Raw genomic sequence first — 71,256 nt, forward strand, 5'->3', positions numbered from 1 at the left:
CTTTTCCATTTTAAGCTTGTTAAACTAGCTCACCATGGGGATTTGAAAATGCTGAAGCCCAAGTTGGGGGGAAAAGGCTCCCCGAGTCTATCAGCCCTGAGCTGCCAGAGCTGCTCACCTGAACCTCAGTCCAGGGCCCTGGGCTGCAGTGCCCGGCGAGGGAGCGGGGAAGGCATCCTTGTGCTTCCTGGGCCACAGCCTGGCTTTGTCTGCAAACGGTGACACGGCAGCCTCTGAAACGGGCAGCGGCAAACCAGCCTGGATGGTTCCCAAGAGGAAGCGCTCGGGTGCTTGTTTCGTGCCCAGCCACGCTGGGAGCCCAGGAGTTCTGCTCCATCCCGCAGCGGAGCACTGCAGACTGGTGGGAATCGCTTCCCTGCCGTGCCTCCCCTCTCCCTGAACGGAGGAGTCTCGTGGTTTGTGCCCTGCCCTGCAAGTCCAGTGAGTTTCTTGGTAATAAAAGAAGACTGAAAACTGTTCATCGCTGTGTCATCCGAACGAGCCTCTGCTCAGGGAGCCTTCTCTTGTTCCAAGACAGGCAAGGATCAGGACTAAGGGGGTACTCATTTAAACAGAGTCGCTCCAGGTGAAGCCCTGGCGACAAGTGCCACCGTACGGGTCGGCATCCGCAGAGGCCCCAGCGCCGGGCGGAACCTTCCCGGCTCCCGCCCGAGAGGCAGCCGGCACGGCCGGGAACGGACCGGGGCGGGGCGACAGCGGCGGCCGCGGCGGTGGCGGCGATGTGGGGCGGCGGCGGCGGCGCCGGGGCGGCCCGAGCGCTCAGCCGCGCCCTGCGGCGCCGGCGGGCGGCGGGCGGTGAGGGGGCCGAGCGGGCGGGAGGGGCCGGCGCGGCCCGCGGTACGGGCCGAGTGACGGGGCCTCGCTTGCCCGAGTCCCCCGCAGCCGGGCCCCGCACACCTCCCGACGGGTGTGTGTGGAAGCTCCTGGACGCGTCCCCGGCACCGCCGGCCGGGCTGGCAGTGCCGCACCAGCCCAGCCCACGCTGGGCCCGGCAGGCCGGGGTGGGCTGGGGTTGGCTCTCCCAGTGGAGGGGTTTGTCCCCTGCCGCCTCCTTTTCAGCCCAGGGGTGTCTGTGGATCGCTCCATCGCTCTCTGCAGCTTAAAATCACCCTCTGGGGTGGTTTGCTGTGGGTGCGGTGAGGTGCTGCTGTGGTCTGGGGGCTCAGGGGACCGGGCAGCAGTTCGATGTGAGCGGGGATGCGCTGTGCCAGGAGAGCCGAGCTCTGCGTTGGCAAAGCAGGAGTGGAGGGCAGTTTCAGGACAGTGTCCTGGGCCTGTCTGTGGGCAGTCCGTGAGGTTTTCTTTTTCTTAGTTACGTTTCCTTGCCATTTCATGCAGTGCAAAATGAGTGTACAGCTGTGTGTTTGTCATCCCAACGTGTAATAAACCCACTGTTGATAAGTGTGTGTATGCACACCTTAACGTCAGAGTAAACATTTTGGGGAAATTCACACTAATTGAAACATTTCAGCTGCATGAAAAGCTCCATTCAGACTCTGAAAAATGGCATTGCACGTAACTTGAGGAGTACAGGGGTGGTGAACTGGCATACGCTCTTATTTAATCCCTGTGGACTCCTTAATTATGATAGTGAGCAAATGTGCAAAGATTTGCATGGTTAGTATTTTGCTAGAGCTGCATTGTTACAACTACGTGTTTTGCCTCTGAGCTCTCCTAAAGTTGATGTTTTTCGTTTGGTTGCCTTTTCTTTATGCAGATGGCCATGCTGATCTGTCTTTTCAGACAGGCCTGAGAAGTATCCTTCAGGACTACAATTGGAAAATACAACTGAAATCCAGTAGTACTCTGCCTGTCTCTCTGACTGAAATGAAAAGCAGCACGTAAGTATTGCATATAAAATAATCCCATGTGACAAGGACTGCCATTTTCTATAACAATTTAATTTTACTTTGTGACAGCGTCACATGGAGCCATTTTAAAATCTCACTCATTTTTAAATGTTTGAAGTGGACTATTCCTGTTTTATTAATTACTGACATAAAAATTACAAGCATGCAGCCATTTGTTTGGGAAGGTGTGTTACCCATAAAGCATATAAAATCTGTGTGCTACTAAACAAGTTGAACTAGAGTCTCTAAAGGAACATGAGTTTTACCTTTTTTCATTTTTCTGATGTAGAATTTGTTTTTCCTTAATTTCAGCCAACGTGAAATAGTGGTATTAGTTTAATGACATTCAGCTTTCATTATTTAGGCTCACTGCGAAGAGGCCTTTCAGCACTGCACACTCATCAGTGGATTCAGAGGAAATAAAAAAATTCCAGCTCCTCGCGCACAAGTGGTGGGATGAAGAAGGAGAATATTCAGCCCTTCATTCTATGAATGATATTAGAGTGCCATTTATTAGGTATGGTTTTGAGGACAGAATTTTCTTATATGTACTATTTCTGCATAACCTCAGAAAACATTGTCAATTATCAGTACTTAAGGTAACTGAATATTGCATCTACTAAAGCACCTTGTGTGTTAGACCTCAATCACATCCCTTTTCTTTCAGAGATACTCTGTTGAGCATGAGTCATAATTATCATCTGGGAAATCCACTTTCTGGAGTAAAGATTCTTGACGTTGGCTGTGGCGGAGGACTGCTAAGTGAGGTAAGAAACAGTGTGCTCTCTGTTTTCTGGTTAAAAAGTGCACAAGGTATTTGAATTGCTTTTACTATTACACTGCTTAATTTCTAATCCTCCAAGGAGGACCTTTTCTATGATATGTTAGTTGCTGAATATGGTGTAGTGTATCCTACAAACCCTATAGAATATTTGGTTTGCATAGTGGTAGTGGTGGTGGTGGTGGTGGTGATTTACAGAAAACAAGAGAGGTGGTAATGAGAAATTCTAAATTTCTGAGGTTTATCAGTAAAATAAGATTTTAAACACTCAGAAGGGAAGAAACATGAAAAAGTCTTTGAGTATTTCTTTTTTTTTTCCTTTTTTTTTTTTTTTTTCAATTTACAAGCCTAGGCAAGAATACTTAGAATCATGACAATCCTCATTACCAAAGAAGTATTTTCTGATGTTACAGAGGCTTCCTGAGAAGTCTGCACAAACCTGGGACTGAGAAGTTGCTGTTTGTGGTGGAACCCTTTGTCCACAAAGGCTCTGAACAGTGCTGTGTCCCATCAGTAGACCAGGGATGGTTTGTGAATTTAGGTTTAGAGATCTGAGCAACTTACTCTGGAAACTTCATCAGCATCTGAAATGAGGTGTTACAAAGAGACCTGAATCTCTCCCCTGTTTTTTTTTTTGTGTTTTGGTTTGGGGTTTTTTTTCTCTTCTAAACAAAATCCTGGAGCCTTGTGAGAGCAGTCTCTCTGACAAGGCTGGCAAAACTGATGTGCTGCATCACCTTCTCAGCCAGAACAGCTGGTGAATTTCAGGTTGGAATATCATACATGTGGTCATGTTCTACAGCCTGTTTCAGTTTCAAAAGAGGTGATGACTGAGGTGTTAACCTAGGAGTAAGAAGACACTGGAGAAACCTGAGTGACAGCCAAGGCTGATGCTATCCTAGTAAACATCAGTGTTTAGTTCTCAGCAGTGAAAAACTCCCAGAGATAATCATATATTAAGTAACCATTAAAAAGATATGAGGATTTACCATTACAGGTGGATGTTGAAGAAAGTAATGACAGTAATTAAATACGGCATTGTTTTCCCCCCTTTAATTACTGTGTTGATTTTCCCCCCTCTGTTTTTTCCCTCTATCAGAGAGTAATAGTGGAGGAAATCTTTATTTGGTGTAACGAAATAGATTCAGAATAAAGTATTCTAAAAGACAGTTATATTCCAGTATATAGTATGTGTATACCGCAGTGTATAATTTTCTAAGAAAATTAACACCACCTCTTCCAAATCTAAGGGTTTTATTGCTTTGGTAAACATTTAAAATAAAATTGCTGGATCAGAGCTCATCATACTGTTGTTTGTCTTGTTCTCTGATGGATGTTTTCTGCATCATGTATGTACATTGCAAAGTTAGCCTTAAGTAAATTGTTTTCATGCAGAGAATAAATTGTAATCTGTTTTATTAGCCTTTAGCTAGACTGGGAGCTTCAGTTACTGGAATTGATCCTCTGGAGGACAACATTAGAACAGCAGATCGGCACAAGTCATTTGATCCAGTCCTGGCCAAGAGAATACAGTACAAGTCCAGTTCACTGGAGGAGATTGTGGAAGAGTCTATGGAAACCTTTGATGTAATTGTAGCTTCTGAAGTAGTGGAGCATGTGGCTGACCTTGAAACGTTTATCAAGTGTTGTTCTCAGGTGTTAAAGGTAAGAGAGTTTTTGCTTTCGTTATTGGGAATATTTATTCTCTTTTATTTTTATGGCTCTTACTTAAAGGAATGTGAAAGCACATCTGCATTCATTTCTCCACTTTGAAGTCTCCACTTTGGATGTGCCTGCCATTCTCCTTTGTGACGCAAGTACATCTTCCCAGCTTTAGCTGGGGAATTTATCTCCCCAACCCTGCCTTAGCGAAGCGTTAGTGTTATTGCCTAGTATTGCAATGTTGCATTGCAGCAAGACCTTAAGAAGTCTGGTCGCATCTGATTTCAGCCAGGCGAGAGAAAACGTGATGGTGCTGCTGCTGATGGACAGCTATAGCTCAGACTGCATTGAAACTGTAGGGATGTTTCTGACTCACAAGATTCTATTCCAGCTCCAGCATCACATCAGGTGTGCTCCTGGATTGCTTTTAAAGGGTCATAGTTGTACTTGGAAATACTCAGGTGGTTATTCCTCTTGATATTCATTTGTAAAGAAGAATGGTAGGCTCAGCACACAAGCAGCAGCTTTCCTTTAATCTCTTTATCTTTCTGATCATCAGAAGGAATATTGTTTATTTGAATGGAACTAATTTTTAGCCAGATAGAGACAAAGAAATTTTTGTTTATTTCTACCAAACAGTCTTTTGAGGACTTTTAATTATTTTCTGGCTTTGTTTTTTTAACCATGTGATCAGTAAAACAAGCACAGCAAGGCACTCAGGAATCTCAAAAATTAGGCAGTGTTGCACATTTTACTTTGGTTTCAGTTAAAAAGTGGTTTTGAGTTTTTTGTTTGTTTGTTTGATTGCTTTTTGGTTTTGGGGAGTTTTTACGATGGATATTGTATATGCCTTAATATCTTTTATTTAACCATTTCCCGGGTAGGAAATGTTATAAGTTACTTTGTTCTTTGTTAGGTGTTCTTTGGGCAAGGAAATGGTTTTTAGGCCATGCAAGACTCTGATTATGTTGACTCTTTGAGGACTACTGAGTCATACTGTTAGACCATTATATTCTTTCTTGTATTTAAATGTTATACTTGTAAATACCTATCCTGGGAAGAAATTACTTCTTTCTTTTTTCCATTGTGTAGAGTTGCAGATTGACAAATTCTGTATTTTAAGGTGATTAAATTTACAATTTTTAAAATTAATATTCTTCTAATTGAACATTTTGATCTTCTCATTAGCCTGAAGGTTCTTTATTCATTACGACAATCAATAGAACGCAGTTGTCCTATGTCCTGGGAATTGTGGTTGCAGAAAAGATAATGGGCATTGTACCAGAAGGAACACACGAGTGGGAGAAGTTTGTTCCCCCTGAAGAGCTGGAGCACCTCCTGGAATCAAGTAAGTTCCACGCCAAATGATGGGAATGCAGAGGGAGATATCCAAATGGTCCCTGTAGAAATAGCAAAGGAATAAGCTACATGGGGTGAGTGCTAGCAACAATACACAACTTTTCCTGACTGAGGTAACAGTCATATATTATGAGTGTCATTTCTGGTTAAAAGGCACTGCTGCTTACTGGATTTTGCAAAAAATAAATAAACTAAGTGAAATCCTAAGAATGTAGAGATTACTCAAACAAATCTTGTTACAGCTGCCCTCTCTTTGATAGCCTAAATAAAAATGCCAAGGCTTTCCATTGTGTTCTGGTGGCAGAATGTATGCTCTGAAGTGGTTCATGTGCTCTAGGCCATGTCTGAGGCAATAACTGTACTGGCACTCCAGAGCTGCCACTGCATTGTTTGTCGTCTGTCCCTTGGGAGGAGGCGTTTTTAGTTTTGGTTGCTGCTCCATGTTCTCTATTCATATTATGTTGCTAAAATATTTCTTCAAAAATGTGAAGATAAAACCTACCACAAATTTGTTACTCTTTTCTTGAGAGACTGTATTATACTGATTTTAATTATTTCTAATTCAATTGCCCTGGTTTGATTGCTTTTAAAATAGACAAAGCTGGAAAGAGTTCTGCCCATTGCCCTCCTTAGCTGCAGATGTCTTAAAACCCTCTCATGGAATATTTCACTTTGCTTTAGTTCACTGCAAAGAAATTGAAGTATGAGTGGAGCTATTCTCTTGGCAAGGTCTTTTCCTGGCACTTTGCAGTGATGCCATAAGGAACATGACTAATACTGGTTCACATACTGGTGGTTCTTTCTGTTCTTCCTTCAAAAGGAGAAGCAGGTGCAGTGGAGTGATTTGTTTTGATAGGGTGTTTGTTTTCTGCCTTCCATCCTGTATCCTGCTGGGACACAGCGGATCCATGCAGCAAACTGAGCGCTGCTCAGCAGGGAGTGATAAATCACTCTTTATTTGCACTGAGCCCTTGATGGCATTCTTCTGCCTCTTTCTTACATTTTCCTGTTCCTAAAGGGAATCTGCAGAATCCTTCCAAGTACATGCTCAGATTTTGGTTCTGGAGCGTGTGACGTCAATCTGAAGAACGTCTCTGCCTACAGAAAACGTTACCAGTCACCCAGGTGTGCTGGTGTGAAGTTGGGGTTTCTGGCAGAGCACATTGCAGGGGCTCACCACGTAACATGCCGGTGGTTCGGGGCCTGGCACAGAAGCTGTTGAAGCCGCTGCCAGGAGCAGGAGCTGCTGTCACCTGCAATGCCAGTGGCACTGCGTGTGGTGGTGTCTGACAAAGCCCAGCTTGTGAAGCGCTGCTCCCCAGCCTGCAGGAAGAAGTGTGGTTCAGTCTTGCTGTTCTAAAGAGCTTGATGCTGCAGTGACTTACAATATTTAAGAACATCAGTTGCTTTATCTGGCTTCTTTCTTTCCTAGATGGCTTTTCAGTCAAGACTGTGAATGGGATGTTGTATAATCCGCTCTGGGGTTCGTGGAGCTGGATGGAAAGCACAAGCCTTAACTACGCAGTGCACGCGGTGAAGTCTGGGGCTCAGGGACAGTCAGGCCCCACAGACGCCCCGGCAGAGACGGACATTCAACAGCACTCAGCCACAGCTGGCACAGCTGGCACTGCCTCAGACATCACTGTCTGAGATTTGTGGTGATGGACTGTCACCAGGACAGAAAAGAAGGTTTTACTCAGATGGACATAATAAAACCTTTTCTAACAACAAGCTTCCTGTTTGCATCAATGATACTTGTGCTATTTTTGGCCAAATATTGTAGGGTAGTCTCATTATCTCAGGAACAACTGCCCATTATCTCAGGAATCTTTCAAGATTTAAATGATCAAAGCTTTTAAAGAGTAAGTATTTTTTTATGAGAAAATAAGTTTCAAATTGTTGGACAGGGAAATGCAAATTATTCTGTCCGTAGCTTGGAGGAGGCTTCTGTATGTGGAGGCATTTTCAGTCCTACTGGGACTCAGATCTTCATAAAATAATAGTGTAAATGTAGAATGAGTTAAAACCCACAATGATGTACAATAAATAAAATGCATTGGGTATTTAAGATACTCAGCTCTGTTATGATGCCTCAGAGCTTTTTATTGATTTTTAAACTTTTATAGATTTTAGAAGCAGATGTGTGGTGAATGAAGATTTTAATGCAGCTGTATTACATCCCAAAGTCAAGTAAATTTGAAAATCTTCTTGCTTTCATCTTTTAATGATTATGGATCCATAGCTTCAGTGCTTACATGAACAGTGATGATAGGAGGTGAAAAAGCAATGTTACAGCAACCAGGCATGCACACAGAACTAGGGGTGAGGCAAGAGGTTATTCTTGCCATGAGACTGGGAAAAAATTGTATTTGGGGCTTGCTCTTTACCAGTCTCTATTGCTCGTTGTAGACTCTTGACTCTCCTGATCACAGCCATTTGTTTCTGCAACACAAATCAAAGGAGCTGATATTGCAAAAAATTCAACAGAGCAAACTATGGTGTTCTGGGTGGTCTCAGCTCTTCAGCTGTGGTTTGGCTTGTCATGTTGTTTCATCTCTCCCATAGTCCCAGTCCCAGCTCTTTGCCGAGACTAGTTCTTGTCTGAGGTGTAAATATGTATGTATGTAAATAAGTATGACAGCCTCAGAGGAGATTTGCATTTAATCTTATTTTTAAATGAAAATGCAACTTGAAGTTTCCGTGATTTCTGTTACATTATCTTCTTGTCCATTGTTCTTTGGTGGTCCAGTGACATTTCATGGCCATTATTGCAGGACTTGACAATTTCTTGCCTTACATTTTCACTAACACCCTATGTCAGGTTCCTAGGGGATGGAAAAAGGGAGAGAGAAAGGAGTGGGAAAGGAAATGTGCAGTGGCTGTGAGTAGCGATAAGAATAAAGACTATCTTGTGGAAAGTTTTCCTGAAAATGACTTCTGAAGTTTTTCATTCTGTTGAAATCTGAGCTTTAATTTAAAAAAAAAAACCAAACTTTTTTTTTCATACACTTCTAAGAAATGCTTGAAAGGAGTAATGGCATGTGGTCTAGAGGTTCAGAAGTCAGAAGACTCAGTGTCTGTAATTAGCCAGCCTGATGAAGCAGTCGGGAAGAGAAAAAGCGAGATAGAACACGAATCATCGCGTGAGTGCTGAAACTGTAGATGCAGATGTTTGAGAGGTGCCCAGGAGTACCTGAAGGGGGAACAGCACTGAAAAGCCAGAAATAGTAGAAGGAATATGAGTGATGCCTGGAAGATAAACATTATTCCGATGGAGACGAGAAATGTGAAGTAGAGGTATAGAGGGCAGTCTGGTTCCAGTGTGCCGTTGAAGAGGAACTACTGATGGTCAGGAGAGTGGCTCCGTGTCAGACTGAATCACAACACTTCAGGTATTTACAGCTTGCCCCTGTTTTTGCATGGTAGCTTCCAGTGCCTTGTTCCAAATGTCTACACTCTCACTGAGCTCCTAGAAGGAAAGGTGGGTTCCTCTCACTTCAGGCTGAAGGATTGGTGACTTATTAATCATGAAATGCTGACAAATCCCTCATTCATGGTACTCTCTATGTTTGTGCAGATCCCTTATCCTGTTGCAGATATATTCCCACTGCGCAAAACTTCTTTGCTATCTGTTCCAAGATGCCCAAAGATACAAACAACTTCTTTCCTGAAACTGCAACACTGTTGAATTGAGTCAGCATTTATTTAATGAAATTACTAACGTTATCTTCTTAAAGGGAAAAATGCAGAAGTCCAGATGCATAATTTCTCTTCCTCATCACCTCCTCTTTGAAGTTCTCAAACTGCTTCATGGCTCTGCTTCTCCCTTACTGCCTCTGCTGGGCTTTGCTGAGCCTGCAAGGGAGTAGCAACACTTGGTGTACAATCATCCCTCACTACCTCTAAAGCAGAGCCTGTGGTTTATTTGATTCTGTCCTGCTTCAGAATAACTTCCTATTTTTCTAGCTCGGGATGAATTTTGTTGCATTGTCTCCTGCTTCATGACAAAAAGAGCTATTTTTTTGTGACTTGTGTAATGCACAGTCTTGCTATTATAATATGCTGCATGTTTTCCCCCAACCCCTTCTCTGCTGGAAAGTAGAGTGCTGCTTTTATAACCCTTTCAGAGTAATTTGGTTCTGCTTACACTAAAAAATACTAAACATTTGAATAAAAATAACATTATTTCCAGATTAGGGTTTTGTGATAAAAATCAGCCTGTGTTTCCCCAGGTTTCTCCAGGTTATAGGACAAAATTCTGATCACTTAAAGTTTGTGCTAACAGTAGACTTCATTTGTATTGACATGTGTCCTGTTTTCTTGGAGCAATGTAAACCATCATGTTTTATTCTAGCTAGAAGGGCTGGGATTTTACCTAGGCTGTAAAATCACCTGACCTGTCTTGACTTACACATGCATTAATTGCACAACCACCTCTTAATGCATTAGGAATTCAGGATATATACTTTGATATACAGTTTATTGTGCTTGCATTCCCCCATGAAGTCACTCCAGCAATATCATCAATATTCACTTGTTCTAAAAAGATAAAATATTTTTTTCTTCTTAAAAGGATTGTAAAGACCATTAGTGTTCCATTAATAAATCTGAAACCTCTGTTGCATCCTCATGAGATGTGCTAACTTAGAAAAACCCCCAAACAAAACCAAAAAACAATCCTGAAATAACTTGGAGATTGAACTGCTAATATTGCCTTGTATGGCATTGTATTATGTTGTATTACGAAAACTTATAATAATAGAAGATATAGAAAAGAATATGGTGTTTATTTCCCTGAGTTAGAATATGCACATACAACCTGAAGACATGTAAAAATTAAAGTAAACAAAACATAGAATAAAAAGGAGACCTCAGAAGAATGTATCCAACTCACACAAACATCAGCCAGCAGATTTACCCCGGCATGGAAATTTGGGGTTTAATTCCCAGCTTTGCCTTCCAGCCGTTGGAGAAGCGGCAGCTCAGCGCCTCGCCTCCCTTGATCCGCCTTTAAGTTATGCTTTACAAAACTGGTGGGACCTGGCTACCACAGAGCCCTGGGGAGCCCTTCAGGGTGCTCCCTGCCCTGGTCCCCAGCTGTAACTGAGGAGGACTGACCTGGGCAGGCATGTCCACAACCACTGAGTTCCTGCCACTGCTGCAGGAACACTGAGCTCTGTGTCTCTCCCATCCCCAGGGATGTTAAAAACCAGTAAACCCTTATGTTATTCTTTCTAAACAATGCACCACCAGATTTTCTTTCACTGTCAAAGAGAGGTATGTGTTCATTGCCCTCCTCCTCCCCCCTCCCAATCCTAGCAGCAAGAACATCTAACTTCTCAAGAGCACAAGGCTTTGGAATACTGAGGTGGTTCTCTGATTGTGGGCTTGCCTGGAGGCCTCTGCTCTGCAGCCAAGAAAAAAAGACCCTCTGAATTTTAACTTCATAGCAGGTAATGGAAGAAACTTCACATGGCCTGTCTAGGCAGGACAGCATTTCCATGTGGGTTGTACAGCATGTCTCCCTTATTGAATCTTACCTGAAGATAAGAAAAAAGCTGCTGTCTACAGAACTACTTGGCAAGCATCTTTTTCAAGAATCAAATCCACAATAAACCAAACTCCTGCTATCTACTACAGTGTTCAACAGTTCACCTTCTTGGAGGATGCAGACTGCAGGCCATTGGCCCTGCCACTGTCTCTCCCATCCCTCATTGTTTCCAGAGCTCTCAGGAGATGAAAGCACAGCCTTGGCATCAGGGATATGGCCTCTGGAAGGGGCTCTCCTCCTCCCTGTTCCCATCCCTTCTTCTTCTCCTCCCACTGCCTTCAGCTGAGAGTTGATTTCCAGACAAATGTGTCATGCTGAACAACCTCCTCTTCCCATATTGTGGTCCTATTGCCCTGGATTTGCAGCGTTTGTTCTCACTACTGTTATATTACTCTGTTTTTCAGTGTCTGAAGCAGTTAGTGCTTTTATCTGTTATTACCAACTTAGGTGAGTTGCAAGCTAGTCTAAGGCAGATGCATTAAAACAACTCATTTTCCCACAAAAAATCCATTTCTTACTTAGTGGAGTAAAATATGAAGACCTCATAGGTCTTTTGAAAAGAGTAAATATAGAAGGGAAAGGAAATCTGTGTAAGGAAATCTGCAAAACCTTCAGACATCTCTGTTATTAGTTTAATATGAACCAAGATGCCAACCAGGTCATGGCACTATGTATTGCAAATCTTACTTCTTCTGAGGATGCTGTAAATCAGAGAACACTTACAAATGAGCAAAGACTGGGAGCCACTTTACCAGGCTATGGCAAGCAATCTGTAGCTGGTTCCCAACACTATTCCACTACTGAGAAAGTGTTACATGAAATATCTGACTACAAAAGCGTGTAACTGCCCCTACGACATTGTGAGGGTTGTCAGTTGTCCAAAAAGCTTGTAAAGCAGTGTCATAAAATTAAAAACAACTAAAGAATTGTGAAACTGTAGGTCTGTCAGCTGAGTAGCAGTCAGCTATACTCAGCTGCCAGCCTGAGTATTTCCACCTGCAGAAAGCAGGAGGTTTCATACAAAGCCTTTTTTTTTTTTTTTTGAGAAATCAAGATACTCTGTCATACATCATTCAGAACAGTCTAAAGGTATACATTGCTTTAGAAAGTGGCTTTGTTGGCCAGCAAGGGCAAAGTAAATGCTGGAATTGCACTTCATGTGTACAGATACTTCTGTATAGCAGAGATATTTCTGTATAGCACAGAAGTAGTTTAGATTCTAGATGTTTTGCATTTTCTATGTATTTGTACTTTTGTATATCATTAAAGTTACATTAACCCCTTTTCTAAATCGGAACTGAAAAACACAGCATGACTGTTTTGCAGCTATACCTTGGCTATTTTTATTCTGAATAATTAAAAAGTTGTGTTTATGAAACTCAAGCTGCCCAGAGAAGTCATTAATATTACAACAAAACCAATCCAGGCAGCAGTCAGCAATTATTTCAGAAAGATCTTGGGAGCCTGCTGGCAATGAAAAAGCCTTTTTTCGCCCTCTCATAAACTCAGCTCTCACCACAAAACCCCCTTAAATTACATCATCTGCAGCCAAGGGCTCAGTGAGTTTGGGCTACTTCAAAGAGAAGGAAACCATTTCCATACCACCGGAGGATGCTCTGGCAGCACACAAAGTGAGAGTCCAGCCTAAGCAGGGGTGTCACCTTGGCTGGTGACAGCTGGTCACTGTGCCTGGGCACGGAAAGGGGCTTTTGCTTCAGGCAGAGCAACCTGTAAAACTAACCCATCCTCATTTATGGAGCTGTTAAAAGCTCCGTGCTGCCCAAACTTTGACCACTTGGAAGAGAGAGAGGCAGCAAGTAGGAGGGTCTGGGTGATACCAGTGAAAAAAATGAGTGGAAAATGGATGGCCCTGTTTTATGAAGCTCCAGGGGAGATCTGGCAAGTAAAGCTCTGCTGTTTAAACCCAGCTGGCAGGAGTACAGTAAAGCAAAACCTGGAGCAAGGCATGCAGCGTGAGCTCTGATTTTTAAAAGCATACTTAGTTCAGGTAAAATACAGACAGGACAGGTTCTGCCATGGGACTCCACAAAGACCCATCTCAACCACTGGGTTCAGACTGTGGTTTCCAGACCCGCTGCCACCTCTGTGGGCAGCCTGCCATGGCACCCTCAGGCTTTTTTAAAGAGGTGCAATGAACCCAAGGACATTACAAGAAAACCCCCCAAGAAACATAATGAAGATCAAGAGTCTTTATGCCAACTTGCAGAATCAAGTAATGAGTTTATAAGTGTCTTCCTGCCCCTAAATCAAACTGCAGACTTCAGAAGAAAAATTTGGCTTGCTTTATAACAAAGTAAGCTTAGATTTATGATAACTAAAAAAATCTACCTATTTCGTCCTGTTACTCTGTCTTCCTTTAGGCAGCTGCATTAGAACAGATTACAGATAAAAGTGTACCTAAACGTATTAGGTCTTGTTTTGCTCTGTGAGCTGTATCTGAGCGATGACTGCTCCAGACTGTGCTGCACTTGGTGTGTGTTTGCAGCCAGACAGGCTGTGGGTGTATCATCGTTAGCTCTCATTTTCCCCACTCAAAGAAATGAACAGCGGTAATTTAGCAAACACAAAGAGCTGGATTCCCACCCTCCCTGAGCAAGAGAGCGAGGCAGTCCACAGCCCAGCGGGCATCAACTGCAAGCTGCTTTGAGGCAAAGTGGGAAAACCAGAGCCAATCTCCAGAACTAGCCTGAGACTGCAGCACCTGCAATGCACAGGAGCAGAAGGCAATTCTCAGGTTCATGGACACTGCTGCCAGCTAATAATCCTCTCTAATACGAGTCACTGGCCGTGGGCAAAAGGCTTTGCACCTTGCCTGGAGGAATGGACACTGCCTTCTTCCACAGTCAGGGAAAAGGCAGGCTGAGGACACACTTTTTGATGTGTTTTGCCTGCAGATAAGGTTGGCTATCAGACTGTCAGGCCACATGGATTCAATACCTGCAGGCAGGAGACTTTAAAACCCTAAGAAAAAGAGGCTGTCAGAGCACCACTAGCAAGACAAGCAAGAGGGACAGGTATGAGGGTAGTCATGTTTTATCCATATTCTTTATTTGCTGTTAAACTCTGGCAACAAAGATGTGACACTGGGATCTGCACCTTTTAAATGGCCACGTCCGGCCAGCATCATGCGGGTCGTAACCAACTTCCAAAAATCCTACTCATGAGCAAGACATCAAGGCTGCCAGGGTGTCTGTAGGGATCTGTGTCTGACATACCATGAGGCACATGTGCTCTACTGCTAAAGCTTCCTGCACTATGTTCTGGACCCTCTCAGCTTCCAGGCAACACCACACCCAGAACAGGATTAACACAGCATAAAGTCCTTCTCCAAAAGAGGGGTTTCAGTGTCCTTACTGAACAAATGTTAAACATCTGACTCAATAATAATAATAATAATAATAATAATCCTGAGGCAACTACGCACAAGCTGGACTACCAAAACACAGCATCGATTTTCAGAGCATAAATTGCAGTAATGCTTCCTTCAAAATATCAGGTTTGCCTACCTCACCTGGGTCTGCACTGGGAGGTGAATGATTTACTCCTGCCTTCCCTCTCTCCTCTCCCTCAGGTCTTCCCAGTTGTGCTGGCCACTGGTCAAAACACAGATTTCAGGATAGCTCATTTGCCTCTGAAAGTCAAGCAGTGGAAGCAGCTGGGATGCAGATGCACAGGACCTTTCTTCACCCTCACAGAAACTTAGATCCCATCTGTAACTGGATCCCTCTTATCAGTAACGTAGCAAGCAATTCCCATGGAGGAACAAAAGCTGAGACCAGGTACCAGGCTGTGACAGTCCAGATTTATTAGGCTGCCTGCCACTTGAAATAAATTTTCACCCTGAGATTTGCAGGTGCTGAAGCAGAGAAAAAGCACTTTTCTTCTTTGCCTCTTCACTGCACCGTTGTAAGAATTTAACAAAACCTCATGCTGCAAATGATCGGCTGTGGCATGAAGGGGCTGCTGGTCTCACTTTCCACTCTTGTTTCATTACCTGTGCATCATCCATCACGTGGGGTGGCCCAACAGCTGTGAAGATGGTGTTCAGCCAGCACCTCCCTAAGGATGAGTGCACAGGAGTGCAGCAGGTTTTGAAGGGATCAACCTGTTTGTGGATTGAGACTTACTGGGTCCCTGGGACCTCTGATTCCACTGATTCCCAAGAGCGGAATGTCATCACAGTATCAAACACATGCTATGTATCAAACACAGGCTCTTGTGCTGTAGCCTGTGGCTACTGAATAACCATAAACAACAAGATAAAAGTGAGGAATAAAACAAAATGCATTCAATAAGCAGGAGACTGTCAGCAGACAGCAGCCTTCCTAGTGAGGGCAGGCAGGACGCAGAGACAGTTCAGAGAATCATAGAATATCCTGAGTTGGAAGGGACCCACAAGGATCATTGAAGTCCAGTTCCTGGCCCTGGCACAGGACAGTCCCAAGAATCACACCATGTGCCTGAGAGTTTCTTGGATTCCGGCAGGCTTGGTGCTGAGACCACTTCCATGGGGAGCCTCTTCCAGTGCCCACCACCCTCTGGGTGAATAACATTTTCCTAATATCCGACCCAAACCTCTCCTGACACAGCTTCAAGTTGCTCTCACTGATGTTGCATAGCAAAACTAAACACAAAACTGGCCACCACTGGCACTTGGAGAAGTCGGCATATGGATCTGAACTCCACGGCTTCTCTCAGGAATCTCCTCTTCCTCATCTGCCTCCTTTGTCTAATCTGTCCTACATCTCTAGGCAAAGCATTTACAAAGCCCTGGTCACAAACTCTGTTCCCTCCTGGACACTGAAAGATGCTTCATTTGTGTGAAGGATCAGGTCACTTCTATTGCCCCTGATGGCATAATAAAATATCCAACGTGTGGGAGCTTTTTGGAGCAGCTGTGTACACACCACAGCATTCGATGACAGACTAAGCATTTGGGCAGTGGTATTAATCAGAAAGCAAAGGGCATTGTTAGTGTTTTGGGGTCAGCATACTATGCAGAGCCACAGATATTCGGCAGAACGTGAGGTGAAGTCCTGCCCATGCCATCACGGGGCACCCACGGCTCCCGCTGCAGTGGGAAGGTGCCGCAGGCAAAGGAGTGCCGGGACCCTCAGTGCCTGTAAAATCTCACGACCTTCTGGGCCGAGAGATTTGCTTTGAAGCCATTTTGCTTCCTTTTCTGCCCATGGAGGTGTTCTCCTCAGTCACCTCGTTGAGCATCAGAACAATTGGAAGAAAATCGCCGCGGTGTTGACAGACGCAGTGTGGCAACGCTCAGCTGCGGCCGGGCACCGCGATGGCTCCTTTGTCCTAAATACGGGACGAATACGAATGCGAGGCTTCTTCCGATCCTCCAGGAGCAGCGAAACGATGCTCGGACCGGGGGCATTTTAACGGGGCCAGCTCACACGCAACCACTCCCCCGGAGTGACACGGCGTCTTTTCGCCCTGAATTTTAGACAGCGGTTACCGGGCCCGAGGCACTTCACAAGGGCAGGGCAGGGCAGGGCAGACCCGACTCGACTCGGTCCACCGCACCTCCTCCCTCTCCTGCCCATCCCCTCCCTCCCTCCCCAGCCTCGTCGCGCAGCCGCGCAGCGCCGGCTGAGGGAGCCGCCGCAGCCGTCCAGCGCGGCGCGGCCCTTCCCCGCCGCCGAGCCGGGAAGGGCAGGGCAGGGCTGGGCTGGGCAGGGCAGGTGGGGCTCGGCGGCTCCGCGGCGGGGGATGCGGGTGCCGGGCGCAGGATGCTGTGGGGGGTGGGCCTGGCGGCGCCGCGCTCCTGCGTGGCGGACCTGAGCCGCAACCGCAGCCTGTCGCTGGGCTGGTGCGCGGGGCCCGAGGAGCCGCCGCCCGCCTTCTATGGGGGCGAGATCGTCGCCTTCCCGCTGTCGGGCGGCGGCGGCACCATGGCGGCGCTGGGCTCCGACTCCTGGTGGAAGAAGACGCTGTACCTGACGGGCGGGGCCCTGCTGGCCGCCGCCGCCTACCTGCTCCACGAGCTGCTGGCCATCCGGTGGGTGAGCCTGCGGGGGCCGCCCGGGAGCGGCGCGGGGGATGCGGCGCCGGGAGCCGAGGGCGTTCCCGCCGCGATGAAGCGGCGCTCGGAGCCGCTTGTACCTGCGGGGGGCAGGCCGTCGGGGTCCGGCGGGTTGAGTTCTGCCTTTCAGCGTGTTTTTGCCTTTTTTTTTTTTTTTTATTTATTTCCCTTCCCCCCCTTCTGCCCTCCCCCCCTATTCGCCCTTTGCAGCAGCCCAGGAGGCGACGCCGTGGCGAGCCCTACGCTCGTCCCTACAGGTGGTCCGGGCTTGGCCTTCTCACCGCCTCCGGACCCTGGCAATCAAAACCTGCAGCAGCCCCTTAAAGGCGGACGAGTGTGTTGCCTTGACCGGAATTTATCATTTATGTGTTTAATTTACTGATGTATCATGCACCTGTCCAATGTTTCGTTTTTTAAAATCCAATTTCGTTTTTGACAGGAAAGAGGAAGAGCTGGATTCAAAAGATGCTATCATACTGCATCAGTTTTCAAGGCCTAGGAATGGTGTTCCGAGTTTATCACCATTCTGTCTGAAAATGGAAACGTACTTGAGGATGGCTGATTTACCCTACCAGGTAAATTGTGCAGTTTGCCTTTGCATTGCAGCGTGCTGTAGTTGTGTGAAATGGCACATAGGCATCCCATCTCTCCTACCTCCTAGTCTGTCTCACACAGGGACATGTAAACATACACCTACAACTAGGTGGGTACACCAACACTTTTATATCTCCAGTTAAATAGGGTGTATAACCTTTAAAGACATGACTTGAATAAGGTTGGTCTGGAACAGCTGTAGATTGAACTGGCACAGCTAAATGAATATTAAGAAGTTAACTTGGCTGGAAACGCTTAAGTGGGAGAGTAGTTTGGAGTTTCTGTAACACTAAATAACACCGCAGAACTAAAGCGTAACATTATTTGATCTTTGAATTTCACCGTGCTGAAGACATCATGATTAGACAGCTGCAGCTTCTTATTTTCCTGGAGGGTTTCTCTGTGGAACTCTCCTGCCAAGAAGTGCTTGCCTTTTGCTTCACCTCCCATGACTGGTGCTTCCTCCACAGTGACGTGAAGCAGGTTTGCTTTTAGAGGTCACGAATACTGCTCTGTAGTTGTGGTTGGGTGCTTCTCATGCCGTCTTCCCGCAGGGGATGAAGCCCGAGCTTCTCCAGTGAATGAAAGCTAAGAAAGCGGAAACTTGAATCTGTCAGTCTCGCCCATTAGCATCAAGGGTTTAGTTGTGACACTGCGAGTTTGGCGCGCACCTTGTTGGGGTGTTGGCAGGCTGTGCAGCACACAGGCTCTTTGAAACATAGGGTGGTTTTCTTTTTGTTTGTGTTAAGCACTGATTGCCTTTAAGATGATGCAACAGTGAAGATACATAGAATTAAGATCTTTGGTGGAAGAAAGGTCTCCAATATGTTAGGGAGAATGCTTTATGTCCAGTGTTGTACAGAGGGGAACCAACCCTGTTACAACTTTTTTTTTAAAACACGTTCATGGTTGTTATTCATTCAGTTTCATTTGTGATTAAATTCCTTTACATCAGAAGTGAAAGAAAACCTAACGAGTACATTTTGCTTAACTCTGTATAAAAAGCCTGTTTGCTATCTTACAATTTAATGGTAATTCAGTGAGATACTTTGGATTACTAAAGATGAAGATTTCCATCCTGTGGGATGTATTTTCCTCATTTAGGTTTACAGAACTTGCAAGATACTGAAGTCTGAACATGCTGTTGGAGCAGGAGGACTTTGTGCACATTGCTTCTCCACCCAAAGTAATTTAGGTAGAAATTGCATGTTGAAGGGAAGACAATATTGGTGAGATCTGTTTTCTTCCTAATGGCAGTTGATGCAGTTCAAAGGTTTGTGATGGTCAAGGTTGCTCTGGTGGAGAGTAGGAAGGAAGCTGCAGTATAGAAGATGGTTGTGACAAGATGTGGTCACTTTCATCTAAAAGATAACACTGTGCATTTGTGTGATTCCGGATAGAGTCGTTTAGGAAGCTCATGGTGGTTATGAGTGATTCGCCCAGCTTTTCCAAGAGAGAGGAATTATCTGAGGGTTATCGTCCCCTCTTTTGTTTTCTGGACTGAAGCTCAGCATTGCTTTTTGGTATTGCATCTCTCTCTGTCCCTACTCACTAGGTGTGAGCACACTAAGCTGGCATAGGTCAGCAGGACCATCAAGAAGCTACAGCCCTACCTTCAGCTGCTTCCTCTTGTCCCTTCCTGCTCGTGCTTTTCTGGGGAAGATGAGGCTGGATTGGAGCTGGTCCCAGGGAGGTTTAGTTAATTTCGTTTTGACCCAGCTTGGTTCCTGCATGCTCCATGTGCTACACTGCAGGAGCAGGAATGGGTCTCGCAGGTGCTTGGAACGCCAGGTTGCTGCTTTTAGCCGTGCTGGCTTATACAGGTTTAAGGTGTTGGTAAGGTTTTAGAGGTAAGTTTGGTGGAGCTAAGCTTATGAGCTGAGGATGCAGATTTTTTTTCTGGAAGAAGCAGATTTTGTTTCTGTCCCTGAGTACGGTGCTGCACTGGGCTCTGGCAAGTGGAGGAAGGTGTGGATATTGCTGTGGGATTGAGTGGGAGGGGAGCAGGAGGTAACATTATTCTTGGCTGGAGTTATGGAGTTTTCTCTACCAGACTACCTGGAGACTTTTATTTTGTTACCTCATGACTGTGTTACCTGTAGGATGCTGTAGGTGGCAAAGGCATCTGGTGGCTGCCTGACAAGGCAGCAGGGTGGAGTGTGTGTGTGGGGTATAGCAGGATACAGGAGGAAACACCTCGCTTCCTGCATGCTGGCAGGGGCTGTGATGGAGAAGCACTGCAGGTGGCAGCTGGTGCTCCTCTCAGGAGACCTGCTGTGGTCATCGACTCTGCCACGGAGAGGCTGCTTGGAAGGGAGGGTTGTGAAATACAGCAAAGAGAAGGCAGCAAGGTGGTCAGACTGCTTTTACTTTTTCAATTGTTTATGTTTATTATAGTGCATCAGGCTGTTGAAGAACCTGCTGTGTGTGTTTCACAACGTGCTTTAATGGTGTGTGAGGATTGGCATAGGGTGACACATTCCTGCTTTCAGCTGAATTTCTCCCAACAGTTGCACTGTTGTAACGTGCTTACGTTTTCTTGAAGCTACCCTTCTGTGTGCGAGTTCTCCATCAAAAATTATTTGGGCAGCCCCACCCTGGCTGGGCTGTCACAATGCCTAGCTGTTTCTTCAAAATGTTTGATGCTTTTCTTGATAAAGCCTGCTTTGAAAGAGCCCATTCTGGGTGCTCATAGAGATGTTTTGGATGTTCCTTGATTTCCTGAAGAATATGAGCAGCTGAGCCTTTATGTAATAAGATAAATAATTAGCGAGCAGAAATGTGCTGTTTTCATTCCAGGTCTGTGAAGATGGTAACCTTTTTGGGAGGAGACATGAGTAAAAGTAAAAGCATAAGAAGCAGTAACTGAAAATGTGAAACCTAATTTCTTCTGGGTAATACTATAAAATTACCCCAGAAATACCTTGTGCCATTCTTTTTTAAAATTCTTCAATAAATGAGGTTCCGTGGAGCTACTGTTATTGTTGCTTTGCAGGCTGCAGTTCAGTTAATGTACTATGAGGTATGAGGGGATATTTTGTTGGTTTCTTTTTTGGTTTTTAACAATACCATAGCTTTTCCCTGTTTTGCAGCTGGAACAATTTTTAAGTGGAAAATTGATAAATATTTGATGACAATTAGTAGCAGCCATAAGGATACTGAGGTTTCAAGCTTAAAAATTCCCATTTGAGAACAGTGAATACAAGAACAGTATAACAGATTTCTCAAGAAACTGAGGTTTTCTCAGGTCACTGAAAGATGTTTCCTATTTTGTTTGATAAACCATATGTAGTGAAACACGAAAATCTTCTTAGGCAATGTGTGTAGATAATGCTTTAGATATATGTTTAGGTAGGTAATGTTTTAGATATATGGGCTTGAAGAAATGTGCAGTTGAGTAATAACAACTTGCTTTTTTCTGGGTTGAGAATCATATGGACCGCAGTAATTGCAAGATGTAATAATCACAGCTTCAAGTCCAGTAGCTTCTGCAAAACATCCATGTTTGTGCTCAAGAAGGGAAATACCATATTGGAAGGGCCTAACAAACATTAAACTAGCAATGCCTAGTGCCTTCTAGACACACTGTGTAGTTCCAGAAAAAGCTTGGGCTTCTTTAGTAAAGTCATAATAAAAAATTATGGAATTCTATCAGTCAGTCTCAGTGCTGAAAGACTCTTTTTGATGAAGGAAAGGTCTTGGAAGGAAGCAGTGCTCTGCTTTGCATTGGATGTGCAGTGCTTTTAGAGTTTCTCCATTGGAAACGATCCCCATGTCACCCACACATGCAGGTGGGAGGGATTCAGGTGCCTTGTTCACCCATGCAGGGGTGTGGTAGATGAGACATTATATAATCCAGTATCCCTGCATGCTGTTTGTTTGGGCACAAATCCCAGAAGAGGCTAGAGCCAGAAGGCATTGTTTCCCAGCAGTGTTACCCATTTGTCTGTTTTCATCCACAAGGGAAGAGTCTCCGGGAATGGCTGCATGATTGTAGTGCATTGCACATCTGGATTTTGAGCGGTAACCAGGGTGCTGGTGCTTTCAGACTGAGTGGGAGGCATGTTCTGGTACACACTCCTTGCTGTGAGAGTACCTTAATCCACCTTAAGTGGATTCAGAAAGGGTAAATACTTAAGACCCAAACAGATCAATGCAGAACTGCAAACCCTAAACATCCAGACTTGAGTGCAGAGCCTTTATTGTGAGTCTTTATGATGCAGCTATCTAGGCTAGGAGTTTTCATTCATTAAATAACAGGATGCGAGAATGAGAATCACAAGAAAGGAAGAAAGTTCTGCCTTGTGTCTCTGCTGTCAGGAGTAAGAGAATTGAAGCCAAATGTCTGATCACGTTTTGACAGCCAGCAATTTGTCTCTGGTTTGTCAGATGAGCCATAGATTCTGTAATCTCTGTGTTTCACCTTCTCCAGTGGGGAAAATACATTGCTGCTTCTGCATGAGAGCTCTGCTGAGCAGGTGTTCCTCTGCCAGTATTCAGCAGTGCAGTAGTGCTGGGCTCTCTGCTGGGCTCTTGGAGACCCAGTTGTAACAACGTATGAGATTTCTAAGTTCTGAAATTGCGGAAAGCAGATTTCCCTCCTGCTCAGTAAGGGAATGATATGCCTTTTGAATATGCTTGTGATAGTGTGTGTTTTATCCTTGGAGGTAATGCAGGCATCTATGTTAGGTAGTTAATTAATTTTTTTTAAAGTACTTTTAACATGAAAGGTGCAGCTCTGTGCAAGAACCAAATTTAGTTGTGAGTCCTGTGATTAAAAACTTGTTTAGCATAACTAATCCAATCTTGTGGGAGATCTGAGCATCTCCAATCCTTAAATAACCTGGGTATTTAATGATATTAATTTTAATTAATATTTAATATTAATATTAATAATATTACATCACATGGCATCCAGCATAAAAGCAAGTAACACCTTGCAGGGCCTGGAAGTAGTTTTATTTGCATTGTCACATAGGGTAAAAGTGCTGCTCTGATTGAATAGCTACTACTGCTCTAGAGTATTAATTAGAAAAAAGTTTGTTGAATGATGTTGGCTTTAAAAACAGAGAACATTATTTTAAAATCTTTATTTTCATTTAAATAGAACCTGAAGGGTCTGTATATTTGTTTGTTTACTTGAGTTCTTTTTTTTTTTTCTTAGAACTATTTTGATGGAAAACTTTCCCCTCAAGGGAAAATGCCTTGGATTGAATACAATCACAAGAAAGTATCTGGCACTGAGTTCATTATTGACTTTTTGGAAGAGAAGCTTGGAGTGAATTTAAATAAACACCTTGGTCCGCATGAAAGAGCTGTTTCCAGAGCTGTGACAAAAATGGTGGAGGAGCATTTGTACTGGTAAGTTTGCATGGCAAAGCTGGCTGCATTCCTGTGCTGTCAGGTCTGCCCCTGAGCTGCACCTGGACATGAGGGCTTATTTTCTATTGCGGAAAACTTGGGTACCCAAGTCTTAATTTCACAACTCTCTTCATCCTAGAAAACTGCTGCTGCTTTCTGTGTACAGTAGTATGAGCCAGGGGTAATTCCCCTGAGAATTTGTTACGCTGTGTAAGCAAGGTAAAGTCAGGCTCTTTGCCTGCAGCTTTGTAGAAAGAAGCAGCAGTGGGATGTTCCTTCGTCCTCTTCAGTGTGACCTCCATATAGAAACAGCCCTGTTAATAAAGAGCAGAAGATCAAGGTGACCAAATATGTCTTGTGGTTTGGGGATGCAGGGGAACAAATCCAGTGTTTGTAGTGAATCTGGAATATTGTGTTCTTACAGTTACTGATCTTAGTTATGTGTGTGCGATTACAGTACGGATTATTGCCTTTCCTTGTAACACAGGATACTCCCGTTAATATGTACTGTTGACGGTACTGCCAACTGATAGGACGCAGTATTAGTCACAGTATCCTGAGAAACTGAAGTATGTATATGAATGGAAAATAGAAATGGTGTTTTACGCATTTTACTGACACCTTTGAAAATAACACCTGTCAGTCCCCTGTTCTTTACATTTCAGTCCTTTTTAAGTTCCCTTTCCAGGCTGAATTCATAGAAGTATCAGGTGGACATGGCATTTGCTGCCTCAGCAGACACACGGCTTTTTCCCAATACTTTGCTTTCTAGTACGCATTTAAGCCCTTGCTATACTAAGTTTTGCATTTTTGTTGCACTTCTTTTCTTAGAAAAATGTGTGATTTTAAATTGAATTCATTTACCTGCTTTTTCTTTCACCTTGTGATCACAGATGAGCAGCAACATGTATACATATAGTTCTTCAAATAATTTTTAGTGACTCCTCAGTACAAATTTAGTCGTTCAGTAGCCAAATTGAAGTGATTTGATTTAGAAATGTAATCTCTGCTTTCCAAGAAGTGTGACCTTCACCAGTTATACCCATCTGCAGTATCATAGCCTCAATAACCTGACACAAGCAGCCTGCAAATATAACCTTTTTTGTTTCATTTTTACAACTTCAGTTACTATAGCTGCCAAAGGGAGGATGAAGCCTTTTAGTTCCCTAATGCTCCATCTCTCTGCCTTAGTGTCAGTTGTTTCGTGGCTCACAGATTTACCTGCTTTAAATGTGTCATTACTGATGACAAGCTAATACTGCTGTTGTGTCTCCATTGCAAACTGTGTTTTGTTCTGTGGAGCTGTTGTCTGTCCATCCAGGCTCCCTCAGAGCTGACTTGGCATTGCTGGACATGACACAGAGGAGTGTGGAGGACAGGTATTGCAAATTCAGGCACTGACCCAGGGAGGTGGCATCCAAATGGGTGAACAGAGTTACATCAAGTAAGAACAGAGATGTGCATGCCTGGCTGTGCATCCCTGTTGCCTTTCCTGTCTAGTCACACAGTTGAGTTTTTCCAAGGCATGTATTTTTGCTGCAGTGTAGTAAAACATCCAGCTGCAAGTCTTACTTTATGTCCCTGCTGTGTGGCTGTAACAGAGGCTTGATATGTTGGTGAGGTTACACCGTGCAGGTTCCCTGTACTGGGCAAAGCCTGAGCCATGAGGCATTGCCATTGTACTGCTGTAATTCCTGGATAACAACTTTGACCATCTTATAGTTACACCAAAATAAACCCAGGCTTTCTCTGTGCAGGGCCACGTTTCTCCTTGACAGCACTGTATCTGTGATTGTGGGATCCCTTTCCATCAGTTCCTGAACCTTCCCACTCCCCACCAGAAACTTAGGGTTTGTTCATTGTGTCCTTTAGTCCGACAGTGAAGAATTTGTAACACAGTGATGCCTGCCTGCAGAATAAGGTTTATCAAGCCTCCAAAGCAGGGATATAAAATGTGATTCGTACCGTTTTATTGCCAGCAGCATGCAGAGTAACTTCATCATAAATAAGTAATACTGCATTACATTTATCGAACAAGGAAGCGAAGTATATCCTGTGGTGTACTGTCTCTGGATGGAGCTAATCCCGGTGGGTGCTCAGCCTCCTTCCTCTGGAAACGTTTGACTTTTCCTGAGGTAATTGCTCATCTTCACCAGTTGGTGCCCCTTACAGGTGGAAATGGCTGCTCTGGCTGGACCTGAGAGCAGTGTAGGGCTGTTCTGAACCTCAGCCTCTGGACACTCTGCTTCCATCCCAGACTGTGGCACCTGGCAGGGGTCGTGCAGAAAAACAGTGAGTGAGTGTGCCTATTTTTGTGCTGGGGTTAGAGCATGTCTCTGAGATGCGCTAGACTGATTTGGAGCTGATGCTGGAACTCCTGCCCCTGGAGAATGCTGTAACCATTAGGTTTTTGCTATGTTTAAATTTACAAAAGAAAACAAAAGCCTGCTAACCTGAATGGGTGTTGGGCCAAGCCAGCAGGGAAGAGATGGGAGTGGAACAGTTTTGTGGCTCTCACCCCAGGTCCTGGATCAGTACAGACCCTCTCATCTGCTGTAGGCTTGCTCTGGGTCTTCTCCACTGCCTGCAGTGACCTGTGGGCCCTCAGAAACCAGGGAGGCACCCACAGCCACCTTTGAGGATGCACTGAGTTTCTGGTGTATCTGCAGCATGTTCATGGGATCGAACCTCTGTGTAAGATCGGTGTGATCCTCACTTCCTTCTGGAACTGGCACGCTGGGCTTGATGACACTGCTGGGAATCAGGCCAGGCAGCAGTCACTGTGAGATGCCTCCTGTCACTTTAATCTCAGGAGAGGGATCTTAGGTCGGTGACACTAATGTGCTTAGCTAGACCATAACTCCTTGAATATTCAGCTTAAGCAGACTATCCCATTAGACTGGTTTACCTGTGTTGTCAAACACAACTGTAGTGATAAGTATGTGTGTGTGTATATATATATATACACATATCCATTAATATATATATTTGACTCATTTCTTGCTGTAGAACATCATATGTGACTTGAGTTCTTGAAGTACAGGAGAAGCATGGTATGAGAATACAAATGAATATGACTGTGGTCAGTATTCAGAGCTGCCATGTGTTAAACATAAAGTATGTTTATAATGTAAATGTGTTTAAATGCATCAAGCCAATTGTAAGCGCAGTGTCTCTCCTACTGCTAGCAATGAGGAGACTTGAGTGCCACGGGTGGTCTAAAAGCCGTTTGCTCTGGGAAGTCTCACAGCAGGTGGAGTTTCTCCTGCTGACTGTGGAATGAATTTGTTATGATCCTTCTGTATATCAAGAAATTCTAGTTTGCACACGTTCAGATAGGAAAAATAACCCCCAGTTCACATCCTTGTGAGTGCTTTCCTCTTGCTTTGGTGTTTAGACAGTTTTGGGATAATCAGGCAAGCTGCTGTTGATGAGTCACTTTCTTCATCTCCTCATCCTGATTTATGTATTGAGGCCAAAGCTGCTGTTACATTTAGACTTTGGATTTACTTCACCACCACAGCATTGCTCTTTAATGCATTATTGTTTTATTTATACTCTTAAGATTTGTACAGATGTGCTGGCACAAATGGGAATGTTAATGTTTCCCAAAATGTTCTGTTCAGGCCGATATTTAAAATAATGATGTCATCCCATAAATACTAACTGTAGTGTAAAACATGTAGTTATGCGGTGCTGAAGTAGAGTTTGTAGACTACCCAATTTCTGGCATTTCCTAATCTTTTGTAATGTTGATAATTACTGATGTATTCTGAGCAGATGAGTGATAGGCAAAATTAAACACTCAGAAGCATGTTTTAGTAGTAAACACAGATTAATGAACCTTTGAATAGAATTCTTTTAATGAAGTGCTTGTAAAGCCAGTTTTAAAAGTGTTTTTAAGTCTCTGTGAGTCTCAGCCTACTTTTTTCCTTGCTTTTGTGTACTTAGAACTATAACGTTTTAAAAGCAAACTTTTCTATTTAGCTGTCTTCATTGCCCATGTACACTTGAGATTTGGGACATCTGACAGTTCTACTCGTTCAAAGTCAGAAGGTAAATAAGGTAAATAGGAGAAGAGCAGAGGCAGGCATGAACTTTTCTCTGTGATGACCAGTGACAGAACCTGAGGGAATGGCCTGAACTTGTGTCAGGGAATGTTTAGATTGGATATTAGAAAAAAGGTTCTTCACCCAGACGGTGGTTGGGCACTGGAACAGGCTCCCCAGGGAAGTGATGAGAGCACCAACCCTGACAGAGTTCAAGAAGCGTTTGGACAATACTTTCAGGCACACGGTGACAAGCAGATGTCTTAAGATTTGTGCTTGACAGTTTAGCCTAAGCAGGATTAACTAAATCCTGTGCAGTTTTCTGTTGCTGTCCTGGTTGTTAAACACCTGATTTGGTTTCTGCCTCTTCCAGACCCAAAGATCTTCTCCCCCAGAGCAAGCGAGCTCTAGAGAAATGTATTTTTGCTTTAAAGTGTAGGCTAATTAGCTTTGTGGGAAACCTTGTTGATTCTGTTTTATGAAATTAAAACCATCTTGGACATAGTTGATCATTCAGGGTGCAGTGCCAGCTCACTGGTGTGGTTGGAGTGAGCAATAGTCACGGCAAGTCCGTATGGCAAAGTTAGTCTTGTGCAACTGGGGTGACTTTTAAAAAATGCTGCAGTGAAGCCTCCTGTCTGCTTTTTCTGTTTTGTTTTGGCTTCTTGTTGCCCTTCTCCAGGCCAGGCCTGTTGTCCTCAAGCAATTAAGTTGTGTTGCAGAGTTGCTGGATGGAGCAGGTCAGGTCCATGCTGGGATAGGAGGGTCTTTGCAGTGTGACAGAGCAGTGCTTTCAGAGACCAAGTTTTTCTTTGCTTATTCAAGCAATAAGTAATAACTCACAGACTGGGAGAAGAGCTCATTGAGAGAAGCCCTGTGGAGAAAGACTTGGGCGTTCTGGTGCATGAAAAACTGGACAAGAGCCAAAAGTGTGAGGCGGCCAACTGCATACTGAGCTGCATCAAAAGAGGCTGAGAGAGGTGATTCTCTCTGTGTGCATCAGACCCCACCTGCATCGAGCTTTGAAGTTCCCAGCATAAGAAAGATGTGGACCTGTTCGAGAGGGTCCAGAGGAGGGCCACAAAAATGATCAGAGTGCTGGAGCACCTGTCCTGTGAAGACAGGCTGGGAGAGCTGAGTTGTTCAGCATGGAGAAGAGAAGGCTCAAGGGAGACCTCATTGCAGCCTTCCAGTACGTAAAGGGCCCTTAGGGAAAAGAGAGAAACTGACTTTTACATGGGCAGGTAGTGATAGGACGAGGGAAACAGTTTTTTAGATTAGATGTTAGGAAGAGACTGGTGAGGCACTGGAATATGTTGCCCAGAGAAGCTGTGGATACCCCATCCCTGGACATGCTCAAGGTCAGGTTGGATGGGACCCTGAGCAACCTGATTTAGTGGGTAACATCCCTGCCCCTGGAGGGAGGGTGGAACCGGATGATTTTTAAGGTCCCTTCCAACCCAAGTCGTTCTATGATTCTATGGCGTAGACAGTATTTGTAATTATTTCCTAGTGTTTGCATCAATACCAGAGTTTTTCTTCCTATTCAGAGCTGTACCTGCCGTGAAACGTGATTAGTGCAATGTTCTGCTCTATGGAGTGCCCTTATGCTTTCAGCCCAGTCTTCTTTCCATCCTTCTTAAATACTGTTTTACTTTGTTCCTGGATCAGGGGAGTCCCACACCACATCTTCCAGACAAAATTAATGCTTTAGGAGTTTCAGAAGTTGTTTACTGCTGTGCATGTTCCTCCTATGTTGCTGGTTCCTCTGCTGAACCTGGCTGTTTCAAACTCTGCTGTGCTGAAACCAGCTCAATGACTTGAGTCGATCCATCCATTTTGAAAACGAGGATTGTGCAGAACACCCCCATTCAAAGAGAGGTATTGATATGTAGAAATGTCAGAGGGATGCTTTTGTCATATTACTGTAGTGCAAGAGGTTGTTGAGAAACCTGTTGAGGGTAAAAGCCATTAGAAGCATAGCAGGTGCATTTTTGTTCTTCATCGTTTATGCATTTGCAGCAAAACCTGTACATGCCTCACTGTTAACTAACTTCAGTGAAACCACTTTGAGCAGAAGGCATTGAACTGCTGTGGACAATTTTTAATAGAATTAAAATACTTTTTACCCATTTGGTTGGGAGCGTTTTAAATCTGAGCACAAAGTGGGGTTGTTTTCAGCTATTATGGCAAAATACTCTCCTTTTGCGTCATGTTACTAGTAACTCAAGTAAAGAATCTGTGGAAATTTAAAGTATTAGAATATTTTCATGGTGGAAATGTAATTGTTCCCTAATAGTACTGAATTCAGCACTTACCATGACACACGGGAGTTTGATAAAATGTACATGATGAAAAAAAAGTCACAGGAGTTCTTTAAGAGATACTGCCTTCTTTTTTTTTTCTTCCCCTTTCCTTTCTTGAATTTGGTGATCCATATCAGCACTAAGGAAATTACGTGGAGTTATAAATAAGTACAATGATAAAACTGAAGTCATATTCCAAACTAAAGCAATGGAGCTCTGGTCATATTGGAAATGGAAACATTTGATCATTAAGTCAGTATTTAATATAATTGTGTACATGAACTTGTATCTTTTGATATTTCGACTTTTCCGTCTAGCTTCACTGGTTTATCAGGCTCTCCATGAGCCTCTTTCCATACAATCTAAAAAATGTAAATCCACTTACAGTTTTTTTACAGTTTAGAAATTGCTACAAACCTAATAGAATATGAGTACCAACTCCCAGTGTTTCTGCATGTCTGTCATGTCTACTTTGAGATGTCTTTAGCCCTTTTTCCAACATCCCTTGAACTTGGTGACAAAAGTTGTATATATGGTCTTTTTGGTTTGCTTGTAATTTCAGGAGATGCTGGATATTAAAAAAGTAAATGTTTCTTTTTTTCCACAAGCTTCTGGATTTGCAACAGCAACAAACCAAGGTTTTGTTTGTCTATAATATTAGTAAAGAACAAAAATTCATGTAGGGAACCAAAATTTTAGCTGATGAGACATGACACCAGCAGCAAATTTTTATAAAAACACTTTTCAAAAGAATATTATTTGCCATTCAACAAAGTATGGGATACAGCAGAATCGTTTAGAAATGTCTCTCTCATAAAATCAACATTTGAAGAGAGGAAAATGGACAACAGAAAACCAACCCAATAACTGTTACACCTTAATTTTTTAAGTGTTATTTTTTAAAGATCGTGTCATCATCAGTTTCCAAGGAGAAGAGAGATCTTCTGAAAAATCACTGTTGGAGCAAAATTATTGGTTGGCTAAATTTCAGAGTATAGAGAGTAAGGAGAACGAACAGGTTGGCAAGAAAGATTGATACCTTTGTGGGCTGTTTTGTTGTTATTGTTTTCCCCAGGTCTGTGCAGTCAGGCATCTTTAGCTAATAAATCCTTTCCGCACTGCATTTTGTTACATGAGTTTAGCAGAATTCTGCAGCTTTTATTTTATATTTCAACACGAATCTCGTTCTCTGTTGAAGTGAGTCATGATTTACTGAGAGAATAAGCACTGGGCAGTCTGTTTGAGTACTGCAAAGTCGGTTTGCTCTGCTCTCACTCCAAGTTGCCGCAGGGTCTGCTGTTCCGCTACCTCTCTGTCAGGGCAGTGAGTGCCCATCTGCCTGACCTTTGTGCGAGCCTTGGCAGGGTGGTGCTGGGCTGTCTGGGGATCACACTGCTGTAACTTATCTTTGCATCCTTTTAGGACTTTAGCTTATTGCCAGTGGGTGGAAAATCTTCACGAGACGCAAAAGATGGTTTCTCTTTTTGGCCCCTTCAGCGACTTGCTGAAGTGGATCTTCTGCCATCTGACCAAAGGAATTGTGAAGCGGGAAATGTACGGCCATGGCATCGGCCGCTTCTCGGAGGAGGAGATGTACACGCTGATGGAGAAGGACATGCGGACTCTGGCAGGCCTCCTGGGTAAGGTACAGCGAGTGGTGCATGCTCTGTTCACAGTTCTGTCCACAGGGTGAAACTGCTCTCAAGTGCTTCCTGACAGCTTGATCACATACCCAAATCATCTCATTTTGGTGGAAGGTAGAGGCTGCACTGCTGCTGTCATTCAGTGCCTGCCACCCTTGGCTGTGGCAGAGAAAGTGAATCTTTCCCCACTGTTTGCTGCCAGATTGTGTGTCTCGAGGCATAAGAGGCTTTCTTCTCTGACCACCGAGAATGTGTGTCTAGAGGAGCAAAAGATGGCCTGCAGTTTTGAAAGAGCATATTGCAGTATGAAATTAGGGAAACATAGTGTTTAATTCTGCAAGTGAAACCTCTTATCTATAATTTTTGGGGATGTGGTGTTTGTCTCATTTTTTATTTCATGGGACTTGTGGCTGTTTGCTAAATCATTTGAAAACCCTTTGCAGATGTTATTTTGATGAGCTGAACTTTGTTGTATTTGGTTGGGTTAGTAGCTTTATTCAAAGCTCCTTGTAGGTGGTCGTTCTGTATTGTCAGAATAGGTGGGTTTAAGCTTTTTGGTTATCATAATCTAGTCCTATAATGCTAGTTTTAAGGTGACCTCACTTAGTTAGAATTACATGAACCTCATTTCTGTTGTGTGGCTCAGGCTGCAATCTGCACTGGAGCTGTCTGCACTGCGCTTCCTGCCTTCTGGTCTGCTGAGAGCTAAGCATATTGTGTGTCTGTGTAAAATTTAAATTTTGAGGAATTGGTTTGGGGCAAATTGCTGCTCCTCTTAAGCTTTCGTCTCTCTTGTGCAAGGAACCAAAAGAGATGGTACCTGTGTGGCCGCTTTGTTTCCTGTTATGATTGCTTTAAAGAGGTGGCTGAGTGCAGGACAGGAGGGACGGTGCTCCAGAGGGAGGTCATACTGCACATGCTCTAAAGAGATAAGCGTGAAGTGGATGAAGGGAGCAAGGTGAGGAAAGCCCAGCAGAAGGAAGAGACTGAGTGATTGCTCAGAAAGAGAAAGAAGACATACTTCTGAACTTCCAAGGTGTTCTGGAAAGGAAGGTGTTTGCAGTGGACCTAGATGAAGCTACGTGGAGTTTTCTGTAACTTTGTTTTCTGAAACAAACCTGCCAAGTTGCTGGATTGGGAGCAAGGCGGAAAAAAGGCACGTGATGCATGGGCACAGTGGTCAAGGGTTGACTTTTCAGTAGTCAGTAGTTGTCAGTAGTCACATTTGTTGACTATTTTTCTGACAGTGCTTTCTCATGCTGCATTTTGTTTGTTAATAAAAATGGTTACCTATTCTAGTGCCTCTTCAAAGAAAACATGTTTTTTGGTGCTTAAGAAGTCCCTTTATTTTAGGGGGAGGAAGGGAGGGAGCAGCTCGTTTTAGAAGAGGAGGTCTGATCATATCTGCTGCAGAGCTGTGGCCAGCTCAAGGTACCCTCCTCAGTGGGACTGCTGTTGCTGTAGTTTTAAGATTGGCACTGTGTTCATTACAAAGAGTAACGGGGTTGGGGCAGGAGCTGGAGCAAGTTCAGCTCAGCAAAGCCCCATGGTTCTGGCTGGACAACACTGGCAGGCAGCAGGGAGCAGCGGTGGGTGTGTCTGTGCTAAAGTCATCCCTGTCTGCCATGAGTAGACAGAGCCTTCAAGAGAAAACTAAAACATGTTCCCAAGTACCTGCAAAAGTTCTGATTTGCTTATTTGAAGTCTGCGTCCTTCCATCTCTGGAGTCTATACTGACACTCAGATTTGTAAAATTTTGAGTTCAAAGAGATCATTTAGCCGTCTAGACATACCTCTGTGAATCAGACTGCTTGACTGCTTTTTTGAGGCCAGTGCTAAGGATGGTTTTCTAAAAGCCATCTAGTTTTAATTATGAGATTTCAGAAGGCGAAGGTGCCACCACTTTTGTTAGTAATTGGTAGTAGATGTTAGTCACTCTCAAAATCTGTTCAAAATCAGACTTGCTTCAAATTATAGTTTGTCCAATTCCAGCCTGCAGGCGCACACTTTTCCTAGTTCTTCCTTCATTTCTGAGTGGCTTAGGTCATCTCCCTGTGGAGGTAAATGCTATAATCAATCTCTTGCTTTTGTTTTGGTGGGGAAAAGCACTAGAAATCCTGAAGCACTTCTTCACTGTATCAAATTTTTAATTGTATTATAGACATATGTTATCAGCAGAGGTTTTATTCTCCTTCCAGATTGTTGTTGACATGTTCCTGTGTACTTCAAAAAAGTCTTGATGGGTGTTATTTTATTACATTACCAAATGAATATTGTACTTTTTTTTCATCTTCCCCTCTGAAATGGATGTCAGATGAATTGGTGTGCAGTTATGTGAGTCATTATATTTGCCTTTTTGATTGTGGGTGAGTTCATCTACTTTTCTATAATTGCCTTGATTTTCATTAACATCAGTACGCTCATGTTTTCTCCTATCAGCTGTTTATGATTGGGTCTAGTAAATGTGACCTCCAGGTGGTATCCTGGAATGGGTAGAGAAGGTGGGATGAAGACTTCCAGGCTGACTAGAGACTCCTCTGTTTCATGGGGGGAAGGAGAAGGTGGTCAGTCAGCTTACTGCCTGCACAATCTTTGTGAGATTCCCCTCCACATATATGTACCCAAGTGTTTTCCCAGAAGAGGAAGAAGTTGGGATTTTGGCTGTTAGAGGGCAATCTTAAGAGCTTAAAAAGGATGCCTATCATGCAGAATAGCTGCACATACCAAACTGTAGCTGTCAGTCATCAGGCACATCAGATTAATGCTCCCTATTCCATTCACGTGGGAAAAAGAATAACTTTTAAATTTTAAGAGCTGTTTCCAGAGAATGATCACTTGGCAGCTGCCAGCTCTTATGACACTCATTTTGACATTCCCAGTCACATCTTGGGTCATTTTTTTAAAATTATTTTTCATTTCTGAGAATCATTTTTCTGTCTGCCTTGTACCCATTTCTGTGATAGACTTCTCCAGATCTCTTATAAACATGGAAATTGGAACTGACCCTCCTGTGATGGATCAGTCTGCTACATTGGTATCATCTTACTCTTTGTCCTGCAGTCATTAAACCACAAGTGTAATTTCCTTATATTGTAGCTGTTTCCTACTGCCTGGTAGTACTCTAAGAAAGTGTGGGGAATGAGCATATGAATTAGTGATATATAAAAATACACATTTTGGTAATTTTTTAAAAGAGGCAAGTGAGCGAGCAATGCCCATAAGTCTCTTGGTGCCCTTTCTGCTGTCCGCCTGCCTCAGCCTTTTTTTGGGAGATGGGGATTTTGAGCAGGGAATTGCAGGGCAGCAGCTTCCTGAACTGGATTTTGAAAAGCATTTGATGCTTTGTGAAGGGCAGGGGTGCTCAGAGCTGAAACACAGAGGTGGGTCTAACCTGAATGTGAGCCTCTAAAGTTAGTTGAAATGCCCTGTAGCAGTCTGCAAGGGCTGAACATGCTGCTGTTGGAAGGGTGCAAGTCTTCTGCCTGTGTGTCAGATCTGTTTCTTGCCAGTGTTTCTTGACCCAATGCTGAAGTAGCTGCTTTTGAATCCTCTGGTGTATGCCTTTGTAAATAGTGGAGTGTGTGCTCTCAAATTCCCAGGTAGTACATCTTTGATCCAAGTCCCATGTGACCAGGTGATTTCATTTCTGTTGGATTAGCCAGAGGACGCAGAGAGGTGTTTGAGATGATCAGCACTGTGGCAGCCTTGATGTGACAGGCACTTTGTAATCTGGCCTAAAATTAAACACAGAGATATCTGGTCTATCAGAAAGTCTTCTGGACAAAAGTTACACTGGAAGTTTTGAGAACAGCTTGGAACTGGTGGGAGAAAATGTGCATAGAGGCCATATCATGTGGTGCAGCATGACTTAAAACCAGATTTACAGTTTTATGAACCCACAGTTTTATTGCCTCCTCTTGCTCTTTGTTTCCGTGCACCTCAGGGTGTGGGGTGTGTTGTGCCTGGTGAACCTGAGAGAGGGGTGGTTCAACTCTCACTCACTGCCTGCCTTAGTTGGGACAAGATGGAAATGGCAGTGTTACTTCCTAGCACAGCATGACTGTGGATCGAATCTCAAGGCCCAGTTGTATGATGCTATATTTCTAGTGTTGGCATATAACTGTGGTTTAGGGACCAATTTTTGAGCTGTTTCAGAGTTCAATGAATGCTTAGGTACCAGACAAATACTGAAAAGACACAACATTTACCCTGTACAGTTTTCAAACAATAGATTGATGCAGCTGCAAAAGAGCTGGGGAGAGTTAACTCCTGTGTTAAAATGACATCTGACAGGCCAGAGGAGGTTACTGTTACTGGTTATTCCTGAGCACCGCTTCGGCAGCATTCCTTATACTGTATGCTGGCATTTGATGGATTTTACTGCTGGACAGTTCCTCTAGACTCGCTCAATAACCCTAACATCTAATAACCTGCTGAATTACAGGCAGCTTACTATGGTCAGGGGAGGAATGTCCTGGGGAGATGGGATAACTGGATTTTGAGAATTCAATTACATATCACATTTCACAGAGTTTATAGCACTTTGGGCCAAGACAGGAACAGTGCAACCAGTTAACCTGACCTCTGCAGTACTGCCTGTTTCACCTGCGTGCTCTGTGTGTGGTCTTTGCTCCAGGTCTCATTCCTGTGATGGGAAAACAAGTTTATGCTGGATGTTTTGTTGCAAACAGTGGCTTTGAAACGTGATTTTTCTTCCTATCTTAGTTAGTTATCCATCTGTTTGTGCTGTGGTGGCCATTTAGGGCCATCATGACATTGGGGTGCCCAGAGAGGTAAGCAGAATAGCCGTGTGGAGCAGATATGTCCCTCCTCTGGACCAGACCAGTCCCAGAGGGCTGCTATTTCACTTCCTGCATCACTTCCTGATGTGCCTCTATTTGATTTTTATCTGCCAGGGGTCAGTGAGGTGGGGGCACTGGTGGTATGTGAGAGGACCTATTCACTCTTGCTGATGGCTTTGTTCTCTTCCTGGCGATGCAGGTCATTTTTAAGTAGTTGCTGGCAGTCTGACTGGTGCATTCATTTCAGTCTGAACAAATAGGGAGAGAGGAAACCTTTGGGTATGACGTTTGTTTTTTTGCCTGATCGCGACCAGCTTCTGTCAGCAAGTTCATGATTTTGAACCGTGGTTCAAAAGAATTTTGGGTTTGCAGCAAGGTGAAAATAGTGCTGTCAGGCACCTGCTGGCTGCAGAGCAGGTTTTAAATGCAGTAGAATTAGTACAGTGCGTGAGCGCTGCCAGCTGTGAGGAGTGGAGGAGGTTCCTTGGCCAGTGGTGGCTCTGTTATTGACCTGGTTATAGAAGCTGTGAGTTGAGCATGGGGCAAGCTGCACTTATGGATTTCACCCTAGCAATGGCTTTGCAATTATATTCAGTGTTGAATTCCTGTCTTTGAGGTAGTGAAGCTTTTAATTGAATTGATTTTAGTAAAAAAAAAAAAGGTAAAGACATAACCATGGAATTTTTTTTTTTAAATCTGGAAAAGTGACAACCAGTCAAGAAATGTTTTCTGTTGTATTTACAGGTGACAAGAAGTACATTATGGGATCAACTGTTTCCACTGTTGATGCCACTGTCTTTGGACATCTGGCACAGGCAATGTGGACACTACCAGGGACTCGACCAGAGAGATTAATCAAAGGTAAGAAAGCTTAAGATATCTCTGATGAAAGGTCTTGGTGGTATTTTCCAGGTTTAAACTTGGAGCACCTTGGAAGGACATTTTGAAGACTGCAGTACTTCAGCTGCATCACAGACTGTTCTTGCCTTTGATGTAGCATTTGTATCTTGTAATGTTGTTTTCGCTTAAAATTCACGTTTGTTTTCTCTTTAGTGTTCTAGACAGTAATTGTTTCTGTTCCTGTACTTGATCTTTTCCTTGTTTAACGTGACAAAGGCGTAAAGCCTCTGAGGAATGAATGCTGGATAAAGTATGAGAAGACAGAAGCAAAACGACGAGCCTAACTCTGCTGAACTGAGTAGTTTCCTTGACAGTAGAACTGCAAGTGCTGTGTTCCCACTGAAATTACAGCCTTTTTCTGTTATTGAAGATGCAAGGAAAAAATCCAGCCTGACTTTGAAGTCACTGTGTTTTGGCATGAGTTGGAAACCAACATACCCCTCCCCACCACAGAGGGTATATTTTTCTTGTGGAGTGGTGTAGATGTTAAAGTATCTTTACATCCCTTTTCAGAATAAAACCACTCAGTGTGAAAAATGGGAAGAGCTGAGGAGGAAAAGAATGTGAAATAGGTATAAAAGGAAAGAATCTGACCTGTAAATCTACTCTGTGCAAGAGAGCTCTGCTAAATCGACAGGAGTCATAGATGTACTCTTTTCCTCAAATAACGAGCTCTTGAGATGGGGACATAAGTATTGGCTATGCAGTTCTTCCCCTTGGTGTCTGGGGAATCACAAATGAAATTCTGAAGGGCTCATGGCTTTCTAGAAGGAATACTGCATTTGTTGAATTAGTTTGTCTCTAATGAAAATAAATAGAAGGTAACAGATGGAAATACCCGAGCAGTATGGTTGATTCTTTGTACCCATCCACCTACTCATGTTATTGTGAGTACAGCTTTCACATACAACTGCCCTTTAACATGCTATTATTTGTTTCTTCTTTGAATTTTTTAACGATTTATTCTGTAAACATCCATGTATATATAAATATAAGGCGTAAGGTACTAAGGTTGGGAGCACTTAGGAGTGAACCAATGACCGTATGAAAACTTAAAAATTTGAATTTATGTTGCAGACAGCGCTGCCATCTGGTGGTGGAAACCCTAAATTCACCACGTATAATAAGTGTATTGTGCATATATAGGATCAAATTCTGTCTTTAGGAGCTAGGTGCCTGCAATTAAACAAAGAAATTTTACTATGAAAACTTTACAGTGTTAGTGTCTTGTCTTGATTGATTTCTTTAGAAGTCGAATTTGGGACGTTTATTTTTCTATTTGTGTGAACATACATATGTATTTATTCTTGTATATTTCTTGTTGCGTGTGGGTTAATAATATGGATTTTAAGCCAGATGAAAGTTACAAACAGAGCTACTAAGAGGATTGATGGGATCTTGTAATTTTGAAACCTCTTTGGAAAGACGCTGCACAGTTTCTTTCCAAACAGTGCTTATGTGTTTTTGCATCAGCAGGTGAGTTCGAGCATTATTGACTGGATCTGTTTATTAAAATCTGTTGCACTGTGTTGCAGGTGAACTGATTAACCTTGCTATGTATTGTGAAAGAATAAGGAGGAAATTTTGGCCAGAATGGCACCACGATGATGATAACACTCTGTACGAATCCGAGGAAAGCAGTGAAGCAAGCAAGACTTACTCCCCTTTGCGGGACTTCAGTTTTTATTCAAGGACAGAAACATTTGATGAGGAAGGGAACAGTATTTCCCAAACCCCTGATACCGATTACACTGGACACTCCCTCTTTGATTCAGATGTGGACATGGATGAGTACAGAGATCATGAACAATGCAAGTGATATGTACAAGTGTCTCCCATTGTGCACATAAGCTGTTTCTTGGGGTCAGTCTGATTTGTTTTCTCTGTCAGGTCAGGAAGAGGTTTATACCACTTTGGAAGAGACCATTGTGCTTGACTCAGCTATCACGTGCTACTTGGACTATTTCAACTGTATTTCATTTTGTCTTACTGTGCAGGTGGAACCAAGGTAAACACTTATTTAAATAAAACACATGTGGGCAAACTAGAGGTATAGAGGACAACAGGACATTTCAATCTACGTTTTTGTTCGTGTTCAAAAACAGATCCCCCATCCAAGTGGGACGAACTTCTGGGAAGCGGAGCATTTGTCACAACTGGTTTGTGTTAATATCTTAATTTTACAGGAGTGGGTTGAGGACAAAAATGGAAGAGGTATGACTGGCACAGCTTTCTTCCATGGAAGGAAATGATTGATGCTTTAATGAAAAGGCCCTGGGGTGCTTATTAACTGCACCTCGGTATGAGCCAGGGGTCTGCCCAGGTGGATCAGATATAAAGGCATCCTGGCTTGTATCAGCAACAATGCGACCAACAGGACCAGGGCAGCGATCATCCCTCTGTACTCAGCACTGGTAAAGGTGCACCTCGAGTCTTGTGTTCAGTTCTGGGCCCCTCACTACAAGAAGGACACTGAGGTGCTGGAGCGTGAGCAGAGAAAAGCAATGAAGCTGGTGAAAGGGCTGGAACACAAGTCTTATGAGGAATGGCTGAGAGAGCTGGGGTGTTTAGCCTGGAGAAAAGGAGGCTCAGGAAGAGACCTTACTGCTCCCTACAACTACCTGAAAGGAGGTTGTGGTGAAGCAGAGGTTGGTCTCTTCTCCCAAGTAGCAAGCAATAGGATAAGAGGAAATAGCCTCAAGTTGCAGCAGGGGAGGTTTAGATTGGATATTGGGAAAAACTTCATCACTGAAAGGGCTGTCAGGCATTGGAACAGGCTGCTTAGGGAAGTGATTGAGTTACCATCCCTGGAGGTATTTAAAAGCCACATGGATATGGCACTTGGGGACATTGTTTGGTGGTGGACTTGGCAGTGCTGAGTTAACGGGTGGACTTGATGATTTCAAAGGTCTTTTCCAACCTAAAAGATTCTGTGGTTTGGTGAAGTTTCAGGGGGATTTTATTTGATAGCTGCTCATACTTTGGGTGTCTATATTACAGTGTCTACAGGTAAGAATCGCTCCCAGTTCTTTTTCAGGCAGTCAGGGAAAGCTGGAGAAGAACACAGTCCTACAGAAAGGAGCTGATTAGTGTTTCTTGTTCTTTGCAGAAGATTGCAGTCACTACTCTAGAATGTTTTTATTCAGGAGGGAAATGTTAGTGTTAATGTATAATCTCCCAAACACTCATCTGGAATGTGTGTTGGCCAAATTTCTTCTGTGTTTTTGAATTATTACTATGTTTTTACTCCCTGACCCTGGCTGCTGTCTGCTATTGCTAGGCAGGGCTAAAGAATTGGAATTTGTTGCTAAAAGCCTGATTTGTTTCAGCAGCAGGTGCTCTGTGCTCTTTACCAACAAACATAGCAAGGAAGGCTGCAAAGCAATTTGGGGTGTTAGTAGGCTTGGGATACCATATAGTTGTAAGATGTTGGCCCAAGCAACAAAATGCTTTAGAGCTGTCTGGGAAAGTGCTTCAGTGGGTGCTGGGCTCTGTGCTGGCTTACAGGGCACAATCCCTAAAACTGATGCATGGGAGGCAGTTGAGATAGGACAGTTCTGTCAGCACCGCCATCAGTGGGAGTATTCGGGAACTGAAAGCATGGCTGGAACTGGTTTTAAGTGGCCTTCACCAGCACATCTGTGAATCTGGAATTTGGAATGATCACACAGGTTCTTGTCTCCCTAAATGCAGGTTAGAGATGAGAATAAATCCATTGGACTTACTCATGACTTTGAAGTTAAGCGTGTACATCAGTGTTGCTTGGCCATGACTAGTTGGTTTTAAGTAGAGACAGAGCATATAGAACGTAAAGACAGCTGTCATATTTGTAAACATGCATATAAAATCAGGTATTTGACTGCAGACTTTGTTGGTGGCTTGTTTAAAAATATTTTAATTACGACTTTCTCAGTGATTTACTGTTACATGAATCAGGATCCCTCAGCAAAATTTTTATAATGTGTTGGTTGTGCCATATGTTTTGGGAGCAGACAGGGCAGACAACTACTTTACGATGTTAATTGTTAGTAGTCATAATAGTCTGGAGCTTGAAATAACTCCAACTTTCAGTGAATAGCTCACTCTCTTGGATCCTGGAGTGCCTCCTGCAGAGGAAAGCGCTTGCTCTGGGGAAACACAGACCTAGCTGTGGCTCTGAAATCGGGGGCACATGTGTCTGCAGTGAGCTCCCAGGTCTGTTCATGCATGGGAGCCACTGCTGCAAGAGCTGACAAGTTTGGTGTGAATTTGCACTGTTTCTTCAGTTCCCCAGGCATATCCTTGGAGTTGTGTTCCGGTCAATGTAGTGGGCAAGTGTCATTTGTGAAGTGAACGAAAAACTGAGAAGGAAGAAGATATCATCCAGTCACTTGGGACCCTTCTCAGGAAACTAAGCACACGAATAGGGCACATGAAGATAAGTGTGGGGCTTGAAAGCACAGAGGTGATGGCCTGAAATGCCTGTGAAACCCCATGGCCAAATCAGGACAGATTTTATTTGCAAAAATCTAGGTACTGGTATTCTGAATAAAAGGCCTATACATCAAAAAGCTCCTCTTTGAAAACATTAATGTGGTGGAAATTCTGATGGAGGTGTTCTCGTTCATTTACCCATGCATGTTTAAAGGCTGTGCTTTCTCAGTTTTCTTCAGCACTGTGAGGTGTGCAGCTGATGAGTCCCAGTTACTGAAAGATCTGCCTGAGTTCAGCGGACCAGCCTTTTGGTGGGCTGACAGATCTCTCTGTGGCAGTGGCCCTTGAAACACAGATTAACTAGAAGTCAGCAGTGTCATTTTACCCTCCCACGTGCATGTGACCAGACCTGGATTTTGTGTGGCCACAGGCAGAGGCGGGTGCAGAGACAGGAGACGCCAGCGCGATGCTCAGCTTGTCTCATGCCATGGCTCGGTTTGTCTGCCAGCACTTGGAGCTGCTCCAAGGGCAGGTAGAGTTGATGCCGTGGCATGGGAACCTGTGCTAGGGATGGAGATGTTTGGCAGGGCTGTGATTATGTTCTCACCTGGCATTCCTTGCTTTTGTTTCACATAACTGGTGTGCCTCAGCAGAGGCTGAACCTCACTCATCCCAGTCCTGACCAGCCAAGTAATGGGCATGCCCTCAGAGGGGATGAGCAAGGATCAGAAGGAGTTGCAGAAGGGTAGGCGGCTTTCTGCTGTCAGCTGAGCTTTTCAGGGTTAATCAGTGAGGTGAATGCATTTTGCAGCTCATCACATGCCTTCCCCTTTCTCAGGGATTGCTCAGCTTACTTTAGAGGAGAAGTTAGTTGGGAGAAGTTAGTTGGCTTTTTTTCTCGTGACAGCTACTCAATAAAGTTTGCCTTTTTGATTTTGGCCATTTTTCAATTTAGAGCTGAAATTAGGAAACGGCATCTCTTTAAGAATTTATAGGTGTATTTTGTCAAGGTTGGGTAGGAAATCCTTGGGTCTGTTTGTCCCTTCTAGAAACAAATATTGACTGTTAAACCTCTTTAAAAGGTTTTGATTCACGCTTTTTCTTTTGAAAGCTGGTCTTGGTAAAGTATTGTGGAGAAAACAAACAAACAGAAAGTTTGAAAAACCATACTTTTTTAACAGCTGTGAAAAAGTGTTTACTCATTTTGGTTTGCATGGGGAAAAAAAGAGATGTGTTTTCTTAAAAAGGAAACATTTTTTTTTGACTTTCCAAAATTTTGCTAAAAGAGCAACATTTTCTTGGTCCTGCAGTGTCTTTTTAGTTTGTGGGTTTTTTCCATTCCATCATATCTATTTTTAATGTTAGTGCTGACGGGCTGTACAGAACTAAAAATAGTTAGAGAGCATCTTTATTTCCATTTTTTTTTCTTTTTCTTTTTTTTCCTCTCTCACTGATCAAAATTGCAAGCAAGTTCACTGTAGGGATGCTGGAAATCCTGTCTGTTCTGCTGATGGGGATGAGGCTCATCAGGTGTCTCTGCAGCCATCAAACCTGGGGCAGCTGTGGATTGCCAGCCTCCTGGTGGGTGAGCTGGGATGGCTGCTTTTGTCTGGAGCTGGAGGGTGAAGGGTGCCGCGATGTTATGTCTGAGATGACATGCACCTCATAAGGTTTATCCATGAGTGGGGGTCCCACTGCCACAGCCAGACACTCACTGTGGGGTGATGTTAGGAAACGTCCAGGGACCCTTGACACAAGAGTCAGATGCCCATGTGGTCTCTGAGAGCATCACAGCTGCCAGTGCCCAACCTGGTCCCAGCCACAGCCCCAGGCCAGTTTGGGGTAGATGGTGGTACATGGTACTGGCAGAAGGAAAGCTGTCATGGGGCTCCTCTACACTGTCCAGCCCCTCTTAAAATAGGGCAGGGGAGCCCTTGGATGGTCATTGCAGGGGGCAGAGTGGGACACAGGGAAAGTGCCAAGTGGTGGGTTGCTGCAGGAAGACTCGGGCTGCACCTGCGGCCTGGCTAATGCCGCTCTTCCAGTGGCCAGGGGGGACCCCTGCTCTGCTTATGAGCTGGAGCATGACCCCATATCCTGATGAGGAGACAGTACCACTTCTCCTGGTTACTTTACCTTAAATACCACTAAGGGCTGGGTACTGCCCTTGTTTCCATAGTGCTGCTTTAAGAGAATGAGTAATTGGTCTGCTCCTCATTTGGCAAAAGGGAGTTTAAAGCAAGCCCTACATTTCCACTGGAGTTAGATTTGAAGCAGTCTGGTGGTTTTTATTTTTTTTCAATGTGAATTGCAGTGTTTGACTGTGTGACACTCTTGTCATGTCAGAAGGGATTTGTTTACCCCTGTTGGACTCATTGGCTCTGTCAGCAGAGCTCACTGTTACCGAGTGGGGGAAACAGGCGCCGGGATATATAGGTCCTACAGAAATTCTGCAAATGTGGTGTTTGATTTAAAAACCAAACTGAACCTGATGTTTCAGATCTGGAGGACTGTTTCCATCCAATTATAGCACTGCAAGTAACACATTTTGATCTTTAAAACCTTGGCAATGTCCCTCCAGATCTATATTCTCTTTGAAAAAATACTGCCTGAAATATTTCTGCAGCAACAGTTCAGGCACAAATTTGCTTTTGTCAGTGATGTCTGCTCAAGTAATCATGACAGTTTCATACTGTTTTCCTTGAAAGGGCTGTATCTGTCAGATGCTAAGCCTTACAAAATATTGCCTGCTGGAAAAGTGTGTTATGTGCAGATTTATGCAGGGCAACTCACCAAGTGAAATTTCTGTGGCAGCGGATGAATTCAAGTGGGTCTTGTCCTTAGATGTTTGAATAAGAATTTGAATCTGTTTTCTGACAAGTTTGGCCTAACTCTCCCTCCCTCCCCAAATACTGCAAAAGTATGACTTGGGCATGTGATAGGAATAAAGCAAATTATGCTCTCTAAATGCAGAATTAAGTTGGATGGCCCAGTAGCTGGCACATGGAAGTGGATACACAAAGCACAGATGTGAGTCACGCCCGTGCATGTCAGCAGCTGTGATCCAGAGGAGCACCCAGGTCATACTGTTTAATCCCATGGACCAAGGGGACCAGAGGTACTGAACGAGGAGGCTTTCAGCAGTCGATTAGTGCTACGGGTATTCGTGTGTGCTGTGCTGTGCCTTGGGTGTTTGCTAGTGCCTGATGAGCAGCACAGGAGCTCATTTTGGTAGCTGTGCCTCTGATTGGGCATCAGTGCGCTGTCATCCCATGCTCGTGCTGTGTCCTGGTGATGAATGACAATGAGAAGGATCTGTTTGGGTTTGATCCCTCCCAGAGCGTTGCAGTGAGTGCAGCTTTGAGCCTACTGGGGAACTCGGGCCATTGTATTCAGCTGGTGCTCTGTAGAGTGAAGGTGTTCCTCTGCAACACATGGGTTGCTGGTGGGAGGGTGGATTTAATTTTCAGACCAGCGACCCCAGTCTTTACACCTCTGCCTTAGTGGAGAAAAGTGTTACAACAGGAATCAACTCCATACCAGTGATTTTGGGCAGTCCCCTTTGATGGCCATCAGGGAGGGCTTCTTTTGCATTCCTTCCCTATGGAAGTACCCTAATGTGAAATACTTCTCAGCAGAGGTTTCTGCAGCTCCACGAGGAATTTGGAAGATGGAATGGTATGTCTTTGTACAGCACAGGAATCCCAGTCAGTGAAAACACTTATGTGTCACTACAGTGATAAACTCCTAGTACCACATCTTGGTTGCACCCAGGTTTCCTCCCAGGTTTTTCAAGACCAGAGGAGATCGTTATGGGCATTTGGTCAGACTTGAGCATAAAAGGATTGTAGAATTTCATGTAATGTTTTCCACATTCAGCTGAACAAGCTAAAGCTGAAACTTCCAGCTAACTTTTGGAAGCTAATGTTTCCAAAAAGCATTCAGCTTTTGCAGAACAAATAAAATCCTGCCCCAGTTTGAAGTCATTGACAAAAGTATCATTTGCTTCAGTGGTGCCAGAGTTTCCAACTAAGCTTCCAAGTGACCCAGAATTTACCACTTCTCTTATTCCAGTCTAATTATGCTCAAGTAAAAATTTGCTTTACTGGGGACAGTAAGGCAAACAAGATGTGATTGTTGTTCTCTTTTAAGCTCCCTAAACAAGAAGTGCTTTTTTAAGCTGCACTAGCTGTGTTGTTTTCACTGGGCACTATGATTGTATGTGTTCTTCACATATTTCTTAGCTTTTACCTTTCCTCAAATGTACAGGGTTTTATTTATCAGGATACTTGAAGAAGGCAAGTCCCAAAGACAGGGGTGTGCAATCCAGCAAGAATAAAGTATATGTAGATGGGTATAGGGTGAGGGGTATATCCAGCTAGCTGCAGTGTACAAGGTTTAACTAACAAAATGAAGCAACAACACATTTCTAAATGTGGACTCTAATGCTGTAGCTGCATTATGTTGTTGTTTATCTATAAACTTACATGAGACATATGTTATTTTAGCACTATTATATTACTAGTTTATAAAGCCATATTTAAAATTGTACACTTAATTGTAACATAACTTTAAATTGTGCACTGTGTTGATCTATGTACATATATATGAAAATCTGTATATTTTGTCTTTATGCTGTATGTCATTGGTGTGTAAATTATAACTAATGGATCTAAAATACCTTTCTGGTTCATGTCCTTATTCTGTGTCTGTGCTTTTTGTAGAGCTGTGAACAGCTGAGAGGTGCTCTCTTCAGAGTGGGGAGTGCACGAAACTTTAGTGGCCTTTGAGTTAAACCCTCATCTCCTCAGGCAGATAATTTAGCCACCAGCATTGCTTGGATGGAGTCATTCTATCACTGATCTGCTCTCCCACTGACACTGAAAGAAGGATTTTAGGGGCTAGCACAAGAGGGAGGACTGTACATAAACTTGGGTGTGAGGAGGGGTCCCTGCTCCCCTGACTCTGTTTTTTGGCTATCGTTGCCAATGTGAGAAAAAAGTAATCCTGAGAAGGTCACTGTCAGGATAATACTGCATAATCTTTAAGGTCTTAGAGCACTTGTGATGGCTAGTTTCATTGTACAGTGTTATTTTTGAAAATTTTCAGCAAGTGCAAGTCCTTAGCCAGGCTTAGCATGCTGCCCTGAATGCAGCATAGGGGCTGCGTGGTGGGAGACGTGACCTTGCTGGAAGAAATCCGGGACAACAGCACTCAGGTGATAAAGGTGCAAGACTACACACAGGTGCTTTCAGACCCTGCAGAGGCTTGACATCAAGTCCAACTTTGTAAGTTGATGGTGTCGATGTTGCGAGTGCGCTTCACCTACCTAAACAAAAACAAAAACAAAAAAATAGAAAAAGAAAAGGACAGACCCAAACCTTCCAAACCTGTAGTACCATTCTGAAGAGATTTTTAGCTTTTTTCAGTGCCTTAAGTTTTATGGCTGATGAGGTTGTGGATAGGCTTTTTATCTACGAAAGCTAGAAATTTCAGTTCATTTAATAAACACCTAGGTTGAAATACAGGATATGAAACATTTAATATTGCAAGGTCAGAAGAACTGGCAGCCAAAGTTGAGGGTCCTGTCAAGATCAGGTCTCTCTCTTCCGGTGAACTTCTGCCTTGGTGAAATACTCACAAACTCTGTTTATCCCACAGTCCCAAAAACTTAAAATTAGGGCATATGAGAAATATCTGGATGTTGCATGGTAGTTCTGGGCCATGTGGACACATGGAGCTCTTTACTGCAGCCTTACCAGTGGAAATTTGGTAAATCATAGTAACTGGTGATAAACCTGATCTTTATTTCAGAGAGTGCTGCCAAAAAGGTAAGGGTGAGTTTCTGTCTCTTCCATTTGAAGAGATGTAGGTGTGTGGTCCAGGAGTGTCCTAGGACAACATTCCCTAAGGGAACTTACCAAATAAGTTTCCTTAATACTGTTTAGGAAAGTATTAAAAAAAGCTGTGTAGGTATTGGCCATACCCTGCATGGCAATGTCCCTGCTCATTGCAGTGGGGTTGGACTAGATGACCTGAAAGGTTCATTCAAACCCAAACCATTTTATAGTTCTAATATTGCTCATTTTCCAGTTAAATTGTTCATAGCAGCTGAGTGGAAGTCTCTACCAGCTTCTCCCCCACGCTGATGTCCGTTGTGAGGCTGGGCTTCAATTGCACAAGGTGGATGCCCAGTATCTCCTGGGAGACCTATGGTATCTGTGTAGAGCTGGCTGGCAGGATCCAGGTGAGACCTAAGAGCAGGAGCAGCAGCTGGATACAGATAGGTTTGCAATCCAAGCAAAAAAGTGGTGCAGCAAGAGAGAGAAGAGAAAGACAGTCTCTTGCTTCAGTGTTTAGCGTGGATTTGGCTATGTACATTTGATTTTTTATTAAGAATTTGCTGGGCTTCTCCAGGCGTCTGTGTTGCAATCCATGAAGATCTACTCCAAGTGGTATGTGCAACCCTCAAGGCTCCTCAGCAGAGCAGGTGTCTGCTGCCAGCTGGGCTGAACTGCCCCCTCTGCACTGACTGCATGGCCCAGATCTCCATGTGTGACCGTGGAAGATGAATATATGGCTCAGGAGGGTACCTGACAGTCAGACACCAAAACTAACACTTCATAATCCCAGGCTGAATCCCACACAAAAATGGCTGTGTTTTTACGTTAAAGCCTATCCATCACCTCTATTTTGATACTTTTCCTGGGAAATGACATACCATTTCAGGCAGGGGAAGCTGATCAAGGAGACTTCAGGCTTTAACATGGAGTACTCCAAGGTTAGACCAGAGTTCCATTGCTTGTATAGTTTTAATGCCAGCTCTTTTTGAATAACTATTGAGTGCAGATTTCAATTCTTTCTCTCTTACTTTTTTTTTTTTTTTCCTTAAAACCTCTGCCTCATCTGGTGCAGGGGGTAGAGAGACTGGTGAATTAATGATGAGCTGATGGGGATTTCATTTGAAGTGTGACCCCCTCACTGCCCCCCCCAGCCTTATTTACTGCACAGGATTCAAGTCCTACAATGGAAACAGAATGATTAATTTCCTCATGAGCTTCTCTGTGGCAGTCGTGGTTTCTGGGTGCTTCAAAAATGCTAACAAGTTTGCAGATGCAGTAATAGATAAGACTAGATAGATAGAGTTGTCAAGAGCCTTGAAACTAAGTGCAAGAAACTGGAATTTGATATAGGAAGAGCCAGTGGGTGGGCTCACAGAAGAAAAGACAAGCAAGCAATAGGCATCAAAGAGATTCTTAGCAGAAGCACTTTGTGTGGGTTAGAGGGTCTTAGAGAAGTGCTGATTACTCTAGAGTGGAAGTTGAGGGTGTAAAATAAAGCCTTGTTTGTGAAAACAGGGAGGACATTATTTAAAGGAGAAATGTGATACAGAAATAATAACATTTGGAGAGAGGAGGCATGGGCTGTCACCAGGCAGAAGTTTTATTGTCCTTCGCAGTAGAATCTGCAGCAGCTAAGGGTGTGCTGACCTTACAGACAACAGTGAAAGAAGCTGAATTTTCTGTGCCCAGGCATAAAGGCTTTGAGGTTGGGCCGTGCTTCACCATAATTTTGAAGGCAGCATTTGTATGAGATCCACCTGAAACACAGTTATTATCTAATAAGCAGCTTTGATTTATCAACTACATCTACGCATAGAGAAATTGCCATAATTTCACATGCAGTGATTCACTGTGACAAAGAAAACCATAATTACTCAGGGTGCAAACTTCACTGCATGCTAATGTGGCTCTTGTCAGCCTGGCTTCTCAGCACTGTGAGTTCAGCATCGCAGAAATAGCCCGTGGAGCAGGGAAAGGTGATTGCTACCGGGAGGATCTGAAGTGCTTGGAGGTGGAGCAGTGTGCTCATGGTTGCTTGGGAGACCTAACACTGAACATAGGAAAGGTTCCCTCTACCCCAGCCTTTTTCTGTGCCCAGCCCTATTTTTGGTCCCGCAGCTGAAGATCATCAGTGATTCACTGTCACACAATGATTCAGAAGGGGAAAATGCTAAGGTTTGCTGATGAAGAAAGCATCACTGTGAAAGCAGGTGGTTCCCAAATGTGTGCATGTTTTGATAAAGCAGGGGGTGAAGTTTGTGCCTCCTCTCTCCTGAGTTGTTGTGCAAGTTGTGAACAGCCCATGCTTTTCCTCTCACAGCTCCAGAGAACTTTCCTGTAATATTTCAACTGTAAAATACTGTCACAAATTTTAAAGGTAGATTATCTGCCTTCCCAGGCTTAGTGCTATTTGAATAGTAAATATTCTTCTAGCTATTTCTGAAAGCCAATGCCAGCCCTGCTATTCCCATAAAATAATTCAAAATATTACAATTCTTTTAATCTATATGTCTTAAAAATGTTAGTTGGGATTTCATTATAACTCATAATCAGCTACCAAAATCCTGCAGAATAACAAAGGATTGTAAAAGTATAAGGATGATCTGAAGAATTTCTAGCTGCTGTAACTATTGTTAGTTAGTTGCTTTCTGCTGTGATGCCAAAAGCAAACCTTAAACCAAGAGGAGAAAAAAGCATCTCTGATACACCATTTATATAGCCATGGTTACATTTGGAACCCACTTGGGGCATCAGAATGAATAGCAATCTTTTTAAAGCCTGCTTGCTGAAGTGGTTCACAATATCAAATCCCTTAGAAAAGTTGTTATAAGAAGTCTTCAGGTTTTTATTGAAAGCCATGAAAATATTAGTACTTTTACAATAAGCCTAAAAACATGACAAACAAGAATGAATGGTATGATTGCAAACTAATCTCTCTGTGGTTTGGGAGCTGGCTAACAAGATACATAAAAATCAAGTGCTTCATAATGATTTACCTTGTCTATTATTATATATATATACATTTAATCCATACACAGATTTCAGAAAGTTTTGGAAACAAGCATCACCTGAGCCAAATAACATCAGGCAATGTCATAAAGGATCACGTATGTGATATATGCTGGCAAACAGCCATGACTGGTGAGGGAAAAAGAGCAGGAAATGGGGTAAACCAGAAGCTTTGAATAGGAGGAGGATAATAGAAGACAAGCAGTCATTTTACACATGCAAACCTAATGGTTATTACATTAAAATTTTACCTAGAATAATTGCAAAACTTCATGGGGAAGAAGGGGGATGAGATCCACAGGAGGATGTCTCTGTCTATCTTATTTAACACAACGATACCTGACAACAGAGATCAAGTGGCTGCAGCAGGCAAGTTCCTGCTCACAGATTCTGTATGAAGCAGCTTGCTTTATTGATACCATGGTTCAGGCTGTCTCAAAGTAGCTGCTGCAGGCAAAGAGGCCAGCTAGATTTTGTGATAAACTTTTACCAGTCTAAACCAATATCTGAAGCTTGGTGGCATCTTGAGGGCTATCAGTTTAGCTTAAAATAGAGTGTTTCCCATGCTAATAAGGTGAGAAACTTCTGGATTTGCTGCTGACATTTGAGGTTTCTTTTTAGCATGAGGAGTAAACATTTGTAGATTCTTTTACTTGCACAAATCTAAATGCATACTTGTCTCATCAAATTGTAAGGAAGAGGTTAATTCATCATCTAAATTAAACAGTTTCTACAGACATCTTGTATTCTACTGGCTTTTGATGGCTGAGGAGATGGGAAGAGGGAAAAGAAATGGGTGAGTAAGGAAATAATAAATAAAATACTTAATATTCAGGTTATGATTATAAAATCATAATTTGTACAGGCCTGATTACGAACATTGATGATTAAATTTCACAGATGCCAAAACATGGCAGGAATGACTCGAAGGAGACACAAGTCATTTATTTTGGGGTGAGTACTTCCCTGCAGCCTGTGAGGACCTGCCCCCAGGGCAACCTCTCCATACGCTCTGTGCCACTCAATGAGGTAAAAAATGTTGAAGCAGAACAAGTCATCCTGCAGCATTTAAGCTTACAAATCTTAATAAACTTTCCTGTTTCCATCCAGGTTCAGTAAGGATGCTTTACAGTAAAAAAAAATTTTGAGAAACAAGTTTGAGGCAGCCCTGGCCCAAGCAGCAGCCTCACACTGTGCCCCTTATCTGATTCCATGCTGCTGGGAGGCACCAGGGTCAATTATTAATTGCAAATCCCCAAACTTCTGTGCTGGGGTTAAAATGACAACTTAGGCGTCAATCACCCTGATTTTGATCTGGTGTAACAATGCCCCGAATAAGGGAAGGTCCAACAAAGTCCCAGTTTAGCTGGTTTTTCATTCTTGCTCTGTGTGTAATCTCTGTCAAACAGAAGTGCCATTTTTAACTGTAATCTAAGCCTATTTGCCTCTGTACGGGAGCTGAGGGTAGCTCATGTCATCAGACCACTGCAAACATAAGCAAACGAAGCTTTGTTAGGTAAGTAAATATTTTTTCTCTTTGACGTGAATGAAATGAAATAGATATGAGTGATTGACTGACACTGTAGATGTCAGACCCTTTAGATGCCCCCCTCCTGACCTAGTTTAGTCAGCATTTTGTTCCATATGTATTAAAAAATGTCATTAGTTTTTGTTTATCCAGAACTCTAAATGACAGAATGATGTTTGTAATTTAAAGTGCTGATCTTTCCCTTCTTTAACCTCCCCATCTTAAGCAGGTTATAGTCAGCCCGTTTAACATTCAGGCCTTGAGCTTTCAGCAACACAGTTACATCACCTACAGCAGATATACCATGCTTCTAAAACAGGTAGTGCTCCCTACTTGGTGCTTCACCTCTTAGCAGCCATGTATGAGGAAGCAAAGATAAATCATCCGCTTTGCATTCAGCAAAACATCTTTGTGGAGGACTGAAGTTGGGCTTCTCCCTTATTTGCCTTCAGTTTGCTTCTGCCATTCAGCCTCCTCCTGGTTGTTCTGACAAGTCTCCAGCAGAGCTGGCTGCTCCTGCACACGATGATGTGCATCCTCCTGTTCGTGCAGTCTGCCATCTCACTAGGAGAGGATCAAGCAGTGAAAATTCTGATCATAAATATTCCTATTTTCTTTCCTGGGGAAAACTGAAAGAGCCTCTGAAGAGATCTGCTGGAAGAAGCTGTAAAAAAGACCCTGATGTCTTTCTTCAAGGGGTTGCCTGTGTGGCAACTGTTGTTGATTTTAGTTATGTATTATTCCTAGAAGAGAGACATGAGATATCCCATCCTATCTTGCCATATTTATACATCAGGGAAATGCACATAATTCTGTCGTTTGTGCCCCTCTCTTCTCCAATTGCAGAATCCTTGTTGATGATCAATTGCTGTCAGCTGCAGGGAAGTTCCCAGTTGTGTCCTGAATCATTCCTCTGTAAACATGTCTTCTGTGCTTGCCTTGATGGATTCACAGGTGGTGGCTACACAGTATTGCCAGCATGCTTGGCTGACTCTTGGATGCTCCTGTGGTGACAAATCTGCCTCCTTAGAATCTCTTGTTTCAGTTCCTGACCACCTACTCTTCCTTTTATGGTGTTTGGAAGTCGCTGTCCAAGTGTACTTGCTCTCTGGAGGCACTGTTATGCTGAAACAAATACCTTCAGGCTTCGGTGCATCTCACCAACTCAGTCATCTCTTCTGTGTTCTTGTGCAGAGGAAACCAGGGCCCATCCTTCTCCCTCTGTGTTGGCTACTTATTGTGTGCTGTGTTTAAGTAGAAAGACTTACACATTCTTGAAAACTCCCTTTCCATCCCCTTGGTTAAGAGTTTCCTCACAACAGCTCCACTGGGGTGGCTGCGGTGGGTTTGGGCAGCAAGGGACATCCCTCTCTCCTGGATTCCCTGCCACCAAATGGGTTGGGGACATCCACAACAGAGACGCTGGCCCTTAATTATCACATCTGCAGTGACACCTCTGCCGGGAAGCTGTACTTCATCTGACCTTCAGCACTGCCCTCTGTGGTGACAGCGCATCTTCTCATTATTTTCGTAGAAACATGACACACCTGCACAGTGCTGACAGCGTGGCAGTAATTTAGCAGTTTGTAGATTACTGATTGGTGAAAGTGGGAAACAGATTCGGCAAACAGCAGAAATTCTGAAAAATTTACTCAATTTTTTGGTTTAGGATTGCCAAACATCTCTTAAACCTCAGTTGTATATACACTGACAACAAATATGCCACACACTAGAAATGCAGCTGGATCAAAAGGCACAAAATAATGATTCCAACACACTCGACAATCCCAATCCTGCCCCTTTGGCAACAGCACAGGAAAATAAGTAAGACTTTGTAATTCTATCTGCCTCTGATCCAGGAATTTTTCAGGGACTCTTGTGTTGTATTAAGGAAAAAATGCGGGATTAATTTCAGAGAATAATACTTTTGTAGCAAGATTTTTTAAAATTCAGTTTGTCACTAGAATGTACTGTTATAATTTTCTAAAAATTGTAGAGAACTATTAATACACTATACCTTCTCATGATTTTTCAGTTGGACGTGTAACATACCCTCTGTTATTTTTTACTATATTCTACCACTGTTTAAGTTAAAAATGATCTTTCAGCCAACAGCAAAACATTAAGTGATGGGGAACAACAACATAAAGACAATCTACTAATTTGGCAAATGTATTTGCACGGACTTTGAAGATGAGCCCTCCTCTGCTACCAAGTGCTTTGGATGTGCTTTACACACAGCCACGGGAGGGCAGTGGATGACTTGGATATGCAGCTTCTTTCTAGTTTTTATCTGTTTTTCAATCGTTTCGTTTCCCTTCCACCAAGCTCCTATCTTGTCAAGAAATAAAAATTTGACGCTGATGTGAGAAAGGGGATTTGATTTTCATTTCCCTCTGCGGGTTTGGCACATTTTCTTCATATTCTTGTTAGTTCAACTTATCATCAGTGTGTGGAGAGTGTGTGATACCATCCCTGGTACTGCATGCAGGGCAAGAAGGCAGCGGGGGAAATGTGTTTGTACAACTCCTGTGTTTGCACAACTTTCAAGGTCAGGACTTCCTTCCAAATAAAAAATAACAGGGAGGCCACAAACAGTTTAATGGTTATCTGTGGTGCTCACAAGTGCTCCTAGATGCACTCTGAATTATTCCTTCTTCTTTGAAAGACCTGACCCATGTTCAGCACAGGTTTCAGCCAACAAGCAGTTTAATAAAATCATAGCTCTAGACTCTCCGGTGGTTTACTTAATAGGCAGGTGTGTCTTTCTGCCTTAGCTTTTTGCTAAGTTAGCAAGGGGCAAAAGTTGCAATTATAATCAGAATTAAACAATTTTGGTAAAACCAAATGAAAACAGGCCTCCTCATGATCAGTGTTCGTGGCCAGAGGGTCTCTAACAACTAAAAATGTCAGGACAAGCTCTCCAGACTGACCCTATAGGCCAATCAAAGGTATAGAAGTTGGCAAATAATCAGGATCAGAGAAGTCCAGCCTAGCAGCAAGCAGAAACAGCCACATACCGTCTGGACAAGTGCTCCATAGAGACTGAATACAAGTTTTACAGTTCACAGCAGAAAAGTGATGTTTGAAACATTTGGAAGCAAGTTAGGGAGAACAAAGGCTGTTTCTGTGGCACACGAAGTGTGGGGAGGAGAGGAGAGGAGAGCATCCACAGCCTGCCAAGGCGGTATGAAATATATGCCTGTGCCTCAATATGCCAGAAGCTTCTGGGCTTTATTCCCAGAACTCCCACTGGCTTGTATGACCTTGTGCTAGTCACCCACACTTGCCATACCTCAGTTTCCCCATTGCAAAGTGGGGGCAAGAGTACCTCTGAACGGCTGTCAAGGAGCTGATTTTGTAACTTTAAGACGCAAAGGAGAGGGTGTCTGTTTGAGTAGTACCAGCTCTCAAGTATTTTGGAGCTTTTTGACACTTGCAGTAGAGTAGCCAGTCTTTGTGTTGAGGCGTTGCAGAAAAAGAAGGTCACAGGAGAGGCAAAACTCACATATGTTTCCCCATGTACAAGCTCCACCAGCTTAGGATAGAAGAACCACTCTTAAGTAGCTGACGAGGTGGGAACACTGCGACTTGTGTCAGTGTAGTTTTGACTCCATGTAACAGACAGTATATAGATATACAGGCCAGATGTGTACCAGTAGGTTATTGACCCGTCATTTCAGCTGCCAGGTTGGCTGGCCACCAGTTCCTGGTGCGATGTTCAACATTCCCGCACTGACAGGAGGGGATGCTCTGATGGCACTGGAAAAGCAAAAGGAACCTGACCCTTAACCGTGAAGGGCAGATGAGAAACCATAGGGTGACTGATGAAAATCTTGATTTGGCCAGCCTGATGCTTGCTGGGTCAGACTCCACATGCTCACTGTGAATGGATTGGACTCGCTGTGTAGGTGCATATGTGATTTATCTTCAGTGGTTTTACACGGATTTACAAATCTGGCTCATTTTGCATGGAATTATGGCCTCCCAGATCTGCCTTGGGTTGCAGCATATTTCTTTCAGATGAAGGTTTGGAGTCAAAATCCAATCCCTTTGGATTTTACATCCAAAATTGCATGTAGACTTTGAGAAGCAGGATTTCTCGCTACCTGCATTCCTTTTAATATTCACCTACATCAAACTGAGCCTCCAGGCTCATACCCAACAGGGGTACAGGAGCACAACACCCTATACAGCCCATCAGTAAGCGATTTTTGGGGGAGGCACGGTGAGCATTTTTGTTATTAATTCCTTGCTCCCTTTTCTGATTGGTTAGCTCAATAGTCAGGGCAGCAAGTTTGTTGCCAGAGTCATCTCTCAATAAAATAGGTTCTAAATTACTTTTGGAATACGACACCGAGGAATTCAGAAAGTGTATCTGCAGAGAAGCTTGTTTGTGTTACCTCCTCTGAGCAGCCAATGCAGCACAGGTGACCACTTCAGCTGTTTCAAATATTGAACATTGCATACTGTCAGATGGTTCCTTGTGATCTTCCTACCACTAACCAGACATTTCCTTTTTTCTTAGTGTTGTTCTTTATTTTTATTTTATTTATTTATTTATTTATTTATTTATTTATTTTTATACTTTTGATATCTGGAGCTTTTCACAGCTTCTAAACAACCCATTCTGAAAACTCAGCTCCTTGCTTTGACATCTTGGTAGCCCACTTGGTCTCCAAGTTCTCTATTTATAAAGTAGGAACATTACTCTCTCATTTTTTCCTCTTCTGAGGAAAAATACACTGGAAACTGAGTTTCCTATGTCCTGAGATAAAGAGAGACATATGAATGCCAACAGTAGAGATACTTCAAAATTTTTGTATTGAGTGTTGTTACGTTGGGAGTAATGTGTAAGGACACGGACAACTGGTGCTGTGTAGAAAGCTGGAAACCTGCTGTGGTGCATACAGGTCCCACCTGCAACATAAATACAAAATTCCCATTGCAGGAGTACTGATGTTTCTCCTGTAAGAAACAGGAGTTTTCTGGGTGGAAAGGGAATTATTGCCTGTGGCTGGTAGGCCTGTGTCAAAGTGAAGGTGGAGGAAAGTGGTCTACAGAAATAAGTTGCTTCCAGAGCATTATGTTAATTTTGACTTGCAGTTCTAATCCATAATGACTTTTAACATTTTTCTATTTGAGTATTACCCGTAAAGCCCTGATTTACATACCAATTTTTTTCAACTGAGTGAGGGCAGTCATTTGGATTGTGGGAGATGACACTTCAAATTCCTCCTCTAATTCAAACATGATCCAAAACATGATCCAAACTCAGGTATTTTCCATTGGCTTGCTCTGTGGTGTGTGTTCCCAGTTCCTTCTGCTCAAGCTGCTCTGTTTTGCATAATTGCTCATAGGCCCATAGACATATTTGAGTCACCAGCACAACAGCTGCAGGTTCAGGTGGAAGGCAAACGAAAGGGATTGCAGGTTCACGTTCAACCTCCACTGCCCTCCCAAAACAGCATCCCCAGCTGACACTCTCTGAGAGACAATGGGGGCCAGCAGGGCTTAGGACAGTGCTCAGAACAGTGGAGCCTTTCAGTTTGGCTCTCTGCTCTCACAGAAGCAAAGCCATACCCATTTCAATGCACCCCAACCTCCACTAGTGCCTTCAACACCAGAGCATGAAGCCCTCCCCATCACAACCTGCCACTTCACAGGAGATAATTTTTTACAGTGACTTCATCCAAGTGATCTAGTCTTTACCAAAAATGACTCCAAGTGCAGCTTAAATTCACTGGAAATACTGAAAAAACGTTGATCTGAGTCAACCTGAAGGAAAATTTTGGTTCTGAGAGCTATTTCTGTTGCCTGCGGAGCTGAAAGCCAAATGCTTCTCCCAGGCTATGCAGTGGAAGTGGGTGGTGAAAGGGAGAGAGACATGAGGTTACCAGGATCAGCTGGTCTGCACTGAGAGTTTTGAGGCAAATCTGGTTTTCTTGCTGTTGTTATTTTTAAGCCACTAAATAAGTAAGAGATATTAATGACATCGGTAATCCCTCCTAGACTTACGTCTGGTCATTAACTTCTCTTATTTTCCTAAGAAAAGGCAGTAGTATTAGATTGTGTTAATGTTATTTCAAGAAAATATCACTAACAAATAATCCTCTTAAGGAAGTGCAAGTGGCTGGAGGCAGTGTTTGGGGCTGAAAACACAAAGTGAGCTCAAACCAAAACAACTGCTACCCTCCATGCTACTCTGCTGCTGGGCCATCATCGGAATACTAATACAAAGAGGTCTGGTTAGCCAGGCTCTGGTTCACAAAACAAAAGGTTTTGACCCCTTCTGATTGAAAAAAGCTATGTTTGATCAGTGAACACTGTCGTATCTTATAAAGGGTGGAGGATAAATCAGGTAGCAGATAATTATAGTGTCAGAAAAGTAGATCAAGTCCATCCCTGTTGCATGCCAGTGGAATTCTGATATGTTTGCCAAATTTATTCGGTATTTTTACCTGCTACATCAGTCCTGGTTCAATTTTCAACAAAGGTGGTGCTAGCTGGTTTCCAGTGGGCCTTCAAAAGGTTTTTTGAGTTAAAAACTTACCCAATCCTAAACTTGATTACTCTACATGAGTGCAATTTTAGTGGTGCAAATTTATAAGCCCAGTGAAAACTACAGCATGCTTTTGAGTCTCTTCTTTGCATCTGCAGAGTGTTCTGAGGACTGTCCTTGTGCAGAAATGGTCCCTGCTGACTAGTATGTCTTCCTGAATAGTCAGAGATACCTCTCAGGAGCCTGATGATAAGCTTTACAGGGGGAACATGCATAGGAAGAGTAGAGGAGGCAAAAGGTTTTCTACGATCTTTACTTGATATTCAACACCCAGCCCATTTCAAGTGAATTCTACATTTAACCTTCTTGTTGTTAAACAGTTTTGTTTATGCTCCCTCCTGGTATTTGCTGCAGACAGGTCAGAGTCCTAGAGAAAGTTCTTAATTTCTGGTGCTGGGGGATTCTCTCAAACTTTCATTGATATACTTGGACAGTCTCAGGTTCCTTTGGGCTGTTTGTTCAGATGTGGTATCTAATGCTACCCTCATTACCTGTTCTTTTCTCCACCTTCATAACATTCCCTTTTTAGATAGAGAAAACATCCTCATCTTTCAGACCTTCTGATCCTGCTCTGTCACATTCACCACTTACTGTGTAGTCAGTCCTGGGCCTTCTTCACTGCATCCCTTAATTTTGGTTCAAAAGAATCAAACCTTGGTGAGGTCCATGTTCGTATTGCCCAGCCTGAAAAAGTTGCCTTGCCTTTTTATTTTTTTTTTTTCTTTGTGTATTGTGGTGAGTGGGTTGTGGTTAGACACCAGATACCCACCAAAACCACTCTATAACTCCTCTCCTAAGCTGGACACAGGGGAGAAAACGGAATCAGAGGCTCATGAGACAAGATAAGGACAGCAAGGTTTCACTCAAAAATTACCAAAACCAGACCCGACTTGGGGAAATTAATTGAATTTTTTAGCAATCAAAGCAGGGTAGGATAATGAGAAACAAACCCACACCCCTCACTTCCCCTTGGCTCAATTTTATTCTCAAATTCTTTACCTCCTCCTTTTGAGCAGCACAGGGGGATGGCTAATGGGTGCTGCAGTCAGTTCATCACAGGCTGTCTTTGCTGGTTCTTCCTCCTTACAGGGAGGACTCCTCACTCCCCTGCTTCAGCGTGGGATCTCTCCCCTGGGAGACAGTGCTCCAAGGCGAGTCCTTCCCACAACTTACAGTTCTTCATGAATGCACTAGCGTGGGTCCCTCCCATGGGGTGTGGTCCTTCAGGGACAGATGGCTCAAGTGTGAGTCCCCTGCAAGTTCTAGAGTCATGCCAGCAAGCCTGCTCCAGTGTGGGCTCCTCTCTCCACAGGGCCACATGTCCTGCCAGGAGCATGCTCCAATGTAGGCTTCCCACAGGGTCACAGTTTCCTTCGGACAGCCACTTTCTCTGATGTGAGGTCCTCCACAAGCTGCAGGTGAATATCTGCTCCCCCATGGACCTCCATGGGCTGCAGGGGAAAAGTCTGCCTCTCCATGGTCTGCACCGTGGGCTGTAGGGGAATCTCTGCTCTGACCCCTGTAGCACCTTCTTCCCCTTTTTCACTGACCTTGGTGTCTGCAGTGCTGTTTCTCTCACATGTCCTCATTCCTCTCTTCTCTGGCTGCAATTGCTGTTGCACAGTTTTCTCCCCTCCTTCTTAAATCTATAATCCCAGAGGTGTTACCACCATTGCTGATGGGTTCAGCCGTGGCCAGTGTTGAGTCTGTATTGCAGCTGGCTGGCATTGGCTCTGCTGGACACAGGGAAAGTTTCTGGCAGCTTCTTATAGAAGACCCCCAAATGGCAAACCCAATACACTTATTAAACTACACCCTTCATACAATGTTCTCCACCCCTGAGTAAGATGGGCATATGACACATGAAAATTCTAGGAAAGGTGACAAAGACCTCTGTAAGTGTAGTTTTAGGGCACTTAAAATTTTTTTCTAGTGATTTTTATGAGCCTGTTTGCTTTTATTTTTGCTCTAATGGAATACGGTAAACATTTTTTTTTCCCACTTTTTCCAGTGCAGGGGTATTAAATTCTCTGGGAAGTCTGTGAATTTATTTGTTCAATTAGTTCTTCCTCAAACCATGGGGCTATCAGGGCTGGGTGAGCTGCTGAGAGCCCAGAGCAGAGCCAGGAGGGTGTGTAGGAGACATGGCAGGACTGGGTTGTGGAACACACCATTTCCTGCAGAGCCTCTATGCTGTATCTTCTGCAGAAGCTAGAGAGTGAGTAGTGACTGCAACAGAAAACTGCAGTAAGAAAAAGGACAGCACTATGATTTAGCTGGCTAATACTAGCCTGGAGAATTGGATTTCACCCCAGACAGAGATTTTTGATGGTACCAAACAAGTAATTTAAATAACTGTGTTTTAACAACTAGTGGTCCCTCCTTCCAGCTGTGTCCAGCCGGAGCTACTCGACCTCTGTTTCTCAGAGCAGAAAAACACAGCAGTAAACTGAGTACACAGAGATTTGACCTCAAGAACAGTAGCTACCACAAAAATACCAGCTATCCAACAAAAGAGGCATCACATGTGCTTATTCATGCTGCCTAACTGTAAACAGCTAGAAATTAAATCAGGAGCGAGGTTACTTCTCTACAGCCTGAGCAGGGAAAGGTTCCTCTGGCAGACAATACCCACTGAAGGCATGACAGTGCACATGCAGATGCTTCCAGAATTACCAGGTTGTTTGTTTTCTCATTTATTAATATAATAATCGTATAAATGGCATGATCTTAGATGCTAAGATGCTCGTGGATGTCTTCTGCTCTCTTTCTATGCTGCTGAGGTAATGGCTTTTGATGTTTACTAAGGGTCATGATAACATTTTAGAAAGTGTTTTCTGGGGTGGGCAATGTGGTGACCCCGGAGCAGATGTTCTGTGTGACCTTCCTGACTTTTGCTGGGCAGTTGTGATGGTGGGCCTTCTGGTCCTGTGCAGGGGGAAGGCAGCTTCTGGAGCACAGCCTTGGTCTAGCTGATGAAGTCTGACGACAAGAGAAGCCCAGTGGCAACAAACCGATTCGGTTGTGTTGTTGTATCTTCAGGGTATAAGTGGATTTATTTATCTTGTTTTCTGGTTTTTTTGTCATTTCCTGTCGTTATCTCTAGAGTTCACATTGCACCCAACCTTTTTGTCTGTGCTTGGTCTATACAGAATTTCCACCAGAGCAGAATTTGAGCTGGACTCTTCAGCATGGCCGATAGCAAAGCTGGTGACATGGGCCATGAGAATTATGAGCTTATTTCCCTTGTCTGATCACAGAGAGATAAACCAGTCCTTATATATTATGAGGCAATTATATGAGCTAATGATTGAGTTTTCCTACTCAAATTGTAATCCCCGTGCTTTTTAATTCCAGCAAGAACAAATTTGACACAGACTCTGGCCAGTTCCCATTACACCTTTAAAAGTTGAATAATATATGTAGCACTTGCAGTGTTTTAGAGGCAGTTAACATAGCCAGAGAGCTGAACAAGCATTATTGCATTTCACACTCATTTCTGTCAAGCAGATGTTCACAAGTACCAACCCCACCAGCATTCCTGCAAAGAAACTCAGGTCTGAGGAGAGATGAGGGTAAGTTTTTAACTCAAGCACATCCTTGCAGTAATCCAGCTCTCGGTTTTCCACGGTGGAGTGATATTACATCCGTCTGCACCTGCTCATGTGAGTGTGCCTGTCATGGCTGCTCATGCTTTCCTTTCTTCTCTTCACTGTGAGTTTAATGCGGTAATGGGGAAAATCTTGCAGTTTTGTGTTTTGTTTTCCTCAACTGTCTACATGTACCTTTGATTCTTTGCAGTGAACGCAGGTACATGAGATATGAGCCTGAGTCTTCCTGTGCTTTACAGCAGAAAGCAGAACTATATATATGCTGGAGTCTTCCTAGCTTAAAAGGCAGGTGGCCAAGCTCATCCCTGGAGAAACTACTGCTGGAGTTTAGAGCAGTGCAATATCAGCTGCTGCAGGCTCCTGCCGTGCTCAGCATCTCCTTGGGTCCATTGCCCAGTGAGCACCTGGGGTCACCGTGTACTGAGATCACAATCTTCCTTCTCTGTCTTCTGTAAAGGGAAGATGGAATTCAACAAAAGGAAAACTGGATGAAGTACGGATCCAGACTAATTCAGCTGTCCTAAAGTTAGATGTCTAAATCAAATCAAGTCCCCTTACTGCTCTTGGATGTCTGCAATCGTGAAGGCACCCTTCACAGTCCAGTGTGCAGAACAGGTATCTCCAGAGAGTATTTAGTAACATCCTTAGAAGAACACCTACAACAGATGGCAATGAATTGCCTCTGAAGGTTTCTTTTTCTTGCTGTTCATAATTAAAAAACCATAAATCAACAAGGTCAGGCTTTGCCATCTGAAAATTTGGGCAGATGGCTCCTTCTGTCATATAATAGGTGCCCATGTTTCATTCCCTCTTTCAAAATCTTGGTTTTTCTTCATTACATAATTATGTCGTGTCTTCTGACACTGTCTAGGCTGTGGTGTCATGGAAGTGTGTCAGTGGCCACAGCAACCACAAAGTGATCGAGTTTAAAATCTCTGTTGACAGGAAGCAAAGTGCCAGCAGAACCTCAGCTCTGAACATGCAGAGAGCAGACTACAGGTTGCTCAGGGAATTAGCGAATGTTTTTGCAAGTGCTGGGATCCAACAGTATTGGTCACTGTTTAAACATCACCTCCTAAGGGCACAGGAGCAGGCAATTCCCAAACATTGGAAATCAAGCAGGCAAGGGAAGGCTGGCTTGGCTGAGCAGGAATCTTCTCTTGGAAATAAGGCAAAAAGGAAGGTGTATGCCCAGTAGAAGCATGATCCAGTGACATGGGAAGAATTTAGAGATACTGCTTGCCACTTTAGGGAGAAAATTCGTGCGGCTCAGTTGGAGTTGAAGCTGATCAGAAATGTGAGGGACAATAAAAAGAGTTTTTTCAGATATATTAGTGGCAATAGGAAGTATAGAAATAGCAGCAGCATATTACAGGATGAGGATGGTAACCTCACAAACAGGGACAGAGACAAGGCAGTTTAACACTTTCTTTGCCTCCATCTTCAACACAGATGATGGACCAGAGGGAGTCTCAGTGCCCTGAGCTGGAGGACCATGACAGCAAGAATGATGACACAAAACTCTGAGGAGCTGTTGACTCCCTTGAAGACAAGGAGGCCCAGCAGAGAGGCCTCAACAAATTGGAGGACTGGGCAGTCATCAATTATAGGAAGTTCAACAAGGGAAAGTGCTGGATTCTGCACTTGGGATGGGGCAATTCTGGATGTTCGTACAGACTGGAGAATGAGAGGCTGGAAAGTAGTGCCATGGAAAGAGACCTGGGGGTCCTGGCTGACGGCAAGCTGAAGATGAGTCAGCAGTGCCCTGGCAGCCAGGAGGGCCAACCGTGTCCTGGTGGGCATCAGGCAAAGCATCGCCAGCCGGTCAAGGGAGGGGATTGTCCTGCTCTGCTCTGCACTGGTGCAGCCTCACCGTGAATACTGTGTGCAGTTTTGGGCTCCACAATATAAGAAAGATATTAAACCATTAGAGAGTGTCCAAAGCAGGGCAACAAATATGGTGAAGGGCCTTGAGGGGAAGACGTATAAGGAGCAGCTGAGGTCACTTGATCTGTTCAACCTGGAGAAGAGGAGACTGAGGGGAGACCTCATTGCAATTACAGCTTCCTGGTGAGGGAAGAAGAGGTGCAGGCACTGATCTGTTCTCTGTGGTGATGAGTGACAGGACCTGAGGGAATGGCCTGAAGTTGTGTCAGGGGAGGTTTAGGTTGGATATTAGGAAAAGGTTTTTCACCCAGAGCGTGGTCAGGCACTGGAACAGGATTCCCAGGGAAGTGTTTGTGGCACCAAGCCTGACAGAGTTCAAGAAACACTTGGACAAGATCCTTTGGCACATGGTGTGACTCCTGCGTATGGTCCTGTGCAGGGCTAAGGGTTGGACTTGATGATCTTAGTCGGTCCCTTTCAGCTCAGCATATTCTGGGATTCTGTGTGATCTTTGGGGCCAAGCATACTTGTATCTTTTGTATGTCTGTAGTTATAATCAATTTAGACTCCAGAAGACCCAGGCCAAAGACATGTCATTATGAATCACTTAATGCATTGACTGTGGTGTCCGCGGTTATAAAACTGAAAAAAAAATATTCTTCTACCTACTGCAGAGGATTTGCTGTATTCAGTCCTGCTTGTGTCAGTAGGCCATTCTTCTCTCTCTCTCTCTCTCTCTCTCTCTCTCTCTCTCTCTTTCCCTTTCTCCCTTGAGAATATTAGAATTTGTTCCATATAACTTTACTTTAGCCTTAAAAAAAAGAAACCAAACTTAAAAGGTATTTTTGGACCTTGTGTTTACAGAAAACAAAATAAGTGACATATCAAACTACTAGCTCAAGGCCCAAGTATCAGGGAACATTAGCAGAGTCATGTAATACTGGCCCAGGATGTAAACTTTTCCTTGTTTGGATATAAATTTTCATGATATAGTGGGAGAGAAACCAACTCCTCTATTTTATGCCAAGAAACAACAAAAGAGGGTGGACATGTCAGCTCAGGCCTAGAGCAGAGCTCAGGTAGGAAGTACAGGGGTGCTGCTGAAAACTAAGACCTATAGGAAAAAGTTCAATGACCCTTGAGAGAAGAGATTATACTGAAAACTACAGTGTTGGTAATCAGGTTTTGAAAAGAGGATTTATGAAAGATAATAACCTACCTAACAGATTGTGACATAGACAACACTGATTTCTGTTCATAGTGAATACAAGGTAGCTTCAACTATTATGTCTAATACAGTTCATTGGGAGGAATAGTTTAAGCTGCTCATAAAATATTGTTGGGATCTCAGTTCAGAGTAACTAAGAAAATAATTGGGGTTAGCCAGTGGAAGTGGCTGATCAATATGCAGCTTAGGTGAAAGGATTGAAAGGTTGGCTGTGCAAAGAATGAAGGTGAATGCAGAACACACTACGGTCATACCTGACATGTCATGAAGACGCAAATCCTAAAATATGAGAAGATGCAAATCATAACATATGACATCATCCAGAACTCTGGTCTAAGTTCTGGTTTCTTTGTCTCAAAAAAGAAGTGTGAAGTAGAAGCTGCCATCTCTGCAGCAGAGGTGGTTGTTAAAATAGAAGGTGCTTCCATACGAGTTATGGTTGAAATGACTAAGACTGCTTAACTTGGAAAGAAGATAAGGAAGTGGGAACATATTGGCAGAATATATAACACTGAAAATGGAGGAAGTAAATAGGTTGGATATTCTTTCTGGTAATGCCAGATGAAATGAATTTCTAAACTAGAAAGCACTACTACTACTTAAAAACCGAAGAAATGCTTTTTTAACGTAGTACAAAACAAACTTGTGAAGCTCATAGTGGCTGGATACCATAGAGTTCTAAGTGGTTAGCAGGATTAAAAGCAGAGTAGACATTTACTATGAGGGCAATTTGCAGATAACTAAGAAGTCTACAGCCATGTTAGATAGGGGGAAAAAGGCAAAAGGGATTTTTTTTTTGCCTCAATGAATACATAAACCAGTCAGGAGACAGCATTTAAGCAGACAGTCCCTCTGTGTAGAGTCCCACACTCCAAGAGCAGGTTTCTCCTTAATTATCCTATGAAGACTTCTTGCATCTTTCTTCAAGCCATCTATCATCGGACACTGTCAACCTTTGGTTATATGACTATCCCATTTTTATGGTAGAGATTAGGAAAAACCTGATCAGAGCTTGTGAATGTGGCAACTGTTTGACAAACTACATAGCCAAGGGAATCTGAGATAATGATGCTAAAAAAAAAAAGGGAAGAGAACTCATTTTTTTGGGCACAGTGTTGACTGGAAGAGGTGTAGAGCTGGGACAGAAGAAACAGGACATTGTATACATGCCTGTAAATAAAAAACATTCAAAGAGATAGCTGACTGCATTATCAATTTTAACTACTTCTAATTGCCATAATATAGACTAATTGATCTGGACGAAGAAATAACTTCTGTTCTGCTCTATGCTATTCTCTCTATTCTATCACAATAACACAAACTTCAGCTTGTGTCAGTTTATACTAAGCTTTTCCTAACCTACACTGAATAATGCCTATTTAATTTTTTTTCTCTTTTTAAATTTTGTATTCTTCCCAGGGCATAAAGCTGTGGAGGCATTTGTTGAAGGGTCTTTCAGACTTTTTAAAAGATACCTTGCTGCTAGTGTTAAAGATGACAAGGGTGGTGAAACGTGTTCTGCATATGGATCAGGGGGGAATTAGCAACGGTTCACCACTCCTATGAGAGTTCATTTGGCTGCCACAGATTGGCCCATGAGAATATTTCTGGAGAGATGAACTTTATCTAATAATAAAAAGTCCACTGACCTGCTCTCATGTCGCAATTCCTATAGCATGAATAATTGCACCCTCTTGTATAATTGGCAACATTAAGAATGCTAAGTGAAATAATTAGGGAAGAATTAGATTTCACGAGCACACCATGCTCTTACTTTGAGGATTTCATTCGTACCTCTTCCCCTCTACTGGATAGTCACTACTCGGCTGCGCTTCTGCTGGGAGACGTGGGCAAGCATCTGCCTCGGCAGCTCCTGCCAGCTTGACTCTGGCAGGGTGTCAGCAGAGCCCCCAGGATAACGCATGGCCTCTTCAGTGTATCTGGCCCTCGGCGTTCCAGCAAATGTGTGGCAAGATGTGAGTCCGTGGCACGGAGTTCTGCACCAGGTGCCTCTGGTGCCTGGAACGGGGGTTTTCCAGGGCTGGAGGTAGCGTTGTGCTCCCAGGCACCACAGAACAAATCGTTCAGTAACGGCAAGGTCCCTGTTTCGCAAATTAATGAAGATTGATCCTTCCCTCCCAGATCTCTCAAAAAAAAGTGACAGTAACACATTTATGGGAGAGCAGCCATTCGAAGCTGACTGAGCGTAAGGACACAGCTCTGTGGTGGGTCACGTAGAGTTGGTGGGTGCGTGCCATTTTTGCTGGGTCAGTCTAAAACCAAAAGAGAAAAATCCCTGACCATCTGGCAGGATGCAGCTGGCACCTGGGGTAGTTTAAGTTATTTTTGCTGGTTGCAGGGCAAGGGAGAGCTTACCACAGAGCTTGCCCACAGAGTGCTATATGCAAGTTCCCAGACAACCCCAGGGAAAACCTCCAGTGATGTGTTCCAGCTTTGACTGGGACTGTTCTGTCCAAGTAACATGTTTGACAACCATCCTCTGCCTTAAAAAAAAAAAAAAAAAAAAAGAAAGAAAAAGAGGAAAAGGAAAAAGGAAACCCTCGTAAAGACAGGAAATATGAACTACTGAGATGCAACTTGCAATTAGGTGAGTGTGAAATGTACTATGACAATTCATATGTCACATATTGGGGTGGAAATCTGGCATACTGAACCATATGATGGATGCAATCCATGTGCACTGATCATGCAAGGGCTGTGTTCTGAAATATGCCAGATCACAGACTAGGGGAGCAGGATCCTGTAAGAGATGCACTCCTTGTCCCCTGCACTGGTGCCACATCTCCCCAGCCCCCATATGTGTTGTAAGGGTGTCACACAGATTGGGGACTGGGAGAGGTGGTTGTCCAGCACCTTTGCCTTGTGACAAAGTGGGAGTAAGGGGATACCAGCTGAATAGGTCTCATGGAAAACATCTGACACCCCCTCCACTAGGAAAAGTAATATGAGAAAATCTTGATATGAGTATAGTCAAAGCATAATCTTGGAAGAACAAAGTGGGGGAGCCAAAGGAAGAGCTGGGTTGTTTCTGGAGAAATGACAGAACCAGCAGTCAAACCAACCTCTCGTGAACACAGAAGATAGAGAGATGGTAAGACACCTGAAGAACAGATGACCTCAAGATCCTACATCACCACAGGTTTGTGATCTTTGCTGATTGACAGCTGACCTCTGATTATCTGACACTACCTGGGAGAGGCCAGGACAATGAGTGACAGTAGACAGTTGTCTTCAGGTTCAATTCTGGTGTATCTTTTCTAGAATGTTGTCCCTGTGACTTAGCTTTTGTGTGGGTCTCCAAAACACATGCCCACCTCACACATAGTATCCATTTCTCCTACACCCCTTCTCTGGTTCACTAGGTAACCCCCACAGCCCTGATTCTCAGTACAGCCCCCATATTATACTGGACTTTACACCCCCAACTCATTCAACCTTAAACGCTGACATGCAGCAGTGGTTCAACACTGCACATGGTTCTCACCATGTGTCGGCATTAGCCTGGGACTTGCTTTCACAGGTTTTGGGAAAGAGGTGTGAAGACAGGGCTAGACAGTGAGAGCAGACAGAAAATCGTGGCAGAACAGATCTGAAATGGGGACTAACACTGTGGATTTGACAGACTGGTAATCTGCAGCTGTTACTGGTCCGTACCCCTCTTCGGAGCATCTACTGGGAAAATACTGCAAACCAGGTCCCAGCCACTCTTCATTATGCCACCTATGCAAGGTGGTCTGAAAACAGATTTCTTTTCCCCTTATGTTCATTACTTTCCATATATCAACATTAAAAAATTGTAAAATTAAGGGGGAAAAAATTTTCTTGTCAGCTAAAATGTAAGGGGAGGTGAAATTAATGTAAAGAGGGGGTTCCAAGGCATGAAGGCAACAGGCTGCCTGCTGGGAATGGAGGAAATTAACACCCCTACAGATGAAGATTTATAGTGAGATTACTAAATGTGTTTAGCTGAAGCTGTTTCAGAAAGAGGATGGATCCAGCCTCTTAAGCTAGGCTTTAAGTTGGATTCTCCGTCTTAACACTCTTTTATTTTGGCAATTATAACATTTGTGTTTATCCGCACTTCTCAAACTTCATGTAATCTGAAGAGTTTGTGGTATCACGTAGTATGGCTGACTCAGACACGAGAAACAGCTTATGTAGTGAGATGATGTAGGGAGATATTTAGCATTTTTTTCACCTTCTTTTCAAAATGTCACATGAACAAATAATTTCTGCATGATTGTTTCTACTAGCAGTAGTTCATGCAAAATCATTGTGCTCTACATCTCTTTGGATTTTACCATTCTTACATGGAATAGAGACCAGAATGGTGGGACCCACATAATACTAAATGATGACTTAGCACGTGTTTAGGCCAGTTGTCTGCTTTTCAATCCAATAATAATATAGACTACTTCTAGTAGTAGAAGATAATTCTGATTAATACACAGTGAGCTAATAATCAGTTAATTTTGATTCTGCTTTACTAATGATAAACTAATGTGCAACTCCACAATAAAAATGAAAGATGTGCCGGACATTCAAAACATCATAAATTTGCAAATATTTGGAGAATATGGTTGGGGCTACCTTGCCTTACGTTCTAATGGAAATGCGTAGCATTTCTACATAGCCTGCTCTGGCTGTATGGAGAAACTCACTGTGCCTGGGGCTGGAAAAGTAGAGCTCAATGGTTCACAGAGTACTCACAAAGAAGGACTGCAGAATGAAGAAACTGCTGCTTGGTGGCTGGGATTGGCCGAAAACTTTCCTTCCAGTCTATTTTCTTCAAATGGGAAATCGGTAATTTGATAGAAAGAAGTAATTTTCCTTGAAACTGTTGCTTGCAAAATAAAAACTATAGACTACTGGTCTTCTGGCAGACAATTGGAGAAAAAATATGGTTTGTAGATTCTCAGCAAAATTTCAAAATTCTGGAAGAAAAGCTCCCACTGCCTAATCAGCTCCCCACGGGCCTGTCCCTCCTGACTACTGAAACAGCTCCACAGTAGGTCAAGCAGGACACTTTAGGAAAGGTCATGTTTTGCAGATGCCCTCTTTCATCTAGATGTAAGATGCAAAGCCTGACATGTTGTGCTTCCATATCACTTTTTTGCCATGTCACACTTATGCCTGGGTCAAATGCTGCCTGCTTAAGTTATTAGCATTGTAAACTCTTATTATGTTCAGCATGCACTTCATATGTCATTGGCCTCCAGCTGTTGGTGCTAGTGCAGGAGAAGATGACTTGACCCTAGGTGGAGAGGAGGAGCCTTGGAGTGAGGCAGCCTGGGAAGCTGTCCAAGGGCAAGCATGTGTAAAGACCAGCTGTGAAAGGTAGGTGCTGCACACAGAGCCATGCCCTATCACTCAGATTAACAATTTCCTTATCATTTCACACTTTTCTACAATATCAACCGAGACCACAGTTGACGTGGTAGTGTAAGCGAGCCATTAATGCATTAGCTGCTGTGTGATACCAGCACTTCTGAGCAATACCAGACAACGTGGTGGATGAAGAGCTAACAGCCAACCCAACCAGTGTGCCTCATGTTCAGAATTCAAGGAAGGGACACATTTCACTTTCAGAAAAATAGTACTGAGAGCGGGCCATTTCTCTGAAGGGAAAGGAGTTTGGCTGCCTCAGTGGTTGCAGAATGGCCAAGAATTTTTAATGTGGAAGAGATGTTCCTTTAACTCAGCTGGAAATTTTGAAGGAGGGGAGCTATGTGGAAAGACCAGGAAAACAAACACAGTTCCATAGGGTATCTTGACAAAACAGAAAACAAATGCATCCCAGAAGGCAGGAGGTAAGTAGAGAGGGAAATGGTGAGCTGCAGAAGAGACAGGAGATGTTAAATCACAGCCCAGAGCCCACAGGGAATGGAAGGGGGAGCATTTCTGCCACTAGTAAGACACCATGACTTCGTAGCTGTGGGACCTATGGCAGCCAGGAAAAGAGACAGGTCTTGTGTTCTTCCTAATGCTAAGTCAGGCCCATAGGTGACATGCTCAGGATGCTTAACCTCTAGTTTCTTTTCTGTCTCTTTCAGTTTGGCAGACTGTATGTTTCAGAGTATTTTTATAGCTTTAGTAGTAACAGTATAGTCATGATGTAGCAACCAAGGAGGAGAAAGTGGCTCTTATGGGGGAATTTTCAGATGATTCCTTCCCAAACTGTGAGAACAGAAAGCCAGTGAATGCATGCTGTGTG

General features: G+C 43.5%; 2 protein-coding genes across 2 annotated transcripts; both read left to right on the forward strand.

The window, feature by feature from the left end:
* Window positions 1-740: 740 nt before the first annotated feature.
* On the forward strand, window positions 741-8,377 carry COQ3 (coenzyme Q3, methyltransferase). Its single transcript, XM_050315531.1, has 7 exons — window positions 741-816; window positions 1,739-1,862; window positions 2,236-2,388; window positions 2,539-2,638; window positions 4,075-4,317; window positions 5,503-5,662; window positions 7,106-8,377. Exons 1-7 carry the CDS (start codon window positions 741-743, stop codon window positions 7,321-7,323), a joined length of 1,074 nt encoding a protein of 357 aa, XP_050171488.1. The 3' UTR covers window positions 7,324-8,377.
* An 8,600-nt stretch (window positions 8,378-16,977) lies between these two features.
* FAXC (failed axon connections homolog, metaxin like GST domain containing) lies at window positions 16,978-46,033 on the forward strand. The gene is made up of 6 exons (XM_050315530.1): window positions 16,978-17,261; window positions 17,725-17,860; window positions 23,044-23,240; window positions 31,018-31,235; window positions 36,785-36,901; window positions 38,476-46,033. The coding sequence occupies exons 1-6, from the start codon at window positions 16,993-16,995 to the stop codon at window positions 38,757-38,759; spliced, it is 1,221 nt and encodes a 406-aa protein (XP_050171487.1). The 5' UTR covers window positions 16,978-16,992; the 3' UTR covers window positions 38,760-46,033.
* The last annotated feature ends 25,223 nt before the right edge of the window (window positions 46,034-71,256 follow it).

The sequence above is a fragment of the Myiozetetes cayanensis genome, unplaced genomic scaffold (genome assembly GCF_022539395.1).
Source record: "Myiozetetes cayanensis isolate MyiCay16 unplaced genomic scaffold, myiCay2020 scf2-11, whole genome shotgun sequence".
Classification (NCBI taxonomy): domain Eukaryota; kingdom Metazoa; phylum Chordata; class Aves; order Passeriformes; family Tyrannidae; genus Myiozetetes; species Myiozetetes cayanensis.

Bases quoted from the DNA above. Each gene is read 5' to 3' on its own strand.
- COQ3 (XM_050315531.1), top strand. From the start codon at position 741: ATGTGGGGCGGCGGCGGCGGCGCCGGGGCGGCCCGAGCGCTCAGCCGC. The intron at 817-1,738 runs GTGAGGGGGCCG...TTCTTTATGCAG, and splicing joins GCGCCGGCGGGCGGCGGGCG to ATGGCCATGCTGATCTGTCT. The intron at 2,389-2,538 runs GTATGGTTTTGA...CTTTTCTTTCAG, and splicing joins ATTAGAGTGCCATTTATTAG to AGATACTCTGTTGAGCATGA.
- FAXC (XM_050315530.1), top strand. From the start codon at position 16,993: ATGCTGTGGGGGGTGGGCCTGGCGGCGCCGCGCTCCTGCGTGGCGGAC. The intron at 17,861-23,043 runs GTAAATTGTGCA...TTTTTTTCTTAG, and splicing joins TGGCTGATTTACCCTACCAG to AACTATTTTGATGGAAAACT. The intron at 31,236-36,784 runs GTAAGGTACAGC...TTGTATTTACAG, and splicing joins GACTCTGGCAGGCCTCCTGG to GTGACAAGAAGTACATTATG.